Source organism: Siphateles boraxobius, unplaced genomic scaffold (genome assembly GCF_051911475.1).
Source record: "Siphateles boraxobius isolate OS27281-9 unplaced genomic scaffold, OSU_SipBor_1 11, whole genome shotgun sequence".
In the NCBI taxonomy this organism is placed as follows: Eukaryota; Metazoa; Chordata; class Actinopteri; order Cypriniformes; family Leuciscidae; genus Siphateles; species Siphateles boraxobius.
In genome coordinates this window covers 1389671-1461759 of record NW_027508711.1, presented here as the reverse complement: position 1 = coordinate 1461759, position 72089 = coordinate 1389671, and the positions used below count along the sequence as shown (strand labels likewise).

At 40.6% G+C, this 72089-nt stretch overlaps 3 protein-coding genes across 3 annotated transcripts in view; all 3 read left to right on the top strand.

The window, feature by feature from the left end:
* Positions 1–13315, top strand: part of gtf3c5 (general transcription factor IIIC, polypeptide 5) — a 13510-nt gene extending 195 nt beyond the window's left edge. Inside the window, exons 1-11 of the mRNA XM_077194141.1 lie at positions 1–158; positions 745–943; positions 5377–5575; positions 5712–5910; positions 6669–6773; positions 7987–8101; positions 8283–8363; positions 9130–9218; positions 9335–9417; positions 12808–12950; positions 13042–13315. The exon at positions 1–158 is cut by the window's left edge and continues 195 nt beyond it. Coding sequence (XP_077050256.1) covers positions 1–158; positions 745–943; positions 5377–5575; positions 5712–5910; positions 6669–6773; positions 7987–8101; positions 8283–8363; positions 9130–9218; positions 9335–9417; positions 12808–12950; positions 13042–13184 — 1514 coding nt within the window. The 3' untranslated portion in view covers positions 13185–13315. The remainder of the gene's footprint in view (positions 159–744; positions 944–5376; positions 5576–5711; positions 5911–6668; positions 6774–7986; positions 8102–8282; positions 8364–9129; positions 9219–9334; positions 9418–12807; positions 12951–13041) is intronic.
* A 10599-nt stretch (positions 13316–23914) lies between these two features.
* On the top strand, positions 23915–39498 carry LOC143697657 (bile salt-activated lipase-like). The gene is made up of 11 exons (XM_077194136.1): positions 23915–24002; positions 26362–26509; positions 26640–26759; positions 27032–27229; positions 28517–28647; positions 29606–29713; positions 30002–30116; positions 35454–35640; positions 36781–36984; positions 37072–37269; positions 39231–39498. The coding sequence occupies exons 1-11, from the start codon at positions 23937–23939 to the stop codon at positions 39412–39414; spliced, it is 1659 nt and encodes a 552-aa protein (XP_077050251.1). The 5' UTR covers positions 23915–23936; the 3' UTR covers positions 39415–39498.
* A 2972-nt stretch (positions 39499–42470) lies between these two features.
* On the top strand, positions 42471–71563 carry LOC143697641 (bile salt-activated lipase-like). Its single transcript, XM_077194135.1, has 11 exons — positions 42471–42608; positions 45160–45307; positions 45438–45557; positions 45916–46113; positions 46710–46840; positions 47154–47261; positions 47600–47714; positions 48041–48227; positions 55361–55564; positions 55652–55849; positions 71295–71563. The coding sequence occupies exons 1-11, from the start codon at positions 42543–42545 to the stop codon at positions 71476–71478; spliced, it is 1659 nt and encodes a 552-aa protein (XP_077050250.1). The 5' UTR covers positions 42471–42542; the 3' UTR covers positions 71479–71563.
* Positions 71564–72089: the final 526 nt, after the last annotated feature.

Here is a 72089-nt window from a genome sequence, read left to right as displayed (position 1 = left end):
GCACAGAAGAAGAAAGCAAAGAAACAGCTGTGGTGTCAGGAAATACAGCAACACTTGTCCTGTCTGACACTAATCTATTGTGTGTTGAATACCCGGGAGTCGTAAACAATGTGGACAGAATGCTGGACAGCATTGGCGGTGAAGAGGGAGTGTCCAAGGTGATAACATTGGTACTTTAAATGAAAAAGACACATGCTTTTAGACTGTGTGTTCATTTAGCCTGAATCTGAATTTGTGTTGCTGTAAGTCCTTACATTCATTTTTTACATGGCTGATTTAAATGACAGCTGAGGAGGAAAGACTCTGACATCAATGCTTTGCATTGGTTTTATTTGTTATTATAGTACAATAATTGTGATATCCCTTCCTTGTTTTAAAATACGGCATTTAAGGAATACTTTCAGATGTATTTCTTTGACTGATTTTTTTGTGTGGCATTGTGTTTTATTCTGACTGGTTTTAAACAATATTTGATTTACATTTAGTGACACCTTTCCCTACATAATAATAATAACAACATAGCAGATGTGTTTTATACATTATGTAAAAATCTTATGACATCTGGGACATTTTTTACCCAGAGAAATATGGCCGCTTTTACATGATTTTCAATTCAGTTATATTAGCAAATGATTCCATTTCATTTAGCCAAATTTATTGGATGATGATATATTAGTGGTAATATGTATGTGTATACTGAGTAGATTGTATTTAAATCTGGGAATTTTTTTTTTTTTTGGACAGACATATGCAGATTCTTCTAAAAGACTTGAACTCCGCTTTCGGCCGAAAGATCCATTCTGCCATCCCGCTTATGGGAACCGCTACTCCTCCACCAACCTGCTGCTCAGAGTTCGCCGCAGAACCCGCAAAGGAAACAGTTCAGAGACCCAAATCAGCATGGAGATAGTGGGACTTATAGGAACTACATATAAATTTCAAGGTATAAAAGTCTACATTCATCATTTTCTGAAATAATTGAATAATTTTTTTTAAATAAATGTAAGAAAATTCTACCACAACTAAAATACATATTATTATCCTTGTTTTTTATTTATTTTACATTATATGCTAGATGAATACAGTTTTTATTAGGGCTGCACGATTAATCGAAATGAAACCGCACGCAATTTGCAAAGGCTGCGATTATTTTATGTGCAGCTTGTCAATGCAGCGCGGCCGATCGGTAGTAAATGCTGCTCCATCTGAATGCTGGCGCTCTCACGCAGACACTCCAAAATGTCCCGCAGCAGGAGTAGATAACGCCCGTCATTCCAGGAAATCTCTATGGGCATCATACTATCTGTAGCTGAATAAACAGAAGATTGAAATGCTTTGATTGATTTATTAAATGTTGTCTTTTGTTGGACAAGAGGTTCATAAATGCTTCTCATGTATAGAAAGATGTGAAGTGAAAGTGACATGTGATGGCCAAGTATGGTAACCCATACTTGGAATTTGACCTCTGCATTTAACCCATCCAAGTAAGTGCACACACATTAGGAGCAGAGTAGTGAGTAGTGAACACTACACACATCCGGAGCAGCGGGCAGCCTTGAGTGGCGCCCGGGGAGCGATTGGGGGTTAGGTGCCTTGCTCAAGGACACCTCAGTCATATTCCTGCCGGTACTGTAATCGAACCAGCAACCTTTGGGTCACCAGATTCCAGGAGATTTGAACTAATTTATGGTCATCAGGGAGCCGCTATCAATATGCAGGATTTTTATTGGTTAATTTTTTTTAAACAATTCAGCGCAACTCCAAAAAGGAGGACAAATGAGTGTGCGGCTTGAGGCTGCGCCGGACGCCGGACAGGGGTCTTAAAATCCGGACTGTCCGGACGTATGGCCACCCCACTTGACAGCCAACATACTGATCTACTATTTAAGCTTATTATTATTATTAGCAAAAATTTAAAGTACCTCCTCCTAGAGCTTTCAAGCTACATCAACCAAACTCTGCTCAGACTTTTCTGACTCGGGTTAATATATCTTTTCAAACTGATTTTCGTCAAAGCTACAATACGTAATTTTTTTTCACCGCTAGGGGAAACCCTTTTACAATAACAAAGGCGTAGATTGATGATGCATAAGCGGAATGATGGAACTTCGTCATGCTGATGGATCTAATAATGTTTATGGATGAGTGAATACATTGATCTTTGGATGAGTGAATACTTTTTAACATGACTGTGGTAATGAGAGAGAGATATCAGCGCCACACGCGAGTCATGCGGATATTAAGGAATAAGGACATTTCATTCCAATGAACTAACTTACCCATAAATGCTGAATTAATACTCACACAGGTCAGTTTATTAGACGAATTAGTATGCTTGCCATGTTGGTCCATAATGTTTGAATGTTATGGACCATGGCATTACCATTAATGCTTCACTGGCAAAGCTTCCTAGGACAAAATACTAAAACATGTTAGCAACAGGTGAATCATGCTAAAACATGCAAATTCATGCCAACAAAGTGTAAAATCATGTTAGCAACATGCTAATTTATGTTAAAACATGCTTCTTTTTTTTATATGATTTTTTTGATCATATTCAGTGAAATCGACACTATATTCCGACAGAACAACATAAGTAAAAGTGGTTTTAGAAAAAAACCCGAGCTTCTCACTCCACCTGGAGCGTGTTATTTGTTTTGCAAAAATCCAGCGCTCCCGGATCATCGGGTCCAATCAGCGCAGGGGGGTGTTAGATCTGACTGTCAATCACAGGTCGTGCACACGCCACCCTTTGCGCACGTTACTATCACATGCACACGCCTAAAGTTCGCGCAGTAAGGAAGAGTGATGGCGGAAAAGATTCCTCGGTTAGCCTCAAGAGCTAGGAGATCAAAAACAACACAGGAAAACAGAACACCTGCTGAAAGGAAAGAAGTAAAGAAAGAAAGCGACCGTGCCCGTAATAAAACCAGGATCAACATCGGATAGGCATTTGAAAGGGAGAGATTACGTGATTTATTTGGGTTCAAGCTGGATGCAGAGTTTGCAACATTTCTTCTCGACAGGTAATTGTGCTTTATCAACCAGTTACTTTATTTCTTAGTGTTATGTTAGTAATCTAAGTATGTTTGCCCAAATGTGTTGGTATGGATAGCAAACGTTAGCACTTGTTGGGCAGGTTCGTAAAGCCTGGTTTACACGGCAGGATAATTAGGCCGATTTTAGCCCCGATTTACCCCTTCCGACAATCTTAAGGCTGCTCCGATTATCGTAAAATAATCTGATCAGATATTCCTGCCGTGTGTGGTGTTAAGAGTGCTCTCCTCTGCTCAGAAGGACATCGGGACCGCTCCGATCTCAAATTGGGGATATCCAACATGTTGGATTATTTTGGCCCGATTTCTCCTCGTGTGTGATGTCCCCCGGGGACAAACGAGCACGCAGCCTGTGGACTGTGGCGTGTTGCCAATCATAAAGCGAGGTGACGAGGTGCAGAGGAAGCACCGGGAAACAAAATCAAAACAGCCGGCGGCATGGCGCACCAGAAAGTCCGGTTGATGTCGGAGATGGATTCGGTTAAAACAAACTACAAACTATCGCCACTGCATCCTCTTTGTCCGCAATGATTGTTTACTCTGAAGTCACATTTGATCTCGAGGGATTTTGCGAGATTTTTCGTCTTACCTGGGAATGCTCGGGAGTCAAATTGGTTCGTTTGTGATGTGTTGATTTTGCCGTGTGGCTGCGCACCACACACGGTACGACCAAAACTGTTAGACCCGTGATTTTTTATCGCCGTGTGTGGGGTCTCTCAGGTTTGGAAAATAGGCCGACAATTTTATAAACCGTCCCGTGTGAACCAGGCGTTAGCTTTGTTTTCACTGAAATCCTTGTGAACGTAACTTAACGCCTGGTTCACACGGCAGGATAATTAGGCCGATATTAGCCCCGATTTACCCCTTCCGACAATCTAGGATGCTCCAATTATCGTAAAATAATCTGATCAGATATTCCTGCCTTGTGTGGTGTGTTAAGAGTGCTCTTGTCTGCTTGGAAGGACATTGGGACCGCTCCAATCTCAAATCGGGGATATCCAACGTGTTGGATTTTTTTGGCCCGATTTCTCCTCGTGTGTGGTGTCCCCCGGGGACAAACGAGCACGCAGCCTGTGGACTGTGGCATGTAGCCAATCAGAAAGCGAGGCGCAGAGGAAGCACCAGGAAAGAAAATCAAAACAGCCGTCCATGCTCACGTTGTCTCCACTTCTTTGACCATCGCCTTTTCTTTTGATGTTTTTTTCGGTTAAAAACAAACTATCGCCACTGCATCCTCTACGTCCACCCTACTCTGAAGTCACGTTTGATCTCGAGGCATTTTGCAAGATTTTCCGTCTGACCTGGGAATGCTCGGGAGTCAAATCGGTTCGTGTGTGATGTGTTGATTTTGCCGTGTGGCTGCGCAACACACACGGTACGACCAAAACTGTTAGACCTGTGATTTTTTTTATCACCGTGTGTGGGGTCTCTCAGGTTTGGAAAATCGGCAGACAATTTTAAAATCGTCTCGTGTCAACCAGGCTTAACGTTAGGTGGATAAACATGTCCAGATGAAGGGATAAAGTTCGGCTTTTTGGAAGAATCAATGCTACTCTATCTTTCTTACGAGAGTAAGAACAGTAGTAAAGCTATTGTTATTGTATGTGCTATCTGACTAGCTCTGTTATATAAGCACGGGAGCAATGCACAATGACCATGTCTGCCGCATATACCATACAGCAATAATAGCGTTTCAGACAGACGATAGTGTTTATTTACATTCAATTGGTGGGTAATCCATTTCGTAACAATTTACCATCTGAAGCAGCTAGATCATACTAAAATCATGTCAGTTTGCATGCTTACTGACTTATGATGGATGCTGATGAGACGGGCGCGTTCACAGAAAATCTGGTGCACACGCACTGACGAACACGAACTTGGTGGGAGGGTATTCGTTGATAGTGGGGGAGGGGCATGAGAGTTGTAAACATTCAACATTTTGCCTAAGTCCACTCAATCTGCCAGACTTGCCGACTGCAGCTTTAAACCATGTTAGCAACATGCTAATTCATGCTAGCAACCTAAAGCTTGTCAAATCACCAACAAAGTTTGTCCTAACAAACTTTACTTTCTAGTTAGAGTTGCAATTCCAACTTCACCCAAAAATCAAAATTCTCAACCTGTTGGAAGACAAAATAAGATATTTCTTAGAACGTTGTGGTCCAAACAACACTATATGGACAAAAAAAACTACAGAGAGATTAAAAAAAAAATATATATACTGTTTTTTAATGACGATGGGGTGAGTAAACTAAGTTTTCATTTTTGGATGGACTATCCCTTTAATACTCACACATTCTTAATCTTGATTCTTCAGGTATGGCTGACTTCCAGTACCTGGCAACTCACAGTGATCCAGATGGCAACCAGGTGTCTTTGTACGACAAGATCATTTTGCGCAAACCTGAAAAGAAGGAATTCTATGACAGTCCTGTGCCTCTTTTCCTTCCTCCTCCCATTTTCTCTCGCCTGGACACGGCTGTGGATTATTACTATCGTCCGGATGTATTGCACAGGTAAGCTGGAGTAGGACTTGAATTTTTTTAATAAGTTGACTGGTTGCAACTGCAAATGATCCCAACTGTTCTAAGTTGAGCTGTATGTGTGTTTTGATTTGTTGATTACATAATTTGTCTGCTTCCCAATAAACAGCAGGGAGACTGCAATGCAGTCTGTTCTCCTAAAAGATCATCTTATTGCCCCGAATCGGGCTCGCCGGCCAAACAATGCCATTTTTGTCAATTTTGATGACAAGACTGTTCCATCAGGACCTCTAGAAGCTGCAGTGACCAGCTGGAAAAAGGTCTGTGTCCATCCTAGCGATGTACAGGTAGAGCAGCAACTCAAACAGGTTGGTAAAATTGTTCTACATGTTTTCAATACATTTTGATGTGTTAAATACATCAACCATCTCGAGATGATCGCAACATGTGATTTGAAGAAGAAGAAATATATTTTTTAAATATTATATGAGGGGCTAAACTAAAAATCACATGAAGAAAAAGCTGACGACAGTAAAAAAAACAATTACTTTTTTGTACTAATTGATTATAATATTAAAACAATATATTGGAAAAAGAATATTCAGATACATTACCATTGAAAAGTTTAGTGGTCAGTTGGAGACAGTAAAGACATTATAATTTTACTAATGATTTCTATTTCAAGTAAATTAATTGGAATAAATTACATTTTAAAATATATTAAAATATCAAACAGCTTAAATTCTATTAATAATATCACACAATATAACTGTTTTTAATGTATTTATGATCAAATAAATGCAGTCTTGGTAAGCATAAGAGAATTCTTTCAAAAACATTTTTAAAAAACTTTCTGACCCCAAACTTTAGAACAAGTGTGCATATATGTTGCAGGGAGACTCGTTTACGTAATTCTCAATGCTCCGTCGGAGTGGATGTTTGACAACCAGGTGAAAGGTTAAAACTATAAGTTGTTTTTAAAAAAGCTGTCAACGTCAACTTAAGCAACTATTGGACAACAACTCTGGTTATATATTATGGGAAAATGTCCTTATCTTATCATAATCCCACCTGTGCTCCAATGCGGTTTCATCTGAAAATACTGATTAATTTGATTAATCTGCAGCTTTTCGAGAAAAGGCCCATATGGTCTCGCAATGCCGTCAAGGCCAACATCAACGTTCATCCTGAGAAGATGAAGCACCTCCTCCCTTATGTGGCGTACTACATGGTGAGTTGATTAACAGAGAAAACTTTAGGTTAAATAAACGTAAATATATTGTGGTATTCTTTTCAGTGTGTTAAAATACTGTCTCCAAACCCATCTTATTCCACAGAAAAGCCATTAGTGGTGCACAAACACTTTTTAAGTGGCAATATCAACTTTTCTGTTTGTTAGTGTGGCCTGTTATAGCAACATTGGTTCAAGCAATGGTGTGAGATTGTGCTGGGAAAATCTGTTTTTCTGAACTAAAGTTCAAGGTTTGGCTAGTTAGTATGGGCCAGTTAGCATCTACAGTTACTTTTATGTTGCCAAAAAGGCATTCAACTTCATTGACTGCCATTCAGAAGTAACCCAAAATTCCATGGTTGGCATAAAATCCTTTAGTTTGTGTAAAAAATAAAAAACCCTGATTTGATTTTTGTTCCCATAGTCAATGTCATAATTTTTCATTTTTGATTAGTGACTTAGAAATAGTGAAAGTTGTTTTTCAAAATCATAAAATGTTTATTTCTAGGCTTAAATTACATTTTGATTCCCAGATTTTTAGTGTGGGCCGCACTATATACAGTTGCAATCAAAATTATTGAACCTCTTTGACCTGCAAGACATTTAGCTGCTGAGAATAAAACTTTATGAAAACATAAAGGCATCAGTAAACTATTATAGAAAGTTTATTAATACACATTTGAGTGATACTGAAAATGTAAAGTTATTAAAAAAAAACTTTCATTTACAATATTATTCAACCCCCAAAAGTCAAACTTAGTGCAAAATCTTTTATTCTTTAGAACCTCCAATATACGCTGCCTGTAAGTGCTTAGAAGCTTCTGTCACCTTTCCACTGCAATCTTGGCCCAGCATGTATGTATGTGTAATAGCACAAGCTAATTCAGTTTTATTATAGTTTCTAAAGGCTTAACTGTGTTTTAACACAATTTTGTACCATACCATGCAAATAAGTGAATAAGCAGTGTTGAATGGGGGTTGAATTATTATAACATAGCTTCAACAACAAAAATAATAAAACTAAAAAAAAACTACATTATATATTAACATTATCACTTGTAATTTGTCACTAAAATGTTATATATGCATTTTTTTAAACTCTGTATCTTTAGAAAAGCTTACATTGGTAAATTATTACAGTCTCCGGGGGGTTGAATGATTTTGATGGCAACTTTATCTCACTAGCTCGCATGAAAATAGTTTTTATGTGTAGTTAACAGGGCCGTGGAGGAGTTTGTGGGTCAGGTTTGGATACGATCCTCGAAAAACAGCTGAAGCAAAAATCTACCAGGTTCTAGACTTCAGGATCCGCTACGGAATGAAACATGGTGAGCGATCAACCAAACACATTCATAACAGTCCTAAACATGACTTATTCCTCATCATAAACATGCCAAGACTGCTATCCAAAACTTTCCATAAGAGTGCAGAATCTTTTTTTGACACCAGATCAGATGTGAGTACAAATGACAATACACACATACTTCCTGTAATTTTCTGTCTCTGTAGGATTTGGTGTTAATGACATGCCAGTGAAATCCAAGAGAAGCGCTTATCATTACAGCCGCCCAACCACTATCAACAGGACAGGTACAAAAACACAGATATAAATGTTGTGACACACAATGTTCTGTTCCCCTTAAGGTGTTCATTATATAATCATTTTGTTTTTCCTCTCTGACCTTTACAATCCAAGAGGTTTTGGGTTCTAAAACTTAAAGAGATTAATGTCTATTCAAAAGTTGTATAATGTTTTGTAAAGAAGTCTTTTAAGATCAGCAAGGCTGCATTTTTTTTAATCAAAAATACAGTAAAACCCTGAAAATCTTGTAAAATATTTTTATAATTTAAAATAACTGTTTCCTATTTGAATATGTTTTAAAATGTAATTGATTCCTTTAATAGCAAAGTTGTATTTTCAGCATCATTACTACTTCAGAGTCTGAAGGCATCATTAAGTCTTCAGAGTCACATGATCCTTTAGAAATCATTCTAATATGCTGATTTGCTGCTCAAGAAACATTTATTATTATCAATGTTGAAAGCAGTTTTGCTGCTTAATATTTTTGTGGAAATTGTGATGCATATTTTTTTCCGGATTATTTAATGAATAGAAAGTTCAACAGAACAGTGTTTATTTCAAATAGAAATCTTTCGTATTATAAATCTGTACTGTCACATTTGATCAATTTAATGCATCCTTTCTGAATAAAAGTATTAATTTCTTCTTCTTTTATTTTTTAAAGCATGTACCGACCCCAAACCTTTGTACAGTAGTGTAGTATTTTAAACTTTTTAACTTTAAATGAAGAAAGCTTTTCATGGTAGTGTATGGTTGTTTTGTTCACTTCTTTAGTTCCTCAACCTGCGAGCGTAACTGACATCCCCCAGGAGAGTTCTTCATCTTCAGGACCCAAACCTGCTACTGCCAAGTACATACTAAAGGTATTTTCAGTTATTTAATTTTTTATTTAAATGTTATATCACAGTGGATTTTGCCTTGATCAGCAGCTAATGTCGAGGAAGCGTTTTAAACCAGTTTTGTGGAACTTTCTCTCAAGGACTCAGTCTACATGTTCCGTGAGGGAATGCTTCCTCCATACCGGCAGATGTTCTACCAGCTGTGTGATCTGGATGTAGAAAAGTAAGAACTTTCAACACAATCTCATTTCAATTTGTAAGTATTTTACATTTTGGTGAATTTGTTGCTAATTTGTATTAATTTGTACAATCTCATTTGGAAGTATGTTTTCGTATGATCTGCTAACGCCTCAGTGATGGGTGTGTTTAGGAGCCTTCATGCTGGTTTCTTCATACATGTTTGTACTATTCACATACAAATTCATATAAAACAGGATTTTTATAGTTAACTAAAACAATAAAAACTTTTGTCTTCTGAAATGAAATACATTTTAACTGAAATAAATACAAATTTATAAAAAATTTTAAAAAAGCCTAATTGCCAACATTTGGCAGAGTCCGCTCTGCCAAATGTTGGCAATTAGGCTTTTTTTTAATTTTTTATAAATTTGTATTTATTTCAGTTAAAATGTATTTTATTTCAGAAGGAAGAACACAGGCTCGCCGACAGGGAAGCCTTACCTTGAAAGAATACACATTAGTCACATCAGAGTGTTAGGCCTGGTGTTCGGTCACTCTGCCACATCCAACTGCCAAAGATGGTGGAGGAACTCAACCGGTTTGGGGAACTCACATGAGAAGCAAAAATAAGCGCACATATCCAATCATTAGGAGGGGAATGGCGCAGAAAGTGCGACACAGTGTAGTTACCCCGCGTTCATTGGCCACTTGGGGCGAGTACACGGGAGGACACAGGCTCGACACACAGACTATAGAATCTGGGAAACGTGCTGGGTGTCACCCAACTCGCAGCTCTACATATATCGTCAGCGAGGCGCCCATGCGCCAGTGCCCAGGAGGAAGCAAAACTTCTGGTATAGTGAGCTCTCAACCCGAGGGGGCATGGCACGCCTTGGGTTTTGGTATGTCAAGACGATGGCTTCTACTTTTCCGTGGCCATTCTCTTTTTAGAAGCCTTTCCCTTCTGCTGGCCTCCATAACAGACAAAGAGCTGGTCCAGTCAAAGAGCTGGTCCGAGGTCCTGAAGCTCTGCTTTCGGTCCATGTACAGGCGCAAAGCCTGGACGGGACAGAGCAAAGCTAGGGCTGGATCTACCACCGCCTGGGGCAGATCACATAAGTCGTCCGCGTCCCGCCTAGAGACCATACGTTTAGATTCCAGAGGTCTGGACACAGGTGCCCCGTCTCTGAGAAATCAAGTCCTTCCTCAGAGGAATGCGCCTGGGAGGGACTGTCATGAGGAGCATGAGTTCTGGGGACAAGGTCCAGTTGGGCCAAAAAGGGGTAACTAGCAAAACCTGACTGTGCAAGTAGGCTCACCGGGGGAAACCATACTTGCATAAGTCCCAGGGCCAATTGGGCCAGTGCGTCCATCCCAAGGGTCACAGGAGTAAAACAACTGCCAGTGGGACGTGTCCAGAGACACAAACAGGTCTACCTGTGAAAGTCTGAAGCATCTCCAAATCAGCTGGACCACCTAGGGTTAGAGTCTCCATTCTCCCAGCTGTCAAGAGAGCTCGTTGATTGCACGATTGAGCATGACCGATATATAAATGGACCAAAGCAACTTCAGATGCTTCTGACTCTATAGGAGGAGATGGCGAGTAAGTTGCGACATGTGACGGGAGCGTGATGGTTGATGTATTCTACGGCCGCAGTGCCGATCGGACCAGTACAAGCTTGCCTATTTGTGGTGATTTGAGCGGCCCAGTGCAAGAAGTACTGCAAGCAACTCTAGGCAGTTGATGTTCCAATGCAGTTGGGATCCCATCCAAATACGTTCGTAAGTCGTAGTTTGTAATTCGCATTTGTAAAGACAACAGCATGCCTTGACACTTACTCTAGTAGAACTCCTGCCCATAGAAACACAGGGTCCGACCACTGGCTGAAGGTTTGGTGACAGGCCGGGGTGATTTAACCATGTGCGTGCAACGTTGCCATGCCCATCTCCGGACTCAGCCATAAAGCCCGTGCTGAAGCCATAAAGCCAGTGCAATCCAAGTGGCGGGATTGCGGCTGGAGATGCCATATGTCCCAGGAGCCTCTGAAATAATTTTTGTGGGGCCGGTGTCCTGCTCTTGAGTGAATTCAAGCAGTTCGACACTGTGCGAACACGTCCCTCTGTGAGGTGTGCTGTTAGGTTGACCGAGTCCAACTCCATACCGAGAAAAGTGATGATCTGCACGGGAGCGTTTGCTCTTTTCCCAATTGAACTAAAGCTCCAACTGGCTGAGGTGACTGAGCACCATGTCACTGTGTTCGCACAACTACTTTAGTGACTGTGCCAGTTTGAACCAGTTGTCGAGATAGTTGAGGATGCGAACACCGGGTTCTCTCATAGGAACAAGGGCTGTCTACACGACCTTCGTGAAGACACAAGGCAACATGGACACCCTGAAGGTGAGGTCTTTGTACTGGGATGCCCACCCCTCGAACACAAAGCGCAGGAACGGTCTGTTGTGTCGTGGGAGAATCGAGACATGAACCTATGTGTCCTTCAGGCCGATCGCTGCAAACCAATCTCGGGGACGGATGCACTCGAAAATGCATTTCTGCATCAATATCTTGAATTGGAGCCTGTGAAGGGCCAGGTTGCCCTTCTGGATACCCTCTGAAGTTGAGGGGACGCGGCGTGAACTGAATCGCATAGCCGAGTATGACAGTCCGAGTGAGCCACTCGTAGAATTCATTGTCTCAGTGAATGGATAGAGCAGGAACAGAAGTGCTGCAATGTGCATTGGCTCGTTTAGTCAGGCGAGATCCCAATTCGTCAGTCTTCCTTTTTTTTTATTGCAAGCTCTGTCAAGTTCTCTTTTTGCCAGGAGACCATCCTCTACATTTTTAAATGGGTGATTCCCCGGAAGTTGGAGATTTAGCTGCTCCATGTCAACCTTTCATGCTCCTTGACAACTAACCTATGCCACTCCCACAACATACGTCACAGTAGCCGGAGCAACTTTTCTCTATTTACGGATATGACGAGTGACGCATGTATGCAATTTTCGAACACGAAAAACATTCTGACAGGTCTTAAATATGAACGCTTATAATAAGCTTACCATAGTGAATCAGGGTAAAACAAAAACAGGTTTTGGAAGATGATGTATTGACTTGATACAAGTCTTGATTAAAAAAATTTGGTTAATTTTGAACTAAAGAAAGTTACATAGTGTACCTTTAAATGACAAAAATGCACAACAAAATTACTAATACTTTAAAAATAAAATAGAAAATAGAAAAATAAAAAATAATTCAAAATATTTATTAAAAAAAAGCATAATTTCTTAATACTAAAAGAACAATGATAGGAAATCTCCACTTCCTGTGAGATCAGGTTGGAACTTTAATGTCTTTCCTTTCAATCATTCATCCTCTTACAAGACCCATCCCACTCCTCCTGACTTTTACAGCACTTTTCGTTTTCTTCTTTTAAGAATAAAGAATATCATCCATATGAATGATGGAAAAGAGGAAGTGTGTGATGAGAGAGATGGCTGGTGCGTGCCCCACACGGCAGACGATCTCAGGAATATAATTTCTGAAATGATCCAGAAACACGTCCGACCTAACCTCTCAGGTAAAACACACACAGAAAAAAGGCATTGATAATTATTAAATATAGCAAAATGATATTTATTTTATTATTGTGTGATATTTTATTGATGTAGCATCATCCACCCAAAAGCCTACAAGAACTAGACCCAAAACTGTTGACAGCGGAGAAGAAGACGATGATGATGATGATGAAGATTACAAGCCTTCTGATGCGAGTGACAACGAAATGGAAACTGAGATAGCAGATTACATGTAATTCCCCTTAAGTTTTTCTGGCACTTATAATGGATTGGATGTGTAAATGTAAAAAACAACTTTGGATACTGATAGAAATGAGTTTGTTTGTTTTTCCCCCCATTTGGATAATAAATGGTTTTGTCAAATGAACTGATTGAGCAAATTCTTCAAAAAAGTATCCGACATATAGTAAGAAGAGAGAAGTTGTTACTAACTGAAATTTTATTAACAGTATCAAAATAGTCACACAATTGTTAGTTGTATATTTTGGATACTTCTATGCATAGTTTTTTTTTTTCCTTCTGATTGCTGCCCAGTGTGTGTGTGTATATATATATATATATATATATATATATATATATACACAGATGAAACTCGAAAAATTAGAATATCGAGAATTGGAATATGCAAAAGTTAATTTATTTCAGTAATTTAACTTAAAATGTGAAACTAATATATTAAATAGACTCATTACATGCAAAGTGAGATATTTCAAGCCTTTTTTGATATAATTTCGATGATTATGGCTTACAGCTTATGAAAACCCCAAATTCAAAATCTCAGAAAATTAGAGTATTACATGAAATCAATGAAAAAATGTATTTAAATACAGAAATGTCGGCACTCTAAAAAGTATAATCATGCATATGTACTCAGTACTTGGTTTGGGCCCCTTTTGCATGAATTACTGCCTCAATGCGGCATGGCATGGATGCTATCAGCCTTTGGCACTGCTGAGGTCTTATGGAAGACCAGGATGATTCAATAGTGGCCTTCAGCTCTTCTGCATTGTTCGGTCTCATGTCTGTCATCTTTCTCTTGGCAATGCCCCATAGATTCTCTATGGGGTTCAGGTCAGGTGATTTTGCTGGACAATCAAGCACAGTAATCCCATGGTCATTGAACAAGGTTTTGGTACTTTTGGCAGTGTGGGCAGGTGCCAAGTCCTGCTGGAAAATGAAGTCAGCATCTCCATAAAGCTCGTCTGCTGAAGGAAGCATAAAGTGCTCTAAAATGTCCTGGTAGACGGCTGCGCTGACTCTGTACTTAATTCAGCACAGTGGACCAACACCAGCCAATGACATGGCTCCCCAAAAAAAACACAGACTGTGGAAACTTCACACTGGACTTCAAGCATCTTGGATTGTGTGCCTCTCCAATCTTCCTCCAGACTCTAGGACCTTGGTTTCCAAATGAGATGCAAAATTTGCTCTCATCAGAAAATAGGACTAGGTAAGACGCTTCTGACATTGTTTGTTGTTCAAGAGCGGCTTGACAAGAGGAATGCGACATTTGAAGCCCATGTCCAGGATCCGTCTGCGTGTGGTGGCTCTTGATGCAGTAACTCCAGCCTCAGTCCACTCCTTGTGAAGCTCCCCCACACATTTGAATGGCCTTTTCCTGACAATCCTCTCCAGGCTACGGTTGTCCCTGCTGCTTGTGCACCTTCTTCTTCCAAACTTTTCCCTTCCACTTAACTTTCTATTAATGTGCCTTGATACAGCACTTTGAGAACATCCAACTTCTTTTGCAATTACCTTTTGAGGCTTTCCCTCCTTGTGGAGGGTGTCAATGATGGTTTTCTGCACAACTGTCAGGTCAGCAGTCTTCCCCATGATTGTGAATTCTACTGAACCAGACTGAGAGACCATTTAGGGGGCTTTCACACTAGCACTTTTGGTGCGCACCCGGGTTCGAATGACGTCAGAGTTCGGTTCGTTTGGATGACGTGAACGCTGTCTTCCGAACTCGGGTGTGCACCCACGAACTGTACTCGGATCCGCTTAAAAAGGTGGTCTGGGGTACGGTTCATGTGAACTCCAGTACGGTTCGCTCCTGATATGAATGCAATCGAACCAAACCGCGGAAGTGAACCGCTATTGATGACGTATAATGTGGTCGACAGGACAGTCGTCGGTGTGTGTGTGTGTGTGTGTACACTTACCTTGACGAAAAGCGGGATTTACGCACTGCAAGCAGAGAGATGATTAATGCTTGCCTCTGCAAAAATTGTCTTCGGCTGACAGCCAGCTGTCTTTAGAACGATTTTAGTACTTTTGCAGCAGACAGACGCAAGTGTGTTTTCTTTGAAAACAAAACCAAAGGTTAAAAAAAGAAGAACAAATGTGAAGCGAGCAATTCTATCCATTTTGACGCCTTTTCATTATAAGCGGCGCCGGTTACCAAGCAGCATGATTACGCGCCACTGCAGCTTGATGACGCAACCGTACCACGGTTCGGATACAAATAATATAATGTGAACACAGTCCATCTGGGGCAGGGGGAGGGGGGAGCAATCGAACTCCGGTTCGGAACAGGCAACCGAACAAAGTGTGAAAGCGCCCTTAAAGGGACATTGTGTAGGAATTTCTCCCATCTAGCGGTGAAATTGTATTTTGCATTCAAACGAATTGTGCTCTCCAGCGCCTCACTTTTTCAAATGCGTGTTGCATCTACGGTAGCTGTTATGTACCAAAAAGCTATGACAAGATGTCTTCTAATAGCACTTTGTCGAGTTTTCCTTCGGGTGAACAGGTTTGTTATTTCAAACAATCTGCAACTTGACACAGCGAACAAACGAATGTTACAGTAGCCTATGAATAATAACAGTGCAATGCAGCCTTTTAAACTTACCGGGGCAGTGACAGGCGCCTCTCTCTGCTCTGCTCCTCCGTTTCTGCTGCTTTCAGTTACGTTACAGGCTCTGAACGAAAACGCGTTATGGAAACCGTTGGCCTAGTACTTTTTGGCCCTCTCTGCTATTCAAGATGGTGGAACGACATGGAAGCCTCCGTGGACCTACCCGTCACATTTATATAAAGATAATAAATTGTTCATTTTAGAGGATAAGTCAGATAATTGGCAGAGGTATGTGTACACCATTGAGGACATATTTATGAATAAAAATATTGATTTTAGTTAATAAAATACCTAAAAAACTACACATAGTCCCTTTAAAGGCTCAGGAACAATTTGCAGGTGTTTTGGATTAATTAGCTGATTAGAGTATGACACTTTGAGCCTACAATACTGAACCTTTTTACAATATTCTAATTTTCTGAGATTTTGAGAAGCTGTAAACCATAATCATCGGAATTATATAAAATAAAGGCTTGAAATATCTCACTTTACATGTAATGAGTCTATATATTAGTGTAGCATATGGACAATGTCAGGATGGCTCACTCATTCCAACATGCCAAAAACCTTTTAACCCTTTGAGTTTTGCCTATAACTCAACTAGTGAGCGCAAAAAGTCTCCATCTAATGGGTCCAAATTGTCCATTGACACTTTTGTGCCGTGCACGAAGGAAAGAAAACACCCATAAAACCAGCGATGAGCAAGCTTCAAATAGATGTTTATCAACTGAACTCCTTTACGACAGGAAAGAATTCCTGGGTGAAGACTTAACAACGTACACACAACCAAACTTTCTTGTAGTGAAAGCTAAAATATGTGTAATTCTGAAAATATACAATATATTCATGTAAGTATACAATATATAATAAGTATACAATATATTAATGTATGTCTTTGTGTTTCTGCTTTTGTACCAAGCCTAGTTATGATTTTATAGTCGTGTAGCTAAACTCTAAGTTCTCATATCAAACTCTAAGATTATATACCCACCTTTATATATGCAAAACCTACATTTCTTGGTACCGAATTTATTCTCTCAGTCTGCTTTAGCTAAAAATATATATTAGATTATGATAAAATGTATTACACTTTTTCCCATTCTTGATAGTAGAAAGAGGCGAAGTCTGACACCGCCATAACCCATGCAAATTAGGTTGTTAGAAGAAACAAACGAATCTTTTCCCGCCCAAGATTCTTCTTTGAAAAGATGAGGGCCCAGTCTCCTTGCTCTCTCTTCTTCGTAATCCTTGGACGACTCCACTTCTCTCTTCCTTTGCGTTCTAGTTCTAGCTTTTCTTATTTTCGTTTAGTTCTTTTCTTTGTTTTAAACCTTGTGCCGTAGTCATTTCGACCACCGGGCGAAACGGACTTAGCCTGATTTCCAGCAACTCGCCTACACGTAACTCTTTGAACTTCCCGCGAGATACGCGCGTTCCCAAACCAGTTCCAGGACGCACGAGGACCACACACCCACGCAGCCTTGTTTCAACTACACAAAGGTTTATAATGCAAGTAGCCCATCTATTTCCATCGAAATCTAAATGTGTTTAGAGCTGTTTATCCCTGCTTTAAAGGGTCATTCCACCGGTGGAGACATGAATATGTATTGAAAGTGGGTCATATATGTAGTAGAATAGTATCATAAATTTCTAATGGGGACCTTCTTGGCCGATAAAAGGCAGAAAATGACTTTTTAGTGCTTGTGGATTGTAGACAACAATCCCCATAGTGCATTACAATGCTCAGCTCCGCAGACCACTCCCACTACAGTAGCTAGTTTAACTGCAAGATATTTGTGCAATGAACCTGCCACGTTAGCGTGTTAAGAAAATGAAAATAAACTTACTTTACAGAAAGACGACCATTTGACCCTGTAGGCTTTGGCTGACGTTGCCAGTTGAACTTAGGTATTCTAAAGTAGGTCTCCAGGACGCCGCTATCCATATGGGTTGCAAAACTCGAGTGAGCAACAACACACACGTCCGTGTCATCCTCCGATTCCGTAGCACCGCTGGAATTCTCGGCAGGTAGACAGACTCTTGTTCTGTGTCCATTTGCGCACAGTGAGAGGACAGGCACCACCAATCTGCCCCAGCTCGAGCCATTGCGGGCTCCTCGTCCGCGGCAGGCAGATCGTCTGCATCGGCTGTGGTGGCAGCAGCTTCAGCCGCCTCCGGTTCTTCCATAGCCCTCAGCTGCTCGTCGCTATACTGTGGCTCATAAAGGTACCCACGAACATCCGTTTCTACCGTAACTTCGTCAAAATCCAGATCCTCCATAATGCATCCGCCTGTGTATTCAGTACCTTCGTCAATATTTTCAAAAAGTTTCTCCCGGTGAAATTAAACGCACTGGCACTGATCTGATAGGTCTGTTAGCGCATTAGGTCCAATCCCCTATGGGCGGGTTTAAAAGGGTGGGAACTAGTGCTGGTAGTCTTCACAGAAATCCCCCCCTTTTACACTTCCTCCTACAATGACGTAAAATGACGATTTTTGCGTCATTGTAGGAGGAAGTGAAAAAGGTAAAGAGAGGATTTCTCTAGTCTCAGGGGAAAATGAAAGAATGTTGCACGACCATTAAATAGTATGACTGGATTTCTAACAATGGAAATCTTAATGCAAATGGGTGGAGTGACCCTTTAAGGTGTGTGATTTCTTGATGATTCTCAAGGGTTAACTGTTGTGTGAAATTTGCTATTTCTGTGATCTGCTTTCTCTCTTCTCCTTTCCTTACTTCCGTTATTCATTATTATGTATATATTTGTTGTTTAAATGTAATTTGTACTATTGCTTCATTTATTAAACCCTCATTATACTCTTTATTGTCTCTGACTGGTACTCCTCAAACAAAGCCTCTTAAATGTGTGATCCTAAGCTACAAGCTTGATATTGATAAATACTTTAATTAGTAATATTATCAGAAAGTTTTTCTTCACAAACAGAAGGATAGCTTTTCCTGATAGTGAACAGAATAATCCTTTTCGCGAAATTCATCAGAGGATCGTCAGTAGGTTCGGTGGACGGACAACCCGACGAAATGCAGTTAGTTCTGTTTAAAGGATATTCTAAAAATTGATATAGCCTATATTATATGTGTTCATAATTGATTATAATTCGTTGTGGTTAATTGTCTATACATATGTAGATGCAGATGGACTATATTCCCTTTTTGGGCAATTTAAAATTGTAGGTGATAACTCAGAACCCATATGATCAGCTATTAATTGTGAATTATTGATTATTGATTATAATCAATAACCCCCACCGTCCCACCCCGACACCGATCCTCATTCACACAAAATACACAGGAACATAATATTACAATGCAAATTATACAAATAAACCAACAGACTCTTCGAGTTTTCAAGAATTCTTCGAGACCGTAGCGTTGCGGCCTGTACACAGCCAGCCAGAATCTTTCCGTCTCAGCCACAGCCAGTTGCTGCTCCAGATAAGTTTCTTTACAGTTTCTTCCTCTCATATTTACATTTATTCATTTAGCTGACGCTTTTATCCAAAGCGGCTTACAATTGCTATATATGTCAGAGGTCGCACGCCTCTGGAGCAACTAGTGTTAAGTGTCTTGCTCAGGGACACATAGGTGTGTCACAGTGGATTCGAACCCGGGTCTCTCACACCAAAGGCATGTGTCTTATCCACTGCGCCATCACCACCCCTATGCCACCCCAACTCATATGCCTCATCTACAGCATCCTCCCATAGCACTGTTAACTCTATCAGTTGAACAATGCGTGCTGATCCAGACCACAAAACAAAATCTGGTCGGAGGTTAGTGGTGGCAATCTCAGGTGGAAAAATAAGCCGCTGATCAAGATCAGCCAGCATTTTCCAGTACCTCTCCTGTATATACATATGTATTTGTTTATACACTCACCTAAAGGATTATTAGGAACACCTTTTCAATTTCTCATTAATGCAATTATCTAATCAACCAATCACATGGCAGTTGCTTCAATGCATTTAGGGGTGTGGTCCTGGTCAAGACAATCTCCTGACCTCCAAACTGAATGTCAGAATGGGAAAGAAAGGTGATTTAAGCAATTTTAAGCGTGAGCATTGTTGGTGCCAGACGGGCCGGTCTGAGTATTTCACAATCTGCTCAGTTACTGGGATTTTCACGCACCACCATTTACAAAGAATGGTGTGAAAAGGGAAAAACATCCAGTATGTGGCAGTCCTGTGGGCGAAAATGCCTTGTTGATGCTAGAGGTCAGAGGAGAATGGGCCGACTGATTCAAGCTGATAGAAGAGCAGCTTTGACTGAAATAACCACTCATTACAACTGAGGTATGCAGCAAAGCATTTGTGAAGCCACAACACGCACAACCTTGAGGCGGATGGGCTATAACAGCAGAAGACCCCACCGGGTACCACTCATCTCCACTACAAATAGGAAAAAGAGGCTACAATTTGCAAGAGCTCACCAAAATTGGACAGTTGAAGATTGGAAAAATATTTGCCTGGTCTGATTCAGATGGTAGAGTCAGAATTTGGCGTAAACAGAATGAGAACATGGATCCATCATGCCTTGTTACACTGTGCAGGCTGGTGGTGGTGGTATAATGGTGTGGGGGATGTTTTCTTGGCACACTTTAGGCCCCTTAGGGCCAATTGGGCATTGTTTATATGCCACGGCCTACCTGAGCATTGTTTCTGACCATGTCCATCCCTTTGTGGCCACCATAAATGGCTACTTCCAGCAGGATAATGCACCATGTCACAAAGCTCGAATCATTTCAAATTAGTTTCTTGAACATGACAATGAGTTCACTGTACTAAAATGGCTCCCACAGTCACCAGATCTCAATCCAATAGATCATCTTTGGGATGTGGTGGAATAGGAGCTTCGTGCCCTGGATGTGCATCCCACAAATCTCCATCAACTGCAAGATGCTATCCTATCAATATGGGCCAAAAATTCTAAAGAATGCTTTCAGCACCTTGTTGAATCAATGCCACGTAGAATTAAGGCAGTTCTGAAGGTGAAAGGGGGTCAAACACAGTATTAGAATGGTGTTTCTAATAATCCTTTAGGTGAGTGTATATTCAAAAGTTTGGGGTGAGTATTTTCAGCAAGGATGCAATAAATTGATCAAAACTGATAGAACAGAATTTTACATGGTTACAATAGATTATATTTTAAACAAATGCTGTTATTTTGAACATTCTATTTATCAAAAAATCCGGAAAAAAAATGCATCATGATTTCCACAAACATTAAGCAGCAAAACCGTTTTCAACATTGATAATAATAAGAAATGTTTTTTGAGGAGCAAATCAGCATAGTATAATGATTTCTAAAGAATCAAAGTCTAAAGTAATGATGCTTCCAAAGCACAGGAATACATGACATTTATATTAACTTTTACATTGCAATAATAATTTACAATATTCCTGTGTGTAATTTTTTATTAATTTGATGTACAACATGGGTCTAAATAGACCCAATGAGTTTTAATTTTCTATATCTTTGCAAGAAATTAATTTCATCATTCAGTATTCCAGGTATTCCTCAATGAACTTGTTTTTGATCATCTCAAATCCTTATTTTTATTTTTACTTTCTTACTTTTTGAATAAAAATTGTTTTTGTACCGCAACCCTTCGAATGCGCAACATGGGTCTAAAAAGACCCGTATTCATGTCCAATGTTATTTCAGTGATGGCTGAGTGTTTTCTTTGCTGAATCTTTAAAATATATGTATTTTATCATTTGTTATTCCAGGTATTCATTAAATATCTTGTTTTTGATTTCCACAAATCATTATGTTTATGTTTCCTTTCTTACTTTATAAACAAACACAGCTTTTGTATTTCTACATCAATTTTACATACATGGGTCTAAAATGACCCGTATTCATTTCCTATGTTATTTCAGTCATGGCTGAGTGTTTCTTTGCTGAATCTTTAAAAGATATGTATTTTATCATTTGTTATTCCAGATATTCATTAAATATTTATATTTATGTTTCCTTTCTTACTTTATATACAATCACAGTTTTTGTATTTCTACATCAATTTTACATACATGGGTCAAAAATGACCCATATAGAAACCTTTGATGTTTGCACATATTTGCAAGTAGGAACATATTTACTGCATAAATACTATTATAGTATTACATAATACTATTCACCTGCCACACATTTCACAACTCAACACAGCTGCTTTTGTATATTTGATGCAAGTCTTATTTTATTTTAACCACAGAAAATATTTGATATTTTGTAAAAGATAACTGGACATAATATTTGAATATTAGGCTATGGTTACCTTGACCATGAAATCCTAGTGAGAAATTACTTGTGAGAAAGAGAAACATATCCAATACTATTAGCTAGCTAGCTGTTGACATATTCTATTCTAGCTAGCTAATGTTAGCTAGACTAAAAAAGATTTTAAAGGGGAAATCAGCAACTCTAGCTATTTCTTCGCTGATTTTAATTTTTGTTGTCGCATGTTATCTCAACGAGCTCCCCCTACAGCTGTAGGACGTATATTTCACAACAATGTTGTAAAAAAAACTCACTTGCGGCACCCTCCTCCCCCTTTTTACCACTGCTCATGTGCATTTGTTATTATCGGAGCCGGCCAACTTTATCGTGTGGAGCTATGTCTACCGAGGTGGGTAATACATCATACACATTGAGGGCGGCGAGTGGGTTTATGTCGAATTGCCATAAAGCAGTTTTTGTTTCTCGCTCGTTCTCGCTTCTCACAAGACTTCCTGTTCCCAACTTACTGGGACGTTAGTCCCCATGTTGCAAGGTTGGTTTTCTGCCTAGGAACGTTGGGGGGAGCAGGGAAAGTCACCATTCTCACCAGAACAGGTTATTAAACCATCCAAATGATTTCTAAACGGTTTTATTAAGTTGAAATAGTTGCCGAATGCCCCTTTAAAGCTTATTTACATGTAATAGGCCTAAAAGTTATATTAAGAACCGTATAGTCTTGAATAAGCCATTATGCTGAAATGGTTCGATGTGTTAAGAGTTTAGGGTCCTTTTTTCCCCGCCTTTTTGATTTTAAAATCTGTAACTGTCAGAGCCACCTGAAATAACATAGGAAATGAATACGGTCATTTTAGACCCGTGTATGTAAAATTGATGTAGAAATACAAAAACTGTGTTTGTTTATAAAGTAAGAAAGGAAACATAAACAATGATTTGTGGAAATCAAAAACAAAAATATTTAATGAATACCTGGAATAACAAATGATAAAATACATTTATTTTAAAGATTCAGCAAAGAAACACTCAGCCATGATTGAAATAACATAGGAAATGGATATAGGTCATTTTAGACCCGTGTATGTAAAATTGATGTAGAAATACAAAAACTGTGTTTGTTTATAAAGTAAGAAAGGAAACATAAACATAATGATTTGTGGAAATCAAAAACAAAATATTTATTCAATACCTGGAATAACAAATTATAAAATACATATATTTTAAAGATTCAGCAAAGAAACATTCAGCCATGACTGAAATAATATAGGAAATGAATACGGGTCTTTTTAGACCCATGTTGCGCATTAGAAGGGGTATCCATAGCTTGCGCATCAAAGGGTTAAATAAATACAGCCTTCTTTCAAAAGACTGCGTTCAAAAACATTTTAAAAAATTACTATATTAACGTTTTTTATTTCATTTTATTTGTAGCCAACACTTTAAGGTGTTATTTATACCGAAAGTACATTTTCAAAATAAATCAACCCTGAGAAATGTTCAAGAGAAAATTAAATTGGCAACTAGCAAGTATTGTATTTACCCATTTTGGCAGATGGTGGATTGATTTGTTTATTGCAAAAGTCTTTGTGCAATTATTCTGCAAGGTGGCTCAAATGTTTTTATCATTCATAAATATTTTTCTGTAATGAAAAAGAAAATGTGTTTCTGTCATTAAGATTACACAAAGCTCTAATGAACACACAACTTTTCTGTGAGACTTTAACACAACTGCACACATGTTGTCCAGTTACTAGAAGGGACTGTGTACTTTTGGTAAGATATGGCTTTGGAACACCTGGGAAGAGAGATATGATTTGTGTTTGAGTTTATAAAAGCGGACAGAATTCCCTTCAGTGCCACACTTGCAGCCACTATCTGATGATGGCGATGCTGGGAGTTTTCATCTCTGTTGCCCTCATCCTGGGGACATCAAATGCAGCTTCTGTAAGTTATGATATTAATTAAATTAAAGATTTGTATTTCATAGGTTTATAGTCAATTTGGGGATTTAAAGAGTTCATATCCATATTTCAAAATATTAAAAACTTTGACCTTTTATACTACGCAGACATGAGTTATTATATGCTTGAGAGTTATGTATATGTTTAATTTATTATGCTTTGCAGTTAGTGTAGTAGTTTAGTTTAATAATGAAGTTATTGTGAAGTATTATTTTAAAGGCAGATAATATCGTTTTTTTGGTTTAAAATTTCTAAAAACCACTAAAACAATGTTATATATTTTGTTGACTTGTGTAGGCACTTACATTATCCGAAATATTTCCAAGAATGTTTAAATCCAGATAAATCATTTTAACCAGGACATGGACCATGTCCGTGCGTCGCCTATCAATGACATCACACTACCATTACCACGTAAATACCAAAGACTCTTTAAAGGGGACCTATTATGCCCCTTTTCACAAGATGTAAAATAAGTCTCTGATGTCCCCAGAGTGTGTATGTGAAGTTTTAGCTCAAAATACCCAACAGATAATTTTCTACAGCATGTTTAAATTGTCACTTTTTGAGGCTCAGAAAAACGCACCGTTTTAGTGTGTATCCCTTTAAATGCAAATGAGCAGCTGCTGCCGGCCCAGACGGCGGAGCCTCACGAGCTCGCAGGACGTGTCAGGACAATCTCTCATCTCACGGAATGATAATATCAAAACATAAACTCTCAGTAACCGTGTTCATTTCGATGCCCACAGAGCCAGATAATATATGCTTTATGGAGACTGAACAGGTATAGTCTATTTTAATTACGGTTATAACTTGTTTTTCCATCTCTCTTTTATCCACTAATTAGTACAAGCATGTTGTAGCGGACCGCGTCCGAATGTTGTAAAAATATACTGATGAGTTCAATGAAGTTTATTGTACATCACACAAAAGATGAAGCGTCAATTTCACTCTAGAAAATCACTGTAAGAGATGAATAAACACTGTAATGTTATAAGAAGTCCGCATTAAAGTATTATCCATAAACTCTCTCCCTCTCCCTTTCATTATTATCAACATACACAGCGAAGTACAAAAAACACTAGTTTCAACTAACAGTAAACAAAATATTATACACACCTAAAGTTCGCGTTCTCACTTTCATTACTGCCATGATCAATAATGTTAGGCCTTTCGCTCCAGTAAATTAACAGAGCTATGTGGATTAATACATCCAGCTACACAACACCGACAACGCTTGGGAGACATTCTCGTCATTGCAGCAATGGCAGATGTGTACAACTCTCAACGCGCTGTGAAGTCGATCAGGGCGGTTCTATGTTAGAACGGTAGTGTCTGTCAACACCCGTGGGCGGGGCCTGTGGCTTTAGTGACGTCACAAAAGCCACATTCTGAAAATGTGATTTATGATTTATGGGGATTTAAAAAAAAGGAGTAGGTGGATTTTTATCACTGCTGGGTGGTTGTGCACACACACTGCCATCACACATTTATGTCCAAACACCATGCAAAAGTGAATTATGCATAATAGGTCCCCTTTAATATATTGTGCGTTTAGACAGGTGTGCAACTGTTTGTATACAATCATCCACAGAAACTAATCATTGCTATATAGCTCAACACAGTCTTAATGTTTATATCTTATTTTCTTGATTTAACGCTAGCACTACGTTGTACCATGTTTTACCATGCATATTGATCTAGCTTACTGCAGTGTGCAACAAGTGTCTCATAGTAGCCGCATAGCAACAAACGCAGAGTAGCATTATAACTTTCAACACACTCAATAATAATATGATAAAAAAAAGAGGAAGTGGTCATCTGCGGCATAATAAAAGCTCAACTGCTCTCGAGCCGTGTGTCGCTCTTGTCTCTCTTTAGCAATAGCTCCAGTGGCTTCCAGCCCTGTCTTGCTTCATACTACAGTAACGTTAATAAATCTTAAATACATTAGCTCAACCATGATTTTGATTTCTGCCCGAGTCCCATTGGATTATTTTCCTCCGACCTCTAGGGGTGAAAATTACACATTGTGCTTTTAATAGATGAAATAATACTCTACCAAGGTCTTATTATGCATCTTTTAATTAAAATTATATCTATTTTAACTTTAATAAGTAGCCCCAAAGGGGAAAGTAAAAACCTTTCTACTACTTCTAGAGAAATCTTCTAGAGAAATTCTGTATTTGCGATGCAGTTTCGCCAGCAAAAGCAAAAGTTTTAGTAGAGAACAGAAATGCAGGAAATCTAAACCTGACACTGTTGCAGGAAGAGGCTAAAATGCTCAAAATACTATGCTATGCTGCAATTTCTACCCAAATTTAATTGTGAGCATGTTGCAGCTGGGATCTGTGTACACGGAGGGAGGGATGGTACAGGGAAAGAGTCGTAGTGTTGGGCTCTTCCGCTATATGGACGTGTTCAAGGGAATTCCTTTCGCTGCTCAACCTGGCAGATTAGCGAAGCCGGTTCCTCACCCAGGCTGGGATGGTGCGTATACCTGTCTGTCGTGCAAGCTTGTCTAGACCTTTTTAGGCACTGATTATTAGGGCAAGCTAGGGTCTAATATTTAGTGAGTGAGTGTATTAACAGCGTACCCTTGATGACTCTACCTGCACAGGCGTCCTGAAAGCCACCGAGTACGGAAATAGGTGTCTGCAGATCAATATTCTCGGTAAAGATGTCTTGGGCTCTGAGGACTGTCTCTACCTGAACATCTGGGTCCCTCAGGGACGTTCTGGTAACGCAAACCTGTTCTAATTTACAAAACCAAAAAAGTATGTTAAAGGGATTTTTTTAATAAAAACAATTAAATCATTTACTCACCCTAATGTCATATCAAACTTGTATGACTTGCGCAAAACATTTTTACAATGAAAGTCAATGAGGTACAATGTTGTTTTGCAGTGTTTAATGGGAAAACTTTGACAGAATTTTCATTTTTGATGAACTAGCCCTTTAAGAATAACATTTTAACAAATAGTATGTCTGGCTTGAACCTCCTATTTGCAGTTTCTACCAATTTGCCTGTCATGGTGTTCATCTATGGTGGTGCCTTCCTGATGGGTGGTGGGATGGGTGCAAACTTCTTGAACAACTACCTTTATGATGGAAAGGAGATTGCAGACAGAGGAAATGTCATCGTGGTGACTTTCAACTACCGTGTCGGAGCCCTCGGATTCCTCAGCAGTGGAGATGCTGACGCACCTGGTATTCAAATTTCATTTGAATATAAGTCATATAAATATGATACAACACGGTAGGGAAAAAATATGCAGCCCAATGGGGAACAGATTTCTCGGGGGGAACGTAACTGTTTTTTTAAGTACATGCTAACGTTTTTTGGATAGAACAAAAGCCTATATAATTTTTTTTTTATCTCATATTTTTTCCATCATGTAGTATGCAAAATGACAAAGTTATTACGCATAGTGATAAAAATAAAAATGAGATGGGAGAAAAAACTGTGTTAATGATCTTGCGTTCTCTTGCAAAAGTTTTGCGTTAGCCCGAGAAACTTTGCGTTCACTTGCAAAATGTTTGCGTTCCCCGTATAAACTTTGCGTTTTCTTGCAAAACTTTCGAACACAAACGTTTTGCAAGGGAATGCAAAGGTTTTGTGAGCGAACACATTATTTCTCGAAGGAAAGCGAAACTTTTGCAAGAGAACACAAAAGAATTAAATATATTTTTTTTCCTCCCATCCCATCATTTTTTCATCACCATTCCCCTTTAGATGCTCTGTTCCTTTGCAAATATTTTGCGTTCCCAAACTTCTTTGCAAGCAAACATACATTTATTGGGGGAACGCAAAAGTGGAATGGCGGTGAAAAAATTCTAAACATTTGTGAGAGAACGCAAAAGTATTATAATTTTTCCTCCCATCTCATATTTTTTCATCACCATGTCCATTTAGGGGCTCCATAGTAAACTTTGCATGGCTTGCAAAACTTTTACTATCTCTCACAAATGTATTGTATTCTATGGAGACCATAAAGGGACATGGAGGTGGAAAGAAATATATAGGAGGAAAAATAAGTCAATGCTTTTGCATTCTCCCAAGAAATTTTGCGTTTGCCCGCAAAACATTTTGAGCGCGAAAGTTTTTGCGAAGGAGCGCAAAGTTTCTCGGGGGAACACAAAGGGTTTGCGAGATGATGCAAAAGCATTGGCAAAACCTTTTCCTCCATCACATTTTCTTTCACCATGCCACTTTAGGGGCTTCATAGCATTACCCCGAAAAACATTGCAAAGTTTGTCAGGGGAATGCAAAAGGTTTGTGAACAAAAGCAAAGCAAAACACAAAAGTTTTCCAAGAGAACACAAAAGCATTGCCATACATTTTTTCTTCATAACTCCTTTTTCCCATCACTATGCTCCGTAGAACTGTTGACTTGACTCCACAATATAGAGATTATATGTACTGTATGCATATGTATGGGTTAATTAATTGATTGTAGTATTTAAATGATGATCTGAGTATGTCCTGGTTGATAGGAAACTATGGCCTGTGGGATCAGCATGCCGCTATCGCTTGGGTACACAGGAACATCAGAGCTTTCGGTGGTAATCCAGACAACATCACTCTCTTTGGCGAGTCTGCAGGTGGAGCCAGCGTAAACTTCCAGGTGCTACAGAAACAAAAAAACAACAAAACAAAAAAATTCTGCTTGCAGGCTTATGTAGGCTATTACATTTTTTATTAGTGGGTGTACATTAGAGATGCGCGGATGGGCTATTATTTCATCCGCAACCGCATCACAAAACTCCATCCATCCGCACCAACGTTTTTGACCAATTTTGAAAATGTTGAATCTAAATGTTAAATCTAAATCTAAATGTAAATGTTGAATCTAAATGTTAAATCTAAATCTAATGTTGAATCTAAAGGTTTCGGGTGAAACTTGAATTTGAATTTTAAATATTTTTAGCCTATTTTAAACTATTTAGCCTACTACTAATGAATGCCTATTTCACTTTATTTTTTGCAAATAGATAGAAAGCTTGAATAAAATAACAAGTTATTTACATTGTAGGCTAATTATCTCTACGCACTGTCATGTCATGGTGACGACTATAGGACGAGCCTTTTCTGAAGACTCGCGTTAATTTTGAATGCACGGAAAGAGAGCGGAGTGCGCATCTATTTCAGGCATGGTGCAATTAATTTTATACCATCAACTGGCCAAACAATCATATAATAAACTATAGAGCCTCGATATTAAAGAAATTCAGACTCTATTCATTCCGAAATTCTGATTGCTTCAACCGCCCGCCACCCGCTGGAATTTAATTTTAAAAAGAAATGTCGTCACGCCATCCGCCCAATCCGCGGTTTATCCGCGGAGTCCGCGGCTGTAACCGCCGACCGCGAATCTCTAGTGTACATGTGCTGGTCTGGCTATGTTTGCTAGGACGAGGTCATTTTTAAAATCTCTTCACAATATGGCAAACTGATGAAGTAGCCCTCATAATTTGGCTAAATAATGTTTTCACTTTGTTTATTATTGGTATGAAAACCAAAAGAGGTCCATTGTAATAAAGGTTGAAGGTTCTAAGATCTGTTGTGTGTCCCATCCTGCATAGATTCTTTCCCCTAAGAACAAGGGCCTGGTCCGCAGAGCTATCTCACAGAGTGGTGTTGCTCTCTGTCCCTGGGCCATCAACAGAAATCCACGACAATCTGCTGAGAAGGTGAACAGCATCTTCATGAATGTCCCACATTACTGAATACTCATTATAAAACAGGCCTAGTACATTGTGTACAGTTCTAACATTTAATATACAGATGTCCCAAAATCCTCAAGGGTTAGTTTACTCTCATTCCCAACCATTTGCAAAGCACTTTACTGTACACTTGCAAGTTTTAACTTAGTGAAGTCGCCTGTTCTGTTTCACATACAGACTGGCATTTCAATGATTTTGGATTGTTATTAAATAATGAATAGATATCACAACAAAAATGTGTGTGTGCACCTTTAGATCGCAAGGAAGGTAGGATGTCCTACTGATAGTGGAATGGTGGCTTGTCTGAAGATGACAGATCCAAAGACTGTTACTCTTGCTGGGAATGTGGAACTAAGTACATCTGCTAGTGGTAAGAACATTCAGAGTGGCTGCTTGTGTTTTAGCCCTTCACATGCTTTTTTAGCAATAGTTTAACAAAAATTAAAATTTAGTCATGTCAGCATCTTGCCTCCGCTTGTTTGTCTCCGGGCCTCTAGAGGTCACCTGTGTTCCCCTCAGCCTTAGTTCTTCTTCGTGTGTCCTTGTTAGCGTTATCCAGGTCACCTGGGCCTTGTTTCCCGTAGAGTATTTTAGCTGTGTTGTTTCCCCTTGTTCCTCACTCGTTTTTTGAGTCTTGGCTATGTGTCTCCTGCTGTGTCCCACCGAGTCCTTCTATGTTATCCAAGCTATTCCAAGTAAGCTGTTCTTAGTTATTTGGTTTTGTTTTTCTCCCCTCGTGAAGTTATTTTATTTATCTCCTGTTATTGTTTGCATTATCTCAACTGTAGTAATACCTCTTTCTGAGAAGGACTTTTGTTGGATTTTTTTTGACTTGCAAAGTACCCTTTTTTAAAATAAATCTACTTTGCCTTGATTTTTGCCTTGAGTGTTTCGTTTGGGTCCAACATAACCCTTTCTATGGCAAAGTGGTAGAACACTCAACTCTCCACATCTGAGACCTGAGTTCGAGCCCAGTTTGTGACAGAAAAACCTAGTCAAGCATGGACCCAGAGACACTCAGTTCCAAGGACCTGTTGGCGGTGATCACTCAACATGAGGCATCTTTTCAGCGCCATGAAGCTGTCCTCAGCCGACAAGAAGAGCTGATGACCAGTCATTCTCAACTCCTGGTCGATATGTTGAGTTCCATCCGCCAGCTCTTTGAACGCCTCCCCGGTCCTTCACCTTCCTCCAGATTACCCCCCCGGCAGCGACAGGCCTTCTCCAGTGGCGGAGCCCCGACTTCTACCTCCCAAGCCCTTGCCAGGGTTTCCTCACCCAATGCTCCCTCACCTTCAAGCTCCAACCCTCAAGTTTTCCCACAGACCATTCCAAGATTGCTTACATTATTACCCTTCTTTCAGACAAGGCGTTCTCCTGGGTCTCCGCAGTGTGGCAATCCCAGGAAGACTGTTGTAACTCCTATGCGACATTTGTGGAAGAGTTCAAGCGGGTGTTTGATCATCCTGTCAGTGGTCGAGAAGCTTCCAAGCGCCTACTTTCTCTCCGTCAGGGTTCCCGCAGCACGGCGGATTTGCCATTGAATTTCGGACCATAGCAGCATGGAGCCGATGGAATGATGAAGCGCTAAGGGTCTGTTTCAGGGAGGGTTGTCTGAGCCCCTTCAAGATGAGTTAGCCACCCGATAACCAGCTGGGGATCTCAAGTCCCTCATAGCATTGGCCATCCGCCTGGACAAACGTCTGAGAGAGCGGAGAACGGCTTGTCGCCAGGTGTCTCAGTCTTAAGTTCCTCTGAGCAACTCTGTTTCTCCAGTTTGTGTTCCTTCATTCAGAGCTTCCCCGCCCCCTGAACAGCTCCATGATTCCCCAGAAGACATGCAGTTAGGCCGTTCCAGGCTTTCTCCCAAAGAAAGGGAAATTCGCAAGAGGGAGCGTCGGTGCCTCTACTGCGGGGTTGCCGGCCTCTTCCGCTCCACTTGCCCCGAGCTTTCGGGAAACGCCTCTCCCCGCCCAGCTACAGGAGGGCTGTGATGGGGAAGATTAGAGCTCCTCCTACTAACGCTGTCCTAGCTATTCAAGCCACTCTGTCCTGGGAGGGCCACCAGCATCAGGTCCAGGCTATGATCGATTCTGGTGCCGCAGGTGACTTCCTGGATCTAACCTTGGCTAAGGAACTTAAGATCCCTACCCAACTACTTCCTCAACCTCAGGCAGTTACAGCTTTGGTTGGCAGACCTCTGGAACCAGCCAAAGCAACAGAGGCGACTCAGTCCCTGCGACTTACCGTCTTTCAACACCAGCAGGAGGAGACCTTCTATCTCATTGACTCCCCTGAGTATCCTATTATCCTGGGTCACCCTTGGCTGCGCAGACATAATCCCCAGATCGACTGGCCTACTTGCATCATTCTAAGCTGGGGTTCCACTTGTCAACTCACCTGCATGCTTCAGAGTCCCTCGGCCCCTAGTTCCGAGTTTCAAGAGTCTGTCGACCTCTCCCGAGTCCCCAGTGTTTACCATCGGTTCATGGCAGGGTTCAGCAAGTCCCGGGCTACTTCCTTACTGCCTCACCGCACTTATGACTGTGCCATTGATCTACTCCCTGGTTCCTGCCCTCCCAGGGGTCGGATCTTCTCCTTGTCCTCCCCCGAGCACTCGGCTATGGATACCTGCTTTAAGGAGTCCTTGTCAGCCGGCATCATCCGTGCCTCTACTTCCTCGGCTGGGGCGGGCTTCTTTTTTGTAGAGAAGAAAGACGGGGGTCTTAGGCCTTGTATAGATTTCACGGTTTGGAATCGATACCGCCTTCCTCTCATGGCCACTGCTTTTGAGTTGCTTCAAGGGGCTTCCATTTTAACTAAACTGGATCTCCGCATTGCTTACCATCTCGTGCGGATCCGGCAAGAAGACGAATGGAAGACGGCCTTCAACACCCCCACGGGTCACTACGACTATCTGGTGATGCCGTTCGGGCTCACCAACGCCCCTGCAGTATTCCAAGCCCTGATTAATGATGTTTTCCGGGACATGCTTAATCTGTTTGTCTTCGTATACCTGGACGATATCCTCATCTTCTCGAGGTCACTGAAGGAGCACGAGGGGCATGTTAGCCGGGTTCTCCAGAAACTACTTGACAATCATCTCTTTGTAAAACCTGAGAAGTGTGAATCCATGTTTCCCAGAATCAGTTTTCTCGGGTTTATCATCACTCCTGGCCACCTGGAGATGGACCCCAAGAAGTTCAAGGCAGCCCACAACTGGCCCACACCTGCCACAGTCAACGAGGTTCAACGTTTCTTTGGCTTTGCGAACTTCTATAGGAAGTTCATTAAGAATTTCAGCTCTGTGGTAGCCCCCTTGACAGCACTTACTAAGGGAGGAGGAACCAAGATTAACTGGGGTGCAAAGGCAACAGGGGCCTTCAAGGATCTCAAGCGCCGCTTCACTTCCGCTCCGATTCTCGTGATCCCTGACCCAGAAAGACCTTTTGTGGTGGAGGTGGACGCCTCAGAGGTGGGGGTGGGGGCAATCCTGTCACAGAGGGGTGAGGATGCAAAATTACACCCTTGTGCCTTCATGTCTCGCCACCTTTCTGAGGCCGAGCGTAACTACCACGTGGGGGATCGAGAGTTGCTTGCGGTAAAACTGGCCTTAGAGGAGTGGCGCCATTGGCTTGAGGGGGCTCAGCATCCTTTCCAAGTTCTCACGGACCACAAGAACCTGGAGTATCTCCAGCAGGCAAGCGCAATGGTCACTGTTTTTTAATCGATTCCAGTTTCTCTTATCTTACAGACCCGGCACCAAGAATGTCAAGCCGGATTCCCTCTCTCGAGTCTACTCTCCTGAGATACAAGAGAAGCCCTTGGCATCGATTATTCCGGGGCCTTGGATAGTTGCACCTCTGCAGTGGGAACTAGAAAAAGTGGTGCGAGAGGCCCTTGTCCATGAGCCCGATCCAGGCGGTGGTCCTGCCGGACGCTTACGTTCCCCTGTCTGTTCGGGCCCGGGTCTTGCAGTGGGGTCATAAGTCGCCCTTGACGTGCCATCCAAGTGCTCGCACACTGGAATTCCTCCAGCGGAGGTTTTAGTGGCCGTCCATCAAGAAGGATGTTCAGGTCTATGTGGAGGTCTGCCCTGTGTGCAACCAGGGAAAGTCTACACGTCAGCGATCCCAGGGACTGCTCCGTCCCTTACTTGTTCCCCACAGGCCATGGTCACACCTTTCTCTGGACTTTGTTACAGGACTTCCTCCATCCCAGGGCAACACTGTTATCCTGGTGATTGTTGACCGGTTCTCTAAGGCTGCCCGGTTTATTCCCCTGCCCAAGCTGCCTTCGGCCAAGGAGACTGCTGAGCTCCTAATGAACCATGTCTTCCGGATATTTGGAATTCCCCTGGATATTGTCTCTGACCGAGGTCCCCAATTCTCGTCCCGGTTTTGGGGGGCCTTCTGCAGGCTTATTGGGGCCACAGCTAGCCTATCATCTGGATTCCATCCAGAGTCTAATGGGCAGACGGAACGGATTAATCAGGATCTGGAGACCACCTTGCGGTGTATGGCGGCCAGTAATCTTGGGCCACCTATATCATTTGGGCTGAACATGCCCACAACACCCTCCAGTCCTCGGCCACCGGATTTTCCCCTTTCGAATGCCAGTTTGGATACACCCCTCCATTATTTCCAGAGGAAGAGGCGCAAGTTGGTGTTCCCTCTGCCCAGCGATTTGTCCTACATTGTAGGCGGACCTGGAAGAAGGCCAGGCGTACCCTCCTTCGGACCTCCCAGAGATATCAAAGCCAGGCAAATCGCAACCGCCGGACGGCCCCTAATTTCCGAGCTGGTCAAAGAGTCTGGTTAGCCACTAAGAACCTGCCCCTCCGGGTCGAATCTAAGAAGCTTTCCAAGAAATACATCAGCCCTTTTCGCATAGCAAGGAAAGTTAACCCTGTTTCTTATCGTTTGTATCTCCCTCGTTCACTTAGAATCAACCCCACTTTTCATGTTTCATTACTTAAACCTGTCTTGTCTTGTGTTCTGGATGGAACGTCAGAAGCCGTTCCTAGAGGAGGGGGTCCTGTCAGCATCTTGCCACCTGTTGTTTGTCTCCGGGCCTCTAGAGGTCACCTGTGTTCCCCTCTGCCTTAGTTCTTCCTCGTGTGTCCTTGTTAGCGTTATCCAGGTCACCTGTCCCTTGTTTCCCCCAGAGTATTTTAGCTGTGTTTTTTTCCCTTGTTCCTTACTCGGTTTTTGAGTCTTGGCTATGTGTCTCCTGCTGTGTCCCACCGAGTCGTTCCAAGTTATCCAAGCTATTCCAAGTAAGCTGTTCTTAGTTATTTGTTTTGTTTTTCTCCCCTCGTGGAGTTATTTTATTTATCTCCTGTTATTGTTTGCATTATCTCAACTGTAGTAATACCTCTTTCTGAGAAGAACTTCTGTTGTATTTTTTTTACTTGCAAATTACCTTTTTTTAAATAAATCTACTTTGCCTGGATTTTTGCCTTGAGTGTTTCGTTTGGGTCCAACATAACCTCTTTATGGCAAAGTGGTAGAACACTCAACTCTCCACATCTGAAACCCGAGTTCAAGCCCAGCTTGTGACAAGTCATCTTTTACTCACTCGCATGTCGTTCCAAACCTGCACGACTAGTCGTTCTTTTACTGGGAATACCAGTGAGCAAGACAGTGTATAAAAGTCATGCGGGTTTGCGCATAGTCAAAAGATCAAATCTGACAATCTTTTCCAGATCCCATTGTGCAGAAACTGGCTCTGTCCCCAGTTATCGATGGTGACTTCATCCCCGGCGAGCCTGAAACCCTTTTCCAAAATGCTGCTGACATTGACTACATCGCTGGAGTCAATGACATGGATGGCCACATCTTTGCTACCGTTGATATCCCCTCTATCAACAATGCTCTGGTGTCCACCCCTGTGTAAGTGTGCTACATCAAAGAGTCATCTGGAATCATTTTGAGAATTTTTTTTAAGATCCCATAAAACCAGTTTTGTGGCTTTTGTTTATGTATGTTAGCTATGAGGCCATCTACATGCTCAATTTAAAGTTAAAAGTTGGCAAAAGTAAGCTTTAGCAGACCCATACTAAAATTTTGTTTTGTGCCCCAATATATTCTAACATATGCTTAATATCTGTAAAAAGTACAGCTTAAGGATTGTATTTTTCAAATTTGAAAACAATCATTAAAACCTTAAAGTGGTAAAATTACTAAAATATAAAATGTACTTTAAGGGGCGAGAAAATCAAATCTTAAAATACAATTTGTATTTTTTGTTAAAATTAATATATTTAGATAAAAAATGTAATTGATATGAGGAAATGTAAGTAACTAAAGTGTGTGTTATGTAACCAAATTTTGCTCTATATTATGAAATAAATAAAAAATGCACTACTGTTTGGGGTCGGTAAGATGTCTTTCAAAGCAGTCTCTTCTGCTCCCCAAGGCAGATTTATTTTTAAATCAAAAATATAGCAAAACAGTAATATTGTAAAATATTACAATTTAAAATAACAGTTTTATATTTTAATATATTTTAAAATGTAATTTATTCCTATGTTGGTAATGCTGAATATTCAGCATCATTACTCCATTCTTGAGTACATGATGCTTCAGAAATAATTCAAATATGCTGATTTGTTGCTAAAAAAAAACAATTAATAATATAATCAATGTTGAAAACAGTTGTGATGCATTCATTTTTTAAATCATACTGATTCCAAACTTTTAAATGGTAGTGCATACAGTATGTTTTACTGTATGACAATATACACATTTAAAAATGACAATCTTTGACAATCATTCTTAATTTGCTGCTCAAGATAAATTGTTTTATTATTATCTATGTTTTACTGTATGGGAATATACACATTTACAAATTTTTGTTTTCTGGAAAAACAGTGATTTAAGCTAAAGCTAACTGGCCTTTCAACAAAGATACAAACTGATGTGTCCTATGCAGGAAAAATTGCATCGGTCTAGTCATTTCATGGGGCCTTTAATAATCCAAACAACGGCATAATAAAAAAAATATAAAAAAATGCAATTGATTTATAACAGGGCAGATGTCAGGGCACTCTCGATTTCCCTGTCTGAAGCTAGAGGACAAGACGCTGGTGTCGCAACTTATCAGGAGTACACAGTCAATTGGGGTAGTAACCCTAGTGATAAGGATATTAAGAAAACAATTGTGGACATTGAGACAGACTACATCTTCCTGGTGCCAACCCAAGCAACCCTGTACCTCCACACTGACAATGCCAAGTAAGCTGACTTCATCTTCTTATTTACTGACCTCTAAAGTGTGAACTGAATGGTAGAAAGCTTAAAACAACATTTTTTCTCCATTAGATCTGCACGAACCTACTCCTACCTGTTCACCGAGCCTTCTCGCATGCCTATCTTTCCACTCTGGATGGGTGCCGATCACGCTGATGATCTGCAGTATGTGTTTGGGAAGCCGTTCGAGACTCCTTTGGGCTACTTTCCTCGCCATCGTGACGTCTCCAGATACATAATTGCCTACTGGACCAATTTTGCTCAAACTGGGTATATAAACATAAAAATACTTAATGTTATTCCACTTTAATGTGTAGAGGCAACTATAGTCATTAAAGGGTAACTAAACCCCTGGTCAAAGCTTGACTCCACCCACTGGCAATATTTGAAAAATGCTGGAAAAGTGGGCAGACCCCAGCGGAGATAGAGGGGACGAACCGAGGGCGGGGCTGAGCGGGGGGCGTGCACCTGAGACCCGCAGTGACAGCTGCTGTCAAACTAGCTAAAATGGATTGACGCAAGTAGCTTTGCAACAGGGCGGTCATTTGAAGTCGAGAACTTTTCTCCCCCACCTTCACCTGAAGTGGAGGAGGGTGAATTGTCTGTGGACACCAGCTCAAACTGTGGTCTTAACTCCCGCATCCCGATCGGCATCCGATTACTCTTATATTCAGTCATTTTGAGGTAATTTTTTCCAGGATTATTATTACTATTACGTTCATTATATTTTGCTGCTATGTGAAAAAAATAATCAGCAAATCGCGCCGGCGCGTTTGTCGACACCAGAGGATTAATTAACTTTAGCCTAATAAGAAGGAACATAAATTGTGATTAAAAATATATGCTCACTCACATCATGATGCCGCTGCGGTGGTGGAGTTCATGCAGGAACAGCAGCGTTTGGCAGCGCGAGCTGTGGGGAGAAGCCCATTTCCACCTCCATTGCATTGGAGAAGCAATCCCACGTAAAATGCAGGTTGCACACTGGAGCGATATGCGAGATTAGCTACCTAGGCTACACGAAATAATATAAATAACTATATAAATGCTATGCTCACTATATGCTAATATATATCTATCCGTTTTCAATACTCGTAATTCCAACTCCTGACTCGCTACAGTAGTTTAGACGGAACCAGATGCTTTTATACCAGGGGCTGCCAAGGGCGTGGTGAGCTCGCACCAAGGGCGTGACAGAGTGACGTCAGAGAGTATTCTACGTCAGAGAGTACCCCTACTGCAGGAGCTTTCCGTTTAACCTGAAGAGGGCAGCACTCAGACGTTTTTACACCATATATTTGAAAATTAAAACACTTTATACCCAAATGTCAAAAAATGTACTCGAATCAATGAACAGCATTTATGAAGCTCCATTCTTACAGATAAGTAACTAAAAAAAGTTGTTTTAGTGTTTAGTTACTCTTTAAAATATATATAATATAAGAGTACTATAATACAAGGCTTATCTATAGTTGTGCAATCCCATTAGGTGAAAATATTGAAAATATTATATGTAAAATATATATAAAAATATATTCAAAAACTTTTGCATTCCCCAGAGAAACTTTGCGATGGCTCGCAAAACATTTCTTCTGAAACTCTCCGTATTCGCTCGCAAAGCTTTTGGGTTTTTTCACTAAACATTTGCATTCTTTCGCTAAACTTTTGCGTTCTTTCACTAATCCTTTGCGTTCTTTCACAAAACCTTTGTGTTCCCCTGAGAAAATTTGCGTTTGCTTGCAAAGAACTCAAGAGTTTTGTGAGAGAACAAAGTTTCTTGGTGTAACGCAAAACATTTGAGAGAGAACTTAAAATCATTGAAATATACTTTTTCCTACCGTTGCATATTTTTTAGGGGATCTGTAGGGGGGGTTCCAAACCTGCTCCTGGAGGTCCACTGTCCTGTAGAGTTTAGTTCCAACCCCAATTACACCTAACACACCTGAACCAGCTAATCGAAGGCAGAATAAAAAACTTCCAGGCAGGTGTATTGAGGCAATGCAGGACGGGGGCCCACCAGGAGCAGGTTTAGACACCCCTGGAATAGCTTTTATTAATATTTATTTTAGTTTTAGTTTGTCATTTTAATAGATCAAGTTAAACTAAATGAAATATATTTTTTTATATATTAACATTTGTAAGTAACATTTGAATGGTTTTAGTTGAGTATAATAACCCTTGTGCCACTTGGGCATAATGATAGCTAAAATGTCTCTTTCTCTCTCCCTCAGTGACCCAAACAAAGGTGAGTCCAGTGTTCCTGTAGCCTGGCCTGAGTTCGCCGGCACTGGCCATAAGTACCTAGACATCCACAACAGTATGAACAAGAACAGTGTGAAGCAGATGTTGAGAACACGCATGGTTTACTACTGGACTACCGTCTTTGCCAGCTACCCTTCTGTCCAGAAGAGCTGAGCACTGCTAACCTGACTACAGAATCATTTAGCAGTTAATATCATGCTAAGATTCATGCAATAAACAAAATATGATGATTAAAAACCGTTTTTCTTGAATGTTGTTTGGTGCTTCAGTTAGATTTAAAGTTTACTAAAGACAACATTTTCTTATCAGTTAACATAATTTCCAAGATTCTTAGATAATTCTAGAACTGTTCCACATCACATGTGTCAAACTCCACTACCGGAGGGCCACTGTCCTGCAGAGCTTAGCTCCAAAACACCTGCCTGGAAGTTTCTAGCAGTGGGAGATACAAGGGGCCATGGCTCTTCCATTGGAAAAAGCATATTAGTTAACTTAGATCATGTATGCCTTGATATCCAATCACATTAAAGCCTGAACGTCATTGAATTTTGTTCAGAGTTGTGGGACAGTCAATCACTCTTTGCGGATAGCATGGAAATCAATGAGAAGTGCCTTAAACTGAATCATACCAGTCTCACAATTGTCCGTGACTTCTCTCATAAAACAGCATTTTTTTCAGTGTAAACTCTGCAAACATGTTGAAGATTAGCCGATGAGCTGTCGATTCATTAAATAAGCTATTTCCTCACAAGAGTGGTTTATTCAGTGTGGTGAAGCAACTTCTCCATTGACATCCATAAACATTGACATGTTTAATTATGGTTGGTGCTTAACTCTGCATGACAGTGGCCCTCCAGGAAAAGTTTGATACCCTTGCACCACATTAATACAGTTATCTAATATTGTTGAGAAATGTGAAGTCTGTTCCTCTGGCATGGTCACATAACTCTAAACACTGCAATAACACCATTAGACAGAACAAACATTAGTGCTATATTTACCCTTTATGGCTGATTTAGGCAGAACAAACATTAGTGCTATATTTACCCTTTATGGCTGATTTAGGCAGGACTTCACAGGAAAACCCCAACTAGCTGGAACAAAACATGGAGAAAGAATTTATATAGTGTATATAATACATGTTGGCCGAAAACCTGCGCTGAAAATATTAAAGCTAAACAATAAAAGAGTTACAAACGCATGGATCTCAATGAATGAAATATTAAATTTAAACAATCTTTATTTATATACATTCTATAATTTGTTAAGAGCAAGATTATGTCACAACAGTCAATGGACACCAATATCATCGGACACCTTGTACCTAACAGCGGTAAGGGAACCATTGGCTAGCACGTGGTCCCCAGACCATTACTGACCCATCGCCAAACCAGTCTCTCGGTATCTCCTCCATGCTCTTGAAACTGTGCTGGGAGACACACCAAACCTCCTTGCAACGGCTCCTGGAGGAGTAGGACTGACTGTGCTACCTGATTGGGTTGCAGGTAATGCTTAATGCTACATACAGGGACAAGGACCCTAACTAAACTAAAGACAAATCAGTCAGGAAGAATAAGGAGAGAACAATGGTCTGGCCATTACCTGCAAAATCATTTACTTTTGGGGGATGTCTTGCTGTTGCCTCTCCAGTGCACCTGTTGTCACTTTCATTTGCACCAAAGCAAGTGAAACTGATTCACAATCACTTATGCTTCCTAACTGGACAGATTGATATCCCTGAAGTTTAAGTGACTAACTGTGACAATTAAGTGTTCCCTTAACTTTTTGCGCAGTATACTATAGCGCTATATACATAGAGGTTTAATGCAAAAGCACCAATAAAGTACCATTAATGCAACTTGTGTACTATATTTCAAGTCTTAAATTTATACAATGGCTTTTTATGAGAAACAGACTGAAATTCAAATAAACTTTTTTTAGATGAGCTATTCATTTAACGTTGTCATGTGGTGCATGGATTATACCTTTGCATGCAAATTTTCCTGCAAAATTGGAGTTCAAAGTGAGGTTCACTTTTTAATCCAAAGTTGAGGTCATTAAAGGTTTCATTGCCACGTTTAATATCTCCCTCAATTTACAAGTGAGTCTCTGAATGCAACAAATTTATCCCACAAACTCCAGCTTAGGGCTGGCACAGGTCGAGAAACCTGTAAGCTTTGCATGCTGTTAAAATCATGCTGAGGTTTCAGTCTTCAGAATGTGTTGCCTTATGATCTCTGTGGGAACATACAGTCTTTAATCCTTCAGTGTCCTACTGCAAACCTCAGAGGGCGTAAACCCTTGACTCCAGTCTGTGTCCTGAGACAGGGTCATATCAGGGTCTAAGCAGACATACGCACTTTTCCTTGTGGCAGAGAGTCGCAGAAATGCAGGTATTTCGAAACCTAAGCCACTCGCCATTCACAAGTAAAGCATTTGGATGTTGACTGGTGCTCTTTTATATGTTAACAACTTTTATATGTAAACAAATGCTGTTCTTTTTCATCAAAAAGTCCTGAATTTTTTTATCATGATTTCCACAAAAATGTTAATCAGCACAACCGTTTTCAACATTGATAATAATAAGAAATGTTTTTTTTTAGTAGTAAATCAGTATTAGAATGATTATCTAAAGGGTCATGTGACTGAAGTAATGATACTGAAAATTCAGCTTTGTATCACAGGAGTAAATGGCCTTTATAATATATATTAACATTTACATTGTATTCATATTTTACAATATTTATTTTTGTAATTTTTGATTAAATAAATGCAGCGTTTTTTTTTTAAAGAGATTGCTTTCAAAAACATTTAAAGAATCATAGCCTAAAAGTTTTTTTTTTTGTAGCCAACATTTTAAGGTGCTTTTATACAGAAAGTAAATTTCAACAATAAATCAACCCTGAGAAATGTTCAATATAGAGAAAATGAATGTGACAACTAGCCCGTATTGTATGCAAAAAAATTAGCATATGGTGAATAGATTTGTCTATTGCTTTGGTTGACAAAAGTCTTTGCCATTATTCTGCAAGGTGGTACAAATGTTTTATAATTCAGAAATATTTCTCTATAATGGAAAAATAAATGTGTTTCCGTGAGAGTTTAACACAACTGCACACATGTTGTCCAGTTACTATGGACTGTGTAATAAGATATGGCCCATATCTTTTGGGGTAAGATATGGCTTGGAACACCTGGGAACGACAAGAGATATGATTTGTGTTTGAGTTTATAAAAGCGGACAGAATTCCCTTCAGTGCCACACTTGCAGCCACTATCTGATGATGGCGATGCTGGGAGTTTTCATCTCTGTTGCCCTCATCCTGGGGACAGCAAATGCAGCTTCTGTAAGTTGTGGTATGCTTAAATGTTATTATACTTAACAGTTCATTATGTTTATGTATTATTAGGTAAGGAATAATTGACAACGAATTGAGTTGGTAATGCGGTTACAATACGCATCTAATCCCAAACCTCCGTTGCTAATTCCGAAACGTAATTTTAGCGCTAGTAACAGAGACTTCAGACACTTAATGCAGTTATGAGAGAGAGAGAGAGTAGTATTTTTGAATTACCTGAATCTGTGTCTCTACTCCAAGAACAGCTCCGTTAAAGGGGTGGTAAAACACGATTGCACTTTTCTAACTTTAGCTAGTGTGAAATGTTGCTGTTTGAGCATAAACAACATCTGCAAAGTTACAATGCTCAAAGTTCAAAGCAAAGGGAGATATTTGCTTTTAAAGAAAAGGACTACAACAAACGTCTGGTAGGGACTACACGACATTCCTCCCGGGTTAGTGACATCAGCAACCCTAAAATGTACATAAACCCCGCCCTCGGGACACACAGTCCATGTTGAGAAGAGGAAAATTTGTTGTATAAGAGTATATTTGCAAGTCAGCTCAAACTTTAGCATCCTTCTTTTCACATGCAATAGAAAGTCACTCTGTGTGCATCTCACAACAGTTCCTATGCGATTTATAGATTATCATGACAGAATATGCTAATTGAAGATAGTTCACTCCACATCAGCAACATAAATTCGTCAACTAACCATTCAGAGACGTCCTGTTGCATTCTACATGTTGTCACTTCTTCTTGAATCTCTCCATCCTCGTCTGAATCTGTTTTAACATTAAAGGCAGAACAGTTTCTGTCATTTTAGTGTGTCTGCGTGAGGTAATCGCTCTGCTAAAGCCTGGTTCACACGGGACAATTTTAAAATTGTCGGCCGATCTTCCAAACCTGAGAGACCCCACACACGGCGATAAAAAATCACGGGTCTAACAGTTTTGGTCGTACCGCCACACGGCAAAATCAACACATCACACACGAACCGATTTGACTCCCGAGCATTCCCAGGTCAGACGGAAAATCTCGCAAAATCCCTCGAGATCAAACGTGACTTCAGAGTAAACAATCAGGGTGGACGAAGAGGATGCAGTGGTGATAGTTTGTAGTTTGTTTTTAACCTAAAAAAAACGTTATTAAAAGAAAAGACGATGGTAAAAGAAGTGGACACAACGCGAGCATGGGCGGCTCTTTTGATTTTCTTTCCCGGTGCTTCCTCTGCGCCTCGTCCCCTCGCTTTCTGACTGGCTACACGCCACAGTCCACAGGCTGCGTGCTCGTTTGTCCCCGGGGGACACCACACACGAGGACAAATCGGGTCAAAAAAATCCAACATGTTGGATATCCCCGATTTGAGATCGGAGCGGTCCCGATGTCCTTCCGAGCAGACGAGAGCACTCTTAACACCACACACTGCAGGAATATCTGATCAGATTATTTTACCATAATCGGAGCATACTTAAGATTGTCGGAAGGGGTAAATCGGGGCTAAAATCGGCCTAATTATCCTGCCGTGTGAACCAGGCTTAACACACAAGAGCTCTTGAAACTCCGCCCTCTGAGGCAGCTCATTTGCATTTAAAGGGCCAGGCACAAAACGGTGCGTTTTTGCTATCCCTCAAAAAGTGACATGGGGTATTTTGTGCTAAAACTTCACACACACTCTCTGGGGACATCAGAGATTTATTTTACATCTTGTGAAAAGGGCATTTTACCACCCCTTTAATACATTGCTAACGCTAATCGTTAGTAAGAAACACCATGTTGCTTTGAAGTTGTTAAACTATTTTACTGATAAAATCGTCATAGCAGCGCTGACAACACGTTTATCCGTACTGTATTTGTGTGTTTTTGAGTGAGAGAGAGAAGAAAGATAAAGAAAAGATAAGAAAGCTCGGGAGAAAGATAGTTGGCTAAGTAGTTAAATAGTTTAATTATGAAGTCATTATGAAGTATTATATTAATAAGAAATAATCAAGTCTGTTAGTTAAGATTGTTTCTATTTTAACTTTAACATGTAGCCCCATAAGGGGACATGATAAAAAACGTTAACTTTTCCCAGAGAAAATCTGCATTTGCAATGCAGTTTCGCAAACAAAAGCAAAAGCTTTAGTAGAGAACAAAAAAAGCACTGATATATAATTTTTCCTTTCATCTCATATTTTCCCCCATTATCAATTAAAATTAAAATAGATATAATTTTAATTAATTGACTTGATTATTTGTTCTTTAGCAATATAACTTTACATTATTATTAGCTTAACAAATAATAATGAAGTGTTAAGCATAATAATATGTTGAACATAAATCTAACTCTTAAGCATAATATAATGTAACGCAATATTATAAATAATAAAAAATATATGATCCTATCACATTTATTTTAACTTGGTATTTTAAATAAAAATCTAAACCTGATACTATAGAAAAGTATTTTTTATTTTATGGGTTTCCTGCTAAAAGAATTACATACAATGTGGCAAAAATACTCAAAATACTATGCTATGCTGCAGTTTCTAACCAAATTTAATTGTGAACATGTTGCAGCTGGGATCTGTGTACACGGAGGGAGGGATGGTACAGGGAAAGAGTCGTAGTGTTGGGCTCTTCCGCTATATGGACGTGTTCAAGGGAATTCCTTTCGCTGCTCAACCTGGCAGATTGGCGAAGCCGGTTCCTCACCCAGGCTGGGATGGTGCGTATAACTGTCTGTCGTGCAAGCTTGTCTAGACCTTTTTAGGCACTAATTATTAGGACAAGCTAGGGTCTAATATTTAGTGAGTGAGTGTATTAACAGCCTACTCTTGCTGACTCTACCTGCACAGGCGTCCTGAAAGCCACCGAGTACGGAAATAGGTGTCTGCAGCTCAATATTCTCGGTAAAGATGTCTTGGGCTCTGAGGACTGTCTCTACCTGAACATCTGGGTCCCTCACGGAAGTTCCGGTAATGCGAACCTGTTCTAATTCACAAGACAAAAAAAGTATGTTAAAGGGATCGTTTACCAAAAAAATTAAAATTCTGTGATCATTTACTCACCCTCATGTCATTCCAAACTTGTATGACTTGGGCAAAACATTTTTGTCCATACAATGAAAGTCAATGGGGTCCAATGTTGTTTTGACAGTATTTGATGGGAACATTCTGACAGAATTTTTATTTTATGATGAACTAAAGAACAGCATTTTACAAATATGTAGTCATAATTGAGTGAAGTAGCCTTTTAAGATTAACATTTTAATTTACAATAATTTAGTCAAATGTATAAATTTATCCTGTCTGGCTTGAAACCTCCTTTTGGCAGTGTCTACCAATTTGCCTGTTATGGTGTTCATCTATGGTGGTGGCTTCCTGATGGGTGGTGGGATGGGTGCAAACTTCTTGGACAACTACCTTTATGATGGAAAGGAGATTGCAGACAGAGGAAATGTCATCGTGGTGACTTTCAACTACCGTGTCGGAGCCCTCGGATTCCTCAGCAGCGGAGATGCTGACGCACCTGGTATTCAAACTTCATTTGAATATAAGTTATACAAATATGATACATCACGGTAGGGAACAATATATTCCAATATAACAATATATATTTTCCAAGCAGCAAAGGCTAGGATGTCAAATAATCGTCTAGCGAATCTGTTTGGCAAAAGTATATTTGGGAGACCTAAAATCAAAGACAAGTGAACCAACTGTAACTCAACTCCAAACATTCGACTCATACATTGAACAACTTGTGACCAGTAAATTCTAATTACAGAAGAATCCCAAATGCAATGAATATAGTGTCTCACTTCCACCTTACGTTTTAGACATAATGCAGAATTGCTTGGGTCAAATTTACTTTTAAGGAACAGTGTGATGTGCATTCTATGTGCAATCCTGAGCTGAATAGATCTGGTTCTGTTGCAAACAGAGGTCTTATTCGCCTATTCTTAGACCTGTTCCCAATCCTCCCCTGTAATAGTCAATTGTAACTCACCCTCCCATAATCTTAGAAGGTCTTACGTGTTCGCCACTTCATATAAGCAAGGCCATTATAAAAGCATGATCTGCTTACAATTGATTGTGATGTTGATGATCTGAGCATGTCCTGGTTGATAGGAAACTATGGCCTGTGGGATCAGCATGCCGCTATCGCTTGGGTACACAGGAACATCAGAGCTTTCGGTGGTAATCCAGACAACATCACTCTCTTTGGCGAGTCAGCAGGTGGAGCCAGCGTAAACTTCCAGGTGCTACATCAAAAAAATATTCTGCTTGCAGGTTTATATATTACATTTTAATGAGCGGGTGTACATGAGCTGGTCTGGCTATGTTTGCTAGGACGAGGTCATTTTTGAAAATGTCTTCACAATAATGCAAACTGTTGAAGTAGCCCTCTTTATTTGAAGGGCTCATAATTTGGCTAATAATGTTTTCACTTCAAATCTAATGGCAACAGGTTTGTGTGAGGGCTTTGTTTATTATCGGTATGAAAACCAAAAGAGGTCCTTGGTAATAAAGGTTGAAGGTTCTAAGATCTGTTGTGTGTCCCATCCTGCATAGATTCTTTCCCCTAAAAACAAGGGCCTGGTCCGCAGAGCAATCTCACAGAGTGGTGTTGCTCTCTGTCCCTGGGCCATCAACAGAAATCCACGACAAAATGCTGAGAAGGTGAACATCGTCTTCATGAATGTCCCACATTACTGAATACTCATTATAAAACAGACCTAGTGCATTGTGTACAGTACTAACATTTAATATACAGTGGTCCCAAAATCCTTGGGGGTTAGTTTACTCTCATCCCCAACCTTTTGGGAAACACTTCACTGTACACTTGCAAGTGTTTATTTAGTGAAGTCGCCTGTTCTGTTTCACATACAGACTGGCATTTCAATGATTTTTGTCTGTTAATAATTAATGAATATATATCACAACTTTGGTTATTTCTAAGGGTACAATTATTTCTTCAAAACTATATGGGTAAAAAAAATGTATGTGTGCACCTTTAGATCGCAATGAAGGTAGGATGTCCTACTGATAGTGGGATGGTGGCTTGTCTGAAGATGACAGATCCAAAGATTGTTACTCTTGCTGGGAATGTGGACTTCAGTACATCTGCTAGTGGTAAGAACATTCAGAGTGGCTACTTGTGTTTTAGCCCTTTACATGCTTTTTTAGCAGTCGTTGAACCAAAATTAAAATTCAGTCATCTTTTGCTCACTCTCATGTTGTTCCAAACCTGCACGACAAGTCGTTCTTTTCTATATAATTACAAAGAATGGGAATACCAGTGAACAAGTCAGTGTATAAAAGTTATGCATGTTTGGAAAGACATGAAGGTCAGTAAATGATGACATAATAACTATCCCTTTAAAATGGTTAAACTGCTGATTCAAACCACAGTAAATGCAACCCAAAGTCAAAAGATCAAATCTGACTATCTTTTCCAGATCCCATTGTGCACAAACTGGCTCTGTCCCCAGTCATTGATGGTGACTTCATCCCCGGCGAGCCTGAAACCCTTTTCCAAAATGCTGCTGACATTGACTACATCGCTGGAGTCAATGACATGGACGGCCACATCTTTGCTACCATTGATATCCCCACTATCAACAATGCTCTGGTGTCCACCCCTGTGTAAGTGTGCTACATCAAAGAGTCATCTGGAATCATTTTGAGAATTTTTAAAGACCCCATAAAGCCAGAGACAGAGTTTTGTGGCTTTTGTTTATGTATGTTTTGTTTGTGCACTATTTAAAGATAAGAGTTGGCAAAAGTAAGCTTTAACAGACCCATACTGCAATTTTTGTGCCCCAATATATTTCAAACATATGCTTAATATCTGTGAAAGAAAAAAAAAAGGAGAAAAAAAACTGCAGCTTAAGGAATGTACTTTTCAGATTTAAAAAAAAAATATTTGGGACCAAAAATTGAATTTGTGGTCAAGATCATGTATTGACAATGCAAGTGGCCAGCACTCTGTAAAGTCTCCTCCAGCACATCCCGAAGACTTTCAATGAATTTAAGATCTGGACTCAGAGGTGCCAATTCATTAGTTAACATGATTCGTCATGCACCCTCTTTTACATATTGATCCCGATGAATCTTGACATTGTTATCCTGGAGTATGGTCATGATCTGTCTTCCTACATGGCTGTTTAAGAAATGAAAAGCTGCACACTTCATAATAATCACTGCAATAATGATCCATAGACTCTTAAGCGTTTTTACCTATTTCAATCCGAACTGCGAGTTTTTTTTTTGTTTTTTTGGCCAGGCAGTATATTATTACAATTATAATGACTTTTATATATTAATATAATATAGTTCCCCTTCAGGGACTACCGCTGCGTGTAATCGCAGTGGGAACGCCCTCCAGCGTAACGCGTCTGAAGCATGAATGAAATCAGTCAATGGAGAGATGGAGCGTCATGGCGAGTGACGTCATCGACCAGGAAGCTATAAATATCCCCTGAGCACACAATACGCCAGCTTTTTGTTACTTCAGCAAGCTCTGTGTGTGTCTGAAATCTAGCGATTGTGTTTGTCTGTTTAGACAGGAATTTCTCACTATATATATATATATATATATATATATATATATATATATAAACCAATATGAGTGTCAAAGTGACGAGCGAGCAATATAGAAAGTGTGTTTCCCCCTGTACACGATACATCACGGGTGGGGATACACATCAGCTGTGTGTTGCTTGTTTGGGATTGCAGCATGCCCAGTCGGCTCTCGAGGGGGTCGATTGTGAGCATTGCGAGCGTTTTCCCTTGAGAACTCTGCGCTTGCGGCCAGGGGCGTCATGTAAGCCAAAATTCCGGGGGGGCACAATCTGAGGCAATTCTTTTCTGATGGTTAGACTAGGCTAGCTATCGATAACGTTACACTGACACAACTTAAGTTAATGCTCTGAATTCGCAGCTAATATCAAATCCATAAATATTTGATCAAGTTAAAATTTCCAGGTCAACCACAAATAATCCCACTACCTTTTAATATCATCCGATAACGAATTAAATGCCGATTTGTTGCTTTGCCCACTTACCACTTCAAGACCATATGTAAAACATTGCCAGCTCAACGTGCGAGACGAGTGAGTTGCTTGAACATACACAGCAAAGATTCTAGAGCGCTGATTTGATATACACAGACACCATATTAGGAAAAAGGGGCGGGCTGATGCTGACCGATTTATTACACATCCAGAAGAATCAGGCATGTGATTGGCTAAGGACAAAAAAGCAGGAAAATATACAGATTTTCTTGTTTTATTAACATTAAATAGATAGTTCTCCCAAAAAATTTAATTGTCATCATTTACTCTCTCAAGTTGTTTTAAACCTGAATAAGTTTTTTTCTTCTGTTGAAGTTATTTGGAAGAATGTGGGTAACCAAACAGTTGATGTACCCCAGTGATTTCCATAGTATATTTTTCACAATGGAAGTCAATTGGGACCAGCAACTGTCTGGTTACCCACATTCTTCAAAATATCTTCTTTTGTGTTCAGCACAATAAATGAATTAATATCGGTTTGGAACAACATTACAGTGAATAAATAATGACAGAATTTTTATTTTTGGGTGAACTATCCCTTTAACGACAAGCATCTGCATGTTTATTATTAGGGCTACTGTCTCTTTAAGACCTGTACGCAACGCGTCTAATTTGACAAGCAGATTTCTCTCAATTTTCTCGGTTTGCCTTCAGTTTAGACATAACCAACTTTCCTTATGTATTTGTGAGTAACCTTGTGTGTATTTGAGAGTATTAGCAAAATAAGACTCGAAAGATAACTTAGTCCAGTAACCAGGCGCTGTTAGACAGGCTTTTTTAGTGCATGTGCGCGTCGGGTGTTCGCGCTCAGTTAAGCGCATGTTAGAACAGCGCATCTGCAGTGAATGACATGTTTAACCGGCAAGGCTTTAAAGCACATGCAAATAATTAACTTTTGTGAACTCACTGAACTGATGTGTCCCGTTCCTCTGCGCTAACATTTGATATGAGTATTTGTCGCGTTGTAGCGTACACTAATGCTGTTGAGACGGAGGCGCCAGAACTGCAACTGATAGAATGCACGATATGTATTTCTACAAAAGCAGTCAGCAGCTTGTTTGGAGCAAGGATCATAGCGCAAATTTGAACTATATCGATATGTTCTAATTCCATATCACATTTAAAAATATATAGATATATTTTTTATATCGATATTGGCCAGTCCTACTGGTGGCCTAACGGCGATGTTTTTGTCAACTGACAACGATACCACTGTAGCGCGAGAGCGACTGAGGTACGAAATTGAGCAGGTGAACAAGCTGAACGCAAATACGTCCTTGTTGATACTTGGAAAGGAAGGAAAAAATCTGTACGCACGTCAGCCTGTTATGTCCTCATATCTCCTCTCCTTTTCACTCCGGCAAATCGGAAAATCCGGAAAAATCACATTCCTGAGAATAGGCTACATTTGAGTCGTTATAGGCTCTGGTAATTATGGAGCATAATAGGAATCAAAAAAATTATCAGGGAGGAAAAATATGAGGGGGCACGTGCCCCCTCACTTTGAATGGGCATGACGCCACTGCTCGCGGCGATCGCTCTTCGAGGAGAGTGGTTTGCCGCGAGCTCCCCGAGGCTCGGGTCCCGCTTCTGTTGAGGCAGAGCGGCGGCGCTTGTCTTGGGGCTCGCAGATGGATCTCACTGGCGACGTTGAGACGGGCTCCGCCCTATCTCAGCTATCTCCAGCGAGATCTAGTGCCTCTCACCCGGCTCTGGAAGCACGCGCTGCAGCGGTTACTTCTGCCCGGGTCGAGGCACATGATGTCGAACTTAGATTATCCAGTTCTGAGGAGCTCGATGTCGAGTTTTGCATCAGAAGAAACTGACTCGTCACTCCAGCATACTGCTGAAGAGGGGCTGATAGATGTGTTATCTCGGGCTGTAAAAAAAAAAAGTCGAAAAAAAAAAAAGTGGCCAACTGATAGGCAGGAGTCTAGAAATAAAAGCAAATTAGATGAAAGACTTCTGTCTGCACGTCCTCAGCCTTCTCGCCGGTGCTTACCATTCTTCCCAGATCTTCACTCTGAGGTTTCAAAGACCTGGGTTAGACCTGTTTCAAATAGAATTTATACTAACCAGTCTAATGCTTATGGAAACATTTTTGGTGCAAAAGCTTCAGGGTACGTGACCATGCCGAAGGCAGAGGAGACGCTCTCTAGCTATCTCACTCCTGCTTCGTCATCTTCACTTAAAGCACCGGCTCTGCCCTCTAAGCCACTAAAAAAAAAAAAATACTTCTGTGTTAGTAGGGAAGGCTTACTCGGCGGCGGGTCAGGCGGCTGCATGTCTACACACTATGGCCATTATGCAGGCTTATCAGGCTGACCTGCTTAAAGATGCTTGTGAGGGGGGTGAAATTTCTGTGGATATGATTAATGAGCTCAGGCAGACTGCTGATCTCACTCTCCGGGCCACCAAGGAGACAGCTAAATCTATCGGCCGGTCTATGGCATGGTGGCCACAGAGAGACACTTGGCAGACCTCTATGAAGGATTAAGATAAGACTCTCCTTTTAAATGCTCCAGTTTCGCCTGCGGGCCTCTTCGGTGACGCTCTTCACTCTGTCACAGGAAGAGAAGAAACAGGCGGCTGCTTTTCAGAAATTTATGCCCCTTAAAGTGCGTGTCGCTGGGGCTGCTGAGCGAGGGCAGTCCCAGCCGCCGAGTACTAAAAAAAGAGCGCAGCAGAAACGGAGTGTCGCGTCTCGTGCTCCCCCGCAGAGAAACTGGAGGGACGAGGTGGGGCGCTCTCCGGCGCGACCTTCTCGGGGTAGGGCTGATTTGAGGACAGTCATTATCGCCAAGAAGGCCGCGTCTAAAAAATCCTGACGTGCTGAACGTCAGGACTCTGAGGGTGGTCCCCATCGTGGAAGACTTGAGTTCACTGCACAAAAACACGGTGCCCTGTCTTTCCCGATGCCCTCAGGGGTCTGCTCTACTAACCCTGCCTATACAGGGCGTAGAGAGACTCGGCGAGTGATTTCCCGAGGGACGCTCGCCCCCTCCGAGGAGGGTTGTGGAGTGCTCAGACCAGCTGTTCCCTGCCAGTACGTTACAGGGCGCTGTGTCTGTCACTCGGGATGTTCATCCAGAGGCCAGCCTCGAGAGGCTGGTTCCCTTAGTAGAGTTCCTGGAGAAAGGAGCTATAGAGCGGGTTCCTCCACCCAGCAGGGAGTTAGGATACTACAGCCGGTTCTTCATCTTTCCGAAAAAAGATGGAGGGCTGCGTCCCTTTCTAGATCTGCGTCTCTTAAATCGAGCTGTAGGGAAGCTCAAATTCAAGATGCTCACTCTCAAGCAGATCGTGTCAAATCAGATCCGAGGACTGGTTCGTCACGATAGCTCTAAAGGACGCTTACCTCCACGTATCTATCCTACCTCAACACAGGAAGTTCCTGAGGTTCGCTTTCGGGGGCGAAGCTTACCTATATCGGGTTCTTCCGTTCGGCCTAGCACTGTCACCCCGCACGTTCACGAAGTGTATGGATGCGGCTATAGCCCCGCTGAGGCTGCAGGGCATCCGTATTCTGAACTATATAGACGATTGGTTAATTCTAGCTCAATCAGAACAACAGGCGGTTCGGCATCGAGATGTCGTTCTTGCTCACATCAAGAGGTTGGGGTTGAGGCGCAACGCCAAGAAGAGTGTTCTTTCTCCATTACAGAGAACCACCTTTCTCGGTGTAGTATGGGATTCGACGACGATGCAGGCACAGTTGTCACCTGCTCGTGTTGCTTCGATTCTCGCCGCAGTAGATCAGATCAAGCTAGGCCAGTCATCCACTGTAAAACAGTTCCAGAGACTGTTAGGTCTCATGGCAGCTGCGTCCAACGTGATACCTTTTGACCTCCTGCACATGAGACCGTTACAGTGGTGGCTCAGAACCAGGGGATTCTCCCCGAGGGGAAATCCGCTTTGCATGATCATGAGTTCGCGACGGTGTCATCGCGCCCTGGTTATGTGGAAAGATCCTCGGCTTCTGTCCCAAGGCCCTGTGTTGGGAGCTCCTTGTCGTCGCGTTATGCTAACGTTGAGACCATCCTCCAATCCAGAGCTCCCGCCACGAGGAAGTTATATGCCGCGAGGTGGAAACTTTTCACCTCTTGGTGTGGAGAGCGCCAGCAGGACCCAGTTAACTGCCCGGTTGGTACAGTGCTGGATATCCTGCAGGACCGTCTCTCCACAGGGTTATCCCACTCCACACTGAAGGTGTACGTGGCGGCCTTAGCTGCTTACCACGCCCCTTCGAGCAGAGGTTCTCTCGGGAGACAACTACTTATATCTCGCTTCCTTCGTGGCGCCTTGAGGCTGAGGCCTGCAGTTCGCACGAGTGTACCAGCTTGGGATCTGGCCATCGTCTTAGAAGGTCTCTCCCTAGCTCCTTTCGAGCCCATCAAGGAAGTTTCGGAAAAGTTTCTTAAGCTAAAGATTATCCTTCTTCTCGCTATCTCATCTCTAAAAAGAATTGGAGATATTCAAGCACTTTCGGTGGCTCCCTCGTGCCTGGAATTTGCTCCTGGTATGGTTAAGGCCTTTCTCTGTCCGAGACCAGGTTATGTTCCTAAGGTGCCAACTACTTTTGTTAGACATATAGTTCTGCAGGCTTTTCTGTCCTCCGCCTTTTCTGACGTCAGACCAGAAGTGACTTAATTTGCTGTGCCCCGTTAGGGCTTTAGATGCTTATGTCCACAGAGCTGCCCTGTGGAGGAGATCGGAACAACTGTTTGTCTGTTTTGGGTCACCTAAGAAAGGGTGTCCGGCATCTAAGCAAAGGATGAGCAAGTGGGTGGTCGAGGCCATCTCGCTTGCTTACGGTTCGGCCCATCAGCCTTCACCTTTGGCTGTAAGGGCTCATTCCACCAGGAGTATGGCTGCCTCTACAGCTCTTCTTTCAGGAGCTTCTCTTCAGGACGTTTGTGATGCGGCAGGCTGGTCCTCACGGCACACTTTCGTTAGATTTTATTCCCTTGATCTTAGCTCCACTCCCGGGGCTCAGGTTCTCTCGTCGGTTTGTGTCTCCTAATGACACACGACAGGGATTTGGTCGTATGGGGATGTGGGTATTGCGTTCCCACTGCGATTACACGCAGTGGTAGTCGGACGCTACCATACTCCCGGCATCCCCTTGGGTCGCTTGCTTCAGTAACTTTAAGCTGGTGTATTGTGTGCTCAGGGGATATTTATAGCTTCCTGGTCGATGACGTCACTCGCCATGACGCTCCATCTCTCCATTGACTGATTTCATTCATGCTTCAGACGCGTTACGCTGGAGGGCGTTCCTACTGCGATTACACGCAGCGTCCGTCCCTTCGGGGAACTAGGGTTACATACGTAACCCGGGACGTTTTATATTTTAATATATTTGAAAATGTAATTTATTCCTGTGATGGCAAAGCACAATTTTCAGCATCATTACTCCAGTCTTCGGTGTCTCATGATTTGTCAGAGATCATTCTTAATTTGCTGCTCAAGATAAATTGTTTTATTATTATCAATTTTTTACTGTATGGGAATATACACATTTAAAAAAAATTGTTTTCTGGAAAAACAGTGATGTAAGCTAAAGGGAACTGGCCTTTCAACAAAGAGACAAACTGATGTGTCCTTTGCAGAAAAATTGCACTTGTCTAGTTGTTTCATGGGGCCTTTAATAATTCAAACAACGGAATAATTACAAAAAAAACTCCTATTGATTTATAACAGGGAAGATGTCAGGGCACTCTCGATTTCCCTGTCTGAAGCTAGAGGACAAGACGCTGGTGTCGCAACTTATCAGGAGTACACGGTCAATTGGGGTAGTAACCCTAGTGATAAGGATATTAAGAAAACAATTGTGGACATTGAGACGGACTACATCTTCCTGGTGCCAACCCAAGCAACCCTGTACCTCCACACAGACCATGCCAAGTAAGCTGACTTCATCTTCTTATTTACTGACCTCTAAAGTGTGAACTGAATAGTAGAAACCTTAAAACAACCTTTTTTCTCCATTAGATCTGCACGTACCTACTCCTACCTGTTCACCGAGCCTTCTCGCATGCCTGTCTTTCCACTCTGGATGGGTGCCGATCACGCTGATGATCTGCAGTATGTGTTTGGGAAGCCGTTCGAGACTCCTTTGGGCTACTTTCCTCGCCATCGTGACGTCTCCAGATACATGATCGCCTACTGGACCAATTTTGCTCAAACTGGGTATATAAACTAAAATACTTACAATATTATTATATTTTATTTTATTCTACTTTAATGTGTAGAGGCAACTATAATAATTAAATGATATTAGTGCTGTCAATCGATTAAAAAAATAACTAGATTAATCACACATTTTTTCTGATTAATCATGATTAAAAACCCTTGAGTTTTTTATAAGTTTTTAATATATTTTATAATGTAGTCATTTTACAGTTAATCTCCAAATTAATCAAATTAATGTAGAAATAACAAAGACATTGTATTTTAATGCCTGTTTAATGGCATCTTTTAATGAATGAAGGCCAGTATCATTGATAGTAATACTGCTACTGATGTCTCAATGTAATTGATTTGTTCCCCCCAATTTTAAACATTATAGCCATTCAATATTACAGTGTAATTGAAATCTATCACTTTTTTACATTTATTAGGCTTCAAAAAATATAGCAACTTTTAATTTAAGTGAACTTAAAACAATCCTCACATAAACCCATAGTAAATTTCATATTTACCTGTGCCCTTCCTGTCTAACAGGTAGGAAATATACAGAAATTTGATAAAGTTAGCAAACAATCTGCACTGCATTAATTATTAATTAAATTTAGACTAATCCTTTTAAAGAGCAGTGAGTCATTTTCTGTTACCTTTGTTCTTTGATCAACATTAATAACAGACGGCATTAGTGGCTGCTGTCACTTTAAAATCTGCCACTGCTGACAATAATGTAGTTAATAAATGATTTTCTCACAACTCTTTACGTTTATTTAAAATTTTAACTCATTTAAGACTGCTCTTATGTGGATACTTGACAAAATTGACATTTTGTTATAATTGTTTGTTATTGTTCAAATCAAGCACGAAAGAGAACTCGATTCTGATGCGCTGTGTGTGCGGAAGATACTGCCGTTCATCTTTCTGTGCGTCATGTAAACAGATATAAATAGCGCATTCTCTTTTGTCGCGCTTGAATAGTTTAAAGGCATTTGCATGAATAAGAGCGTGATCAAATAATGTAACGCTATGTAGCGATTCTTAGCTCAAATAAAGTGAATTTTAACAAACTGGTCAGAATATGATGGAATGAACTTGTTATCGAATGGTTTGACCATATGACCATAACTGTTTGACCAAATTGACCATATGATATTTTATCAAATCACAAAGGAGCTATTAGGGCTGGGTATCGTAACAAAATTTTCAATACCGATACCGATACCTTGACTTCGATACCGGTTCCTAAACGATACTTTTTTCGATACCAATTTTATCAATATAACATTACCTAAAAAAAAAAACTTTTATTTTTTCAGTTTGTTGACTTTTTTACACTCATATTTTGAGTCTGTAAAAAAGCACCAATGCTAAAGTTTTCTATGTTTCCTAATCATTTAACAACATGTATTCTTTACTTCAATGAGCTCATTGTTTCTGCCTTAACTTAATGCATTGTTTAACAATGAAACGGAATGAAAATTAATTGAAATGCATTACACACAGTAACCCCAGATAAAAGATCACTCTAAATTGTAATTTAGACACATGCATTTTCTGTAAATCTCATTTGAAACGATATGTTTTGTGAAAAATGTTATACAAATAAATGTGAATTGAATTAAATATAGGCTACTGGGGTGCGGGATATATGCTCGGGCTCAGCACACATGAAGCTTGCGCAAAGCACTGGCAAAAGTAGCCTAATGATTATGGATGTGTCGGGAAATGATAGCAAGGAAATATTTTAATTGTTTATTAATGAACAAGTGTTTACTAAACGTGTTGGCTGCAAAGATGATTATTGCGAATTTGCGATGCTGACTCGTTATCCCTGCAGTAGTGAACGCGCGTGCGCCTATATGGATTAGGTAATCAAACTATTTATTTCTAATTGTTTCGTTTAAAAGTAGACATATTTTGAACATATATAGAACTATTTCTCATGTCTGTGAGGCAAGTATCCTATACGCTGAGTTTTGGTTTATGTGACGCGCTCCAGTTCTTGTAGTCGAAGGCGGATAAACTTTCTACTCTCGAGTGTATTCTGTGCGCTAAGTGCCTTATCAGATTTACCGTGTTGCTGGTCTTGGCAGCAATTATCTTGTCGAAAATATTGCATCGTGTGCTTATGGCATCGAGTCGGGTACATAGGTACACTTTTGATCATTTCCACATTTTTTCTATCTATCTGGGTTAGACGCTTACACTTACACACACACACACACACACACACACTCACACACACACACACACACACACTACAGCCTCACGTGCGACGAGCCGCGTCTCTGGGCAGCCGCGTAAACTAGTGTTTTTCCGCCACAGCCAATCATGCTGCATGTTTATTGTTTAACTGACGTTGACGAGATTAACCACTTAGGTACCGAAACTTGGTACCGAAAAACAAGACATGTTTCGATACTCGGTAGTATTGAGGCAATTCGGTCGGTACCTAAAAAGTACCGAACTCGGTACCCAGCCCTAGGAGCTATCCTTTTTATAGACTTTCAAGAGAGACGGTTCTTCTTGGCCATGAAAAACAGCTCTCTCTTGTCCTATAAAAGAATATACTATTTAACAATCTGTACAGCGCGTAGCTTTGATCGGACATTAAAGGGACTTCAATATGAGCACAACCCGAATCAATAAATGAGAATATATGGTTTAAATAAAGAAAATACTACGTATATCGGTGACTACGATTAAATGGAATAAAATGTATATACAATACAATATAACAATGAAAGTCAGAGAGTGATAGAAAGAGGGAGAAGAAGGGGTTACAGAATGGCAAATTACCTGGACAAAAACCTCTGAGAGAACAAGAATCAAAACACCTTAAGCAGTGCTAAACAATCTTAAACGCATCTAAATCTGAATGGAAATACGATACTTGCAAATACAGCTCTCTTGTATGTGTTGTATTGAAAGCGTGCCTGTGTGTGTGGCCTCGGAGGTTGTGCTCTCGGACTCTCTCGGAGTCCTTCGTAGCTGCACGTTCACGTGAGAGGTGGTCCGTGTTGCAGGTAAAGTTTGCCAGATGATTCAGGCTAAGTTCATTTCACTTTTCGGTGGAAATGAACAAAAGAGAATCCAAAAATGGAAAATGAAAACTTGTAGAAAGAAACAAACAAAGGAAAATGAAGAGAAGGCTGGAAGAGCCTTGAAGAGCTTGGAGAGCTAGTTGAAGAAGTTCACGAAGGGAAGAGAAGAGTAAGAGAGAGAGAGAAGCTTGGCGCGTCTCTTTAAAGCAATTCGGTTCATGCCTTCTCTCGCGTGAATGAACCAATCACGTGTGAGAAAAGTGACCGGCAAAAGTGTTCCTTTGTCCTGTCGAGGCCCAATTTGCATGTTTTATGACCGCGTCAGAATTTGGTAAGAATCACTCCAAAAGATGGTAAAACATAGTAAAATACATTTTAAGGTATGCTCATATACATATATGGCTTGGTCAGCCCCAGGGGATTCTGTAGGTATCAAGAACTGCATAAAAAGGGCTTAGAAATACAGAGATACATCTTAATGCATAATTACAAGCACTTTTAGTTAATTTAATACTATGATAACATCATGGTCATCCCAATATTATGTGGGAAAAAGGCAAGCATAAAAACATATCGAATATATCTCGGTAAAGACTTTATATGAGAACATTAATGAAAGGTTCGTGTGTGCGTGAAAAGATCTCTCACTCTTAGACCACCTGGCATTCCTTTCTCCGCAGAAAGGAGGGTGTTAGGAGATACTGATCTCTTTGAGGCTCGGGCGTTCGAGTTTATGGCTGTTGGTTTTTTCTCTCATGTATGCCACAAAGTGTCAGTTGGGCAATTAGGACCCAGACTCTGTGGTGCCAGGCTGGAGTAATGGACCAGAGTCAGAGAGGTTGGAAGCATTTTTACATATGAGTGAATGAGTCATCCTGACACAGTCCAGATACGCTACGGTTAGGATGACAGAAAAAAACGGATTGCTGCATTAATTGCTTTAAATATTTTTGAAATAACTAAAAATAACATGCATATAATAAAAGAGTACTACGATACTTGGCCTATCTATAGCAATTCCATTTGGTGCCAATATTGAAAATAGGAGATATGGAGAAACTATTATAGTTTTTTCTCTTTTTTTGTATTTTCCATTTCATTTTAATTTCAGTTAAAGTTAGTCATTCTTAGAAAGCCCCTAAAGGGAAATGGCGATGGAAAAAAATTAGGAGGGAGGAAAAAATATATTTCAAAACTTTTGCGCCCAGAGAAACAATAGGTAACTGACGTAACCCCAGTTCTCTGAAACATCGAGAGATCCACCCATGGGAAGGGCATCCGTACCTGACCTCTGCAGAAGCATCCAGTTGCACCAAGTCTGGCAAGACAGACAGAAGCGCGCAGCCAATGCCAGGTAAGGCCCCACCCCCTTACCTGAGAGCATATAACGCCTGCAGCGCTGCTGTTCTCCAGTAAGAATATTCGCTTCTCATGCGGCAAGCGGGGCAAAGCTGATGGATCTCTCCACTCGATGTTTCAGAGAACCGGGGTTACGACAGTAACCTATTGTTCTCTTTCATTATCTCACGTTCGAGATCCACCTATCGGAGAGATATGGACAGCTCCCCGATTGCCCAATACACTCACAGTGAGGTTCTGTAAGCCAGAGAAAGACGGTCACCCAAAGGGGCGGTGCCTGACACATCCCATAATCATAACCCGCCATACTGATGCACACACACAACTGCTGTGTACAGGCAGGTCATAAAACATGTGTGTGGCAAAGGTTCTGGTGACATCCAGCCGGTAGTAACGTACAAACGTATGGGGAGAAGCCCAGCTGGCAGCGGAGCAAATGTCCTGCAGCAATACTCCCCTGAACAGAGCCCAAGAGGCGGCTAAGCCCCTCGTGGAATGAGCTCTGATGTCCCCTGGGGGCTGCACTCCCTTCGATTCATATGCCAAAATTATAGCGTCCACAAGCCAAAGTCCACAAGAACAGTGTAAGAGTCGTTGCTTAGATATGGGATTCCCCTTGTGAGGGGATGCCCATGAAATGAAGAGCTGGTCACTCTTCCGGAAAGCACTGGTCCAAGCCAAATATGTCTGTAGTCCTTTATGGAGAAGAACATAGGACAATGGTAGTTTTTGCATGAGGCGAATAGATCTACGGTCTCCTGTCCGAATCTCATCCATATCATACACTGTAAAAACAAATTTGTTCAGTTTACTTAATTCAATTGTGCAAACTCGTTGCCTTAATTTAATTAAGTAAGCATAACTTAATTACATCAAGTTCTTCTTACTTAATTTAAGTTTTGTCAACTTAATTCTATCTGTGATCTGAGGAATTGTACTCCCAGAGTGCATTGCGGCATGAATAAATTAATTGCTTTGTTTATTTTACCATTACAATTTTATTTGCTATCGTTATTGGGGTTATACTGACAAGAGACAGCAAATAAAATTGTAATGGTCTAATTAATTAAATTAATTTTAAAAAACTTGTTACCATTGTTGTGGTTTGCATCCTGAATGTTGAAGTCTGTGTGTGACTCAAGTGAGGGGCTCAACAGAACTCTCCCGCCCCCTCAGATCACCATGAATAGAAACGGGATTTTACTGATAAAATATGCTATTTAAAAATCACATTTGATTTTAATAGATTTCCTAACCATGTAGTTTTAACCAACGTTGCCTAGCAACAACTTAAACCTCCCAGTATGAACGCTAACGTTAAAACATTTGTTATTAGCGTAACTATACGTTTACAAACTGTTAATTTGAGCAAAAAATCAAGCAGTGCTACTGTATGCCTGGCAGCCAACATAAATAAACATTGCTTTACCTAATGCAGCAAAATCCTGCGTTTAGACATGGCATCATGCGTTGATGATGCCCTCGTTGTTTAGTTTTGTGATTATGTCACTCTCAGTTAGAGCTTAGATGCTCTGCCCGAGCCCGAACTTGACCCGAACCGACAATATTTCCTGTCACTATCCTCGGGCCGGGCCGGGCCCTTGATCTAAAGACGTGCACTCCCAACGCAATAGAGTGCGGAGCGGGACTAGATTCGATGGCCGAGTGCGGGCTCGGGCGGTAATGCACATGCGTGTGTGCGGGTTGCGGGAGAATAAAACGATTCGCGAATCGTGGGACTCCCACAAACTATAAATATTTATGAATAAAACATATAAAAACTAATACATTTTTATTCATCTGTTGCAGAAAAGCAACAAGAACAACTATATGTGTGCTTTAATAACAAGCAATAGTCCCTGTAAAGGCAATTTTTAAAAAAAATTATAAACAAATTATAAATATTAGAAATGTATTGCTAAAACATATTACAAAGACTGTGAACTGTGAAGTACTGAATTGTGGAGTTAGACCGTTAAACAGTTTTTCACCATTGCTATTTTCCGGATTTTTTGGGCGGGTCTAAAACGGGGCTCGAGGACGCACTGGAGCCCTGAGCTCCTGGCCCCGCCCCTACTTGATGACGCAAGCGAGCCACTGAGGCTGGCCGCTCCACTAACAATATAAATAGAGCACATTCGCATCAGTTTGGCGCTCAATTGCGAGTTACTGTCAGTACTATTATTTGTTACTACAGCGTACAGTTCACTAGTTAGCTATGTCTTCGTCACGGAAATGCGTACTACCTGGATGCGATCATGTACAAAACAGATCGGTGTCCTTATTTAAATTTCCTAAAAACAATCACATCAAGAAGAGGTGGATTAATTTTGTGAACAGCCACCTTGATAGAGAGCTGCGGATCACCACCAAAACCAGCCTCTGTAGTGATCATTTTACACGGGATAGTTTTATAAACTTTCGTCGGAGACAACTGGGATTCACTGATAATCCGCTGTTACTGAATGGGGCCGAACGACTATCTCCCGCCTCGGCCTTCATCCTCCCGTCGCGCCGACAGGTGGTGCCATCATCGGTAGTGCGTGCCCACCAATGAGTGTAAGTTGCCTTGTGTGCTTATGTTATAATCAACCTAATAAGCTGCTAGGAGCATCAATTCCGGCTGTAGCGGGTGACAGTTGAGTGTGGCAACGGCAGCTGTCCCGCGTGTGGGCGTGGTTACAGCGCAGCCAGCGGACACGCCCCCAGCGTTTGAGAGCAGAGACTACTACTCATTTTTTCAAGATTTTGATAGCTTATTTTATGTACTTGCCAGCTTTTTTTATCATTCAAATTTGGCTGGGTGGCTAATAACACATTTTTCTGTAATATGACAAACTCAGAACACATACTTCATTTTGACTTTACAGGGACTTTAAAGTTAATACTTTAGTAACAAATTTATCAGGAGCATTTATGCTGATGTGTATTATGGTGACACGTAGTATTTGTATTTTGGAGGTACAGAAAAAAAGTCTATTTGTGGGCAGGAGCGGGACAAAACATTAATGTTGCGGCGGGTGGGGGAAAGTAACATAGAAAGTAGTTGAGAACGTCAGTTATAACGACCCACGTAGGCTATTAAAAAATCGTCGGGTTTAAATCGGGCTCGGGCTCATAATTACAGTTAATGTGTCGGGCCGGGCCGGGCTCGGACACAACGTGCAAATTAATGAATTTGTATTTAAAGTTAATTCATATTAAAATTGAATTTTAGGTGGTAGTTTAAATGGTTCTGAAATTGATTTTTTAAAAACGAATATTGAAGATTTGAAATTTAACAAATTTAAATGTTTTTATGGCTGAATCTTATAGACATGTATTTTCAAACAGATAGTTTTTTTGTTCTGAATTCTTATACTGCAAATATTCAGTTTTAAAAAATTCAGATTCAAGTTTTCAAGATGAAGAAATTCAGATCTTCAAATTCAGTTTTCTAAAATTCAATCTCAAAAATTCAAACTCAAAAATTCAGATCTTACAGAAAGTAGGTCACAGGTCATCCACAGGGAAGAGTAGATGATCTCAGAAAAATCGAACAGAGCATTTTGGCCAATATATTCGCCTGCCTCTCGTCCTTACACAAGGTGTTTTTGAACAAAATCGTATCCCCAGTCAGTGGAAGCCAGAACGCAACGCCCAATATGTCAATATTCACCATTTAATGAACGCGTTTCAACTGGCTTACAGCTACTAGATACTCCGACTGATGCATGATCAAATAGACATGCATTCCGCGTCATCTTGTCTTATTCGCTCTTTTTGCCTGTGATGGATCGCGTCTCGTGGCTCTTACTAAGCGTCACCAGCCACAAGATCTCTCACTGTTTTCATCTACCAGACACTCGGATTGATACACGAAAACGCATCTTGTCTATTATTTTATTTGCTCTTTTTGCCCGTGACGGAACGCGTCTCATGGCTCGTCGCGTCAGCCACTAGCGTCGCACCTGCCACAAGATCTCTCACTGTTTTCATTTACCAGACACTCGGATTGATACACGAAAACACATCTTATCTATTATTTTATTTGCTCTTTTTGCCCGTGACGGAACGCGTCTCATGGCTCGTCGCGTCAGCCACTAGCGTCGCACCTGCCACAAGATCTTTCATTGTTTTCATCTACCAGACACTCGGATTGATACACGAAAACACACAAACAGTGCAATCCTGCTCTTATTTACCTTTATGTCATCTTATCTTATATTTTATTCGCTCTTTTTGCCCTTGATAGAGCGCGTCTCGTGACTCTTACTAAGCGTCACACCAGCTACAATCTCTCACTGTTTTCATATACCAGACACTCCGATTGATACATGAAAACACACAGACAGTGCAATCCTGCTCTTATTTACCCTTTTGTCATCATATCTAATATTTTATATGCTCTTTTTGACCGTGATGGAGCGCGTCTCGTGGCTCGTCGCGTTAGCCACTAGCGTCTGCCACAAGATCTCTCACTGTTTTACAGCCTGTCATCCAGGAATGGTGCAGGAGAACAAACTGTCTGTCACAGAACATGCCAAAGTCAAGTGAGTAAACTGAATATTTAAAAATCACATTGTGGTACCCTTTTAAGTAGTTAGGCTACATGTATTCACTCTCGAGTGGGGGTAGCTGATTTCAAATAATGAAAATTTTCTGCAACCAATTTAGGCTACCTGATGTAACTCAACATTTTCTTAGCTTCAGCTATCGTGTAATTAATAAGAAGATAGGTTCTTTAGGGAGCGTGTGGGTGGCACGAGGTGACACAACCACGACCTCCACCCATCCATAAAGTGTTTTCTGTGGCAGTGTTGGCTACAAAGATGAAGTTGGACTCGCGATCTTCGCAGTAGTGAACGCGCCGAGATTAGAAATGCTCATTTCATACGGATTACATAATCTGAGAGTAACCTATTTATTTTCGTTTTGAATTGTTTCGTTTAAAACTAGGCTAGACATTTCTACCTTCCTAGATATATTTCTCATGCATGTGAGGAACGTGCAATGCAAAAATTTCATGATTTTATTGTTATAGGCCTATGTCTGCTATATTTATTAAATCCAGGAAACTGGTTGATCAAACATTGAATAAAATTAAGATACAATTTATACAAAACGAAATTCACTTCAAGGAAATCCTTTATACAAAACAAAACTTAATGGAGTGGTCAAAAACATTCTCCTTCAGAATATGTCAATCAGAGTATCAGGCGCTGTAACGTGAGAGATCTTGTGGCTGGCGCGCCACGAGACGCGCTCCATATTACGGGACAAAGGAGCTAATAAAAAATAAGATAAGATGTCAAATAGGTAAATAAGAGCAGGATTGCACTGTTTGTGTGCTCTCATGTATCAATCCGAGTGTCTGGTAGATGCAAACAGTGAGAGATTGTGGCTGGTGTGACGCTTAGTAAGAGTCACGAGACGCGCTCTATCAAGGGCAAAAAGAGCGAATAAAATAATAAGATACGATGACAAAAGGGTAAAAGAGCAGGATTGCACTGTTTGTTTGTTTTTGTGTATCAATCCGAGTGTCTGGTAGATGAAAACAGTGAGAGATTGTGGCTGGTGTGACGCTTAGTAAGAGTCACGAGACGCGCTCCATCACGGGCAAAAAGAGCAAATAAAATATTAGATAAGATGACATAAAGGTAAATAAGAGCAGGATTGCACTGTTTGTGTGTTTTCGTGTATCAATCCGAGTGTCTGGTAAATGAAAACAGTGAGAGATCTTGTGGCAGGTGCGACGCTAGTGGCTGACGCGACGAGCCATGAGACGCGTTCCGTCACGGGCAAAAAGAGCAAATAAATATTAGATAAGATGTGTTTTCGTGTATCAATCCGAGTGTCTGGTAGATGAAAACAGTGAGAGATCTTGTGGCTGGTGACGCTTAGTAAGAGCCACGAGACGCGATCCATCACAGGCAAAAAGAGCGAATAAGACAAGATGACGCGGAATGCATGTCTATTTGATCATGCATCAGTCGGAGTATCTAGTAGCTGTAAGCCAGTTGAAACGCGTTCATTAAATGGTGAATATTGACATATTGGGCGTTGCGTTTTGGCTTCCACTGACTAGGGATACGATTTTGTTCAAAAACACCTTGTGTAAGGACGAGAGGCAGGCGAATATATTGGCCAAAATGCTCTGTTCGATTTTTCTGAGATCTTCTACTCTTCCCTGTGGATGACCTGTGACCTACTTTCTGTAAGATCTGAATTTTTGAGTTTGAATTTTTGAGATTGAATTTTAGAAAACTGAATTTGAAGTTCCGAATTTCTTCATCTTGAAAACTTGAATCTGAATTTTTTTAAACTGAATATTTGCAGTATAAGAATTCAGAACAAAAAAACTATCTGTTTGAAAATACATGTCTATAAAATTCAGCCATAAAAACGTTTAAATTTGTTAAATTTCAAATCTTCAATATTCGTTTAAAAAAAATCAAATTCAGAACTATTTAAACTACCACCTAAAATTCAATTTTGTTAGATTACACTTGCAAATAATTCAAATTTACACAATTCAAATTCAAATCATTTTGTCATATTATTAGCTCCATATGCGCGCGCAGTTTTCAAACGGACGAGCAGAGGACGAGAGATGGTTGCAAGATACCGAACTTCACCGAATAAGAAAACATCATATTTGAAGTAAGCTTTTAAGGTTTAGCATCAGGGTGGTTTGCTCCCAATAGCCTACATTAGGCCTAATACACGCATATACAGTACCTTGCCGTGTGTACGTTACAGTATACAAATGTTCTAGCTAATGTGAGGATAGGAGATCAAAACGCAGGCAAAGAAGAGCAGAAACAAGCGATATCATAATGCGATCACTATAGGACTATGAAGCTTTATGGGTGTAGGTTGTTGATGGACTCGATCTACTGTGTTTTGATCATCATTATGAATCTTATCTAGATTTAGTCTTTGATAAAAATGCGATTTTCTCAGCTTTTTGCTCATGTTGCTTTTTATGAAACTTGCCAACATTCAAGTGTTGATTAAAAAAAAAGATGCACGAAGCTAGAATAACATTATTTTTTTGTTTTAAAAGCACAGGGTTTGTTTTTTCTTTTGGTATGTTCAGATATTCATACAACAAAATTTCTGGGGTGCCATGAAATTGTGAAAATTACCAAAACCACTTTTTTTTTTATAACTGGCAAGAAAGAATTAAATGTTGGTAATTGGATGATGATTAGAATGATTGGAATCATATTTTAAATTTGTCATATTTTTGAACAGGGTCAATTAAACATGAAAAGAAAGGGAGAGATATCTGTTATTTCAAAATAAGCACAAACATAGTCCAGTCATTTTATGAAAAAAAGGTTGAACAAATTGCAACAGAAGCAAACTCAAATAATTTGTTATCCTCATTATGTCCTGAGTAAGGAAACAAAGTCCCTAAGAATCCCATTAGGGGAAAGTTTCGAAATCTGTTTCTGGGGATTCACTTTTTATTTTACTTACCTTTTGTCTTCTGCATTCTCCTTACCCTTGTCTCCTGTTCTTCCCTTAGACTCGTCCCCCAGAAACAGTCGCACAGACCCAGCCCCAAACCCCATCTTAATAATTAAAAAAGGCTGGTTTCTAAAGTACTTCTTCCTGCCTCTATGTATTAATGCTCATGGGTAGCCTAAATGGGTTCCATTCAGACCTTAACATTAAGTATTTATCTGTTATGTGTCAACAAGATTCAACAAGACATTTTCACCTGGCTAGACCCAATGTTTAGATCTGTTGTAGTATTTATGCAAATTAGCACATACGTAATTAGATTATGCACCGTTTGTCCATCTTAACAAACAATTAAAAAAAAACTTGGAATACATTTTTTGTTTGTCTTGATGTAAGTAATCAACTCAGTAATTTTCATGGTGATATCTAAAGGTTAAACTTTTTACCCTATTCTCGTAAGAAAAAGAATGAATAGGCGTATAAATAGGCTAAATTTGTGTTTTTTTCTAAACTTTCCCTAATGGGATTCTTTGGGACTTTTTTTCCTTACTCAGGACATATTGAGGATACAAAATGCAATTTGCAATTTGTTCAAGGTTGACCCCCATTTTGGCTTAAAATGACTGGACTAACAAGCAGATCAGGTGCAAACAGACCCCCCAGCCCCTGCATCACCACTGGCTAGTCAGAGTCAGTGTGGTCAGACTTCAGAACCAGTAACAGGTCAGAGCATCTACCAGACACAGGCAGTCAATCACATACCCAATTCAGGAATTTAAGTTGAGATGATTTTGCCAGATTAAAAGGATAGTTCACCCAAAAATGAACACACAAAAAAATAATTATAAATTAAATAATTAGAATTAGAATTATTATAAATTATTATAAAGAAAGAATTATGTTGTATTTAATCTTCCCAGGATAAGATTTTATATTGATGGGCAATACAATTGTTTAACTTTTTCAAGGACATGTCTGCTTGATGCCTGCTATATCTAATAAAAGATAAAACATTTTTTTTTTTTTTTTTTTTAGTAAATGTGAGTTTTTTTGTAAATAAATGCAGCAGTTCATAACAGACACAGGCTATATCTTATCTACTTGGTGCTTCAGCTTTGTTTTCTGCAAATATTTTGGATGTTCAACACTTATAGAGACAAACAGAGTGACCCAATTCCTTCCACAAGCTTTTCCAGTGTGTGTGTGTGTGTGTGTGTGTGTGTGTGTGTGTGTGTGTGTGTGTGTGTGTGTGTGTGTGTGTGTGTGTGTGTGTGTGTGTGTGTGTGTGTGTGTGTGTGTGTGTGTGTGTGCGCGCGCGCGCGTACCCCCGAAAGTAGCAATGGCCACCCCCTGTATAAAACTCTAGTTCCGCTACTGGCGGCAAAGATTGCGTATCTGGCTGAAATGTAGTAACAAAACCATTTCATGAACGCTCTCATTCTCAGGAGTCCCAGCGGCAAAACCTGGATAGATGAAGCCATAAAAATCTGCAGCCTGCGCTGCGGCATGTACGATATTGTAGGCTACTTTCGCCCTCTCTCTGAACTGCGACAGACAGTTCATCAGAGAGAGAACGCGCTTTTGAGAGAGACGCGCTCGCATGGAGACTGAGTTCAGCTCCAAGCTCCGGCAAATCACTGTCTGACTGGGTGTAAAATTGGTCTTGTTCACATTCACCCTGAACCCGAGAGATGTGATGTGTGTGAGCTCACGGCAGGTTTCCTGCAACACTTCTTTGATTCGGCTATATGTAGGCCACTAGGCCTTTGACAAAATCCTCAGACCTGACATTCTCTTGGGGTCTAAACCCGCCAGTATTGCCTCAAATGTTTGTTCAACACACGGAGGTCCAAGATTGGGCGGAGGGACCCGAAATATTTGTCTCGGAAATAACGAGAAATAAAATCCCTGATTTGTCACTTTGGGCTGCACCACCTGAATCGCTCCCTTGTTTAGAAGGGAAGATATTTCCTCTTTCAGAATTTTTGCGTCGCTCTCCTCTGTGTGTGAAGAGAGAACGCCGTTGAAGTGCGGGGGTTTCATTGCAAACGGAAGTGTGTAGCCCTGCATTATTTTACGCGTCACCCAAGGAGCCAAAACAGTTTGCCAAGCCAATAGGCGACTCGCGCAAGTGTTCCCACCCTAGCCGAGCGCTGTGAAACATAGATATGATGTCTATGCTGTGAAAGCCCAGCTGGCTCATTTGTGATGCAATGGCGCCCTGTAGTGGACAAACTAGGGGTGACATAGGGGTTCACAGAGATTTTCTCTCTGCAGTGCGATGATTTCTCTCTGAGGAGAGAGGTCCTCTCTCTGTAAAAAAATTATTTGATTCGTTTGTTTTAATGTGTTTTTTTGTGTTTTGTGTTGGGGAACACTGGGGCCGAAGCTTTTATTAACTGGGTGAGGGGAACACAGTATGTGTGGTGTGATGACACTGCTTTTGCACTTTCCTCACAACAGACCCCTGAACGAGGGGGGAGAACACACAACGTCCACTGAAAACATGGGCTGGGCAGCCTCGAGAGGGGGGTGGCCGACCCCTCCATCTCTTGAACAGGGGCTCTAGGGCAGGAAGAGAGTCAGAAGAGCTTGCGACTCGTGAGCGCGGACTCGATGCCCCCATCGGCAGAACATCAGGCAGGCCGCCTACGTTTCGAGTCGGTGGGGGTAGGGTTCCAAGGGTTTTCCTGCCGTGGTAGGAGTTGGTTTCCCCCAGGGCTTGGCAGAGGGTGGGTTGCTCTGTAGTGGCGGGGGTTTGTTACGGGGTCTTTCCTTACCCTGATGGAAGTTACGTCCTAAGTCGTCCAAAATCTCCGCCTGGTAAGCGGAGAGGAGGGAGGAGACATTCAGGGCCCTGACAGCCAAGGCCGAGGATCTATAAGGGGCCTGGTGCACAGAGGCAGAAAAACAGGAATAGGTTGACGTGCCAGTTATATGCTGCAATGTTCAAGATGAGAAATAGGAATAACTAGGCAGAATAAAAAAAACTTCCAGGCAGGTGTATTGAGGCAATTTGGAGCTAAACTCTGCAGGACGGCGGCCCTCCAGGAGCAGGTTTTGACACCCCTGGAATAGTTTTCATTAATATTTATTTTAGTTTTAATTTGTTATTTTAGTAGCAATTTACAATAAGGTTTCATTAGCTTTCAAGTTAACTACATTAGTTAAAATGAACTAATATTGAACTGCACTTTTACAGCATTTATTAATCTTTGTCAATGTTAATTTCAACATTTAATAATACATTAAAATAAAAATTTGTATTTGTTAACATTAGTTAATGCACTGTGAAGTAACATGAACAAACAATGAACAGCTGTATTTTTATTAACCAACGTTAACAAATATTAACAAATACAGTAACAAATGTATTGCTTTAAGAAATGTTGCTTCGACAATTAGCTGAAATAAAGTTATTTAGTTATATAAATAAATAAATATATATATATATATATATATATATATATATAAACGTTTATTCTAAATAACAGAAATATTGTTTTTAATTGTTTTAGTTTTAGTTGAGTATAATAACCCTTGTGCCACCTGGGCATAATGATAGCTAAAATGTCTCTTTCTCTCTCCCTCAGTGACCCAAACAAAGGTGAGTCCAGTGTTCCTGTAGCCTGGCCTGAGTTCGCCGGCACTGGCCATAAGTACCTAGACATCCACAACAGTATGAACAAGAACAGTGTGAAGCAGATGTTGAGAACACGCATGGTTTACTACTGGACTACCGTCTTTGCCAGCTACCCTTCTGTCCAGAAGAGCTGAGCACTGCTAACCTGACTACAGAATCATTTAGCAGTTAATATCATGCTAAGATTCATGCAATAAACAAAATATATGATGTTCAAAATCAGCTTTTATTTATTTATTTGCCATGACATCAAAAGAATGCTGTTTGGTATGGAGTGAAAACAGTCTCAAAACCTTCCACAAATGCACGCGAGAGATCCACACCCACGCAAATCAATCCACAAATGCACACGAGAGATCCACACACCACAATATACACATGGACGTGAGAGATCCACACACAAACCAATCCTCAAATGTACGCGAGAGAGCCACATACACAGCGATTCACGAATGCACGCCGAGAGATCCACACACACACACGGCAATCATGCATTATTGTCCTGTTGTGGGAAAAATTAATTATCAAACCATCATCACTGCGTAAGAGACATTCTGAAACAAACTGTCTTTTAAAAGTATTTATTCTTGCAAGAAGGACTCAGAAGTTACGCTCTGGCATGAGTGAGACGTTTCTAGAAAATCATAGACAGAAATGTTAAAAGAAATAATGTCTCATTTGAGTCTCCACCATATCCGGCTACAGATGTAACAGGATGTACGGTTGTGATCTAAATTCACTGAGT

Bases quoted from the DNA above. Each gene is read 5' to 3' on its own strand.
- LOC143697641 (XM_077194135.1), top strand. From the start codon at position 42,543: ATGATGGCGATGCTGGGAGTTTTCATCTCTGTTGCCCTCATCCTGGGG. The intron at 42,609-45,159 runs GTAAGTTGTGGT...AACATGTTGCAG, and splicing joins GGACAGCAAATGCAGCTTCT to CTGGGATCTGTGTACACGGA. The intron at 47,262-47,599 runs GTGAACATCGTC...GTGCACCTTTAG, and splicing joins CACGACAAAATGCTGAGAAG to ATCGCAATGAAGGTAGGATG.
- LOC143697657 (XM_077194136.1), top strand. From the start codon at position 23,937: ATGATGGCGATGCTGGGAGTTTTCATCTCTGTTGCCCTCATCCTGGGG. The intron at 24,003-26,361 runs GTAAGTTATGAT...AGCATGTTGCAG, and splicing joins GGACATCAAATGCAGCTTCT to CTGGGATCTGTGTACACGGA. The intron at 28,648-29,605 runs GTGCTACAGAAA...CATCCTGCATAG, and splicing joins GAGCCAGCGTAAACTTCCAG to ATTCTTTCCCCTAAGAACAA.